We start from the raw sequence: 60,948 nt of genomic DNA on the forward strand, positions 1-60,948 counted from the left end.
GCCCATGCCTGATCTAAAGCTATCAGTGCTCATGGCTTTGTTCACCGGGCTCTTAAAAATCATTCCAGCAGAAGAAATGTGACAATAGAAGGTCACAGAGCACAACTGATATACATAAGTTATAAATATATGCATACGCTATGAATAAATATATGCATAAATATAGATGGACCTTGAAACCTCCTCCCGTTCTATGACTTCATGACTTGCTAATTTATACCCAAAGGTCGGCAGCCTAAGAAACCAAACACCTTCTGCGGCTGTTTTCCGGTGCCGATCATCCAAGTTTGCCCCTGGCCCTGACACCTGGGGACGAAGGGCATTGCAGTCCAATCTGTCTCAAGAGCTCTGTGTGGAAGGCAGGGAGAGAAGGCTGCTGTGGCTGGATCCTGCCAGGCCTTGATGGACTCACTCTGTGTGACGGCATCAGCCGCAAGAGCCAGAGAGGTTCATTACTGCCCAAATGCTTGCACTCGCTCCACTCCCCAGGAGATCCAGAAGCATCCAGCACCTCCTGCCCTTTCCTGCCGGCCTGGAGCAAGCGCCTTGATTTGATGGCTTTGCAAGAAGCAATCACACTCACCAGCGTGTTACCAGAATAGAAGCCAACGCCATGCAATGAGTTTTTCTTATTTCCATTGTGAAAACCACAGATTCTGGGGAAGGAGTTCTTGCATCACTCCGTCTATGGTTGAGATGCACAACTTCAGATTGGAAGCACGACATACTGCAATAAGACAGTGTTTCTCAACCTGGGGACCCTTGGGGGGAGGGGTTGTGAGGGGGTGTCGGAGGGGTCACCAAAGACCATCAGAAGAAAACAGTATTTTCTGTTGGTCATAAAATCATAGAATCATAGTGTTGGAAGAGACCTCACGAGCCATCCAGTCCAACCCCCTGCCAAGAAACAGGAATATTACATTCAAAGCACCCCTGACAGATGGCCATCCAGCCTCTGTTTAAAAGCTTCCAAAGAAGGAACCTCCACCACATTCCGGGGCAGAGAGTTCCACTGCTGAACGGCTCTCACAGTCAGGAAGTTCTTCCTCATGTTCAGATGGAATCTCCTTTCTTGTAGTTTGAAGCAATCCAGCCTCTGTTTAAAAGCCTCCAAAGAAGGTGCCTCCACCACACTCCGGGGCAGAGAGTTCCACTGCTGAACGGCTCTCACAGTCAGGAAGTTCTTCCTCATGTTCAGATGGAATCTCCTCTCTTGTAGTTTGAAGCCATTGTTACGCGTCCTAGTCTCCAAGGAAGCAAAAAACAAGCTTGCTCCCTCCTCCCTGTGGCTTCCTCTCACATATTTATACATGGCTATCATATCTCCTCTCAGCCTTCTCTTCTTCAGGCTAAACATGCCCAGCTCTTTAAGCCGCTCCTCATAGGGCTTGTTCATTTTAGTTGCCCTCCTCTGGACACATTCCAGCTTGTCAATATCTCTCTTCAACTGTGGTGCCCAGAATTGGACACAATATTCCAGGTGTGGTCTAACCAAGGCGGAAATAGAGGTAGCATTACTTCCCCGGATCTAGACACTATGCTCCTATTAATGCAGACCAAAATCCCATTGGCTTTTTTTGCCGCCACATCACATTGTTGGCTCATGTTTAACTTGTTGTCCACGAGGACTCCAAGATCTTTTTCACACGTACTGCTCTCGAGCCAGGCATCATCGTCCCCCATTCTGTATCTTTGCATTTCGTTTTTCCTGCCTAAGTGGAGTCTCTTGTATTTGTCCCCATTGAACTTCATTTTGTTAGTTTTGGCCCATCTCTCTAATCTGTCAAGATAGTTTTGAATCCTGCTCCTGTCCTCTGGAGTATTGGCTATCCCTCCCAATTTGGTATCGTCTGCAAACTTCATCTAAGTCATGAATGAAGATGTTGGACAGGACCGGGCCCAGGACTGAACCCTGCGGCACTCCACTCATCACTTCTTTCCAAGATGAAGAGGAAGAATTGGTGAAAATCACCCTCTGGGTTCGTCCATTTAACCAATTACAGATCCACCTCACCTTAGTTTTGCCTAGCTCACATTGGATTAGTTTGTTTGCCAGAAGGTCGTGGGGGACCTTGTCGAAGGCCTTCCTGAAATCCAGGTACGTTCCATCCACAGCATTCTCCGCATCTACCCAGCTTGTAACTCTATCGAAAAAGGGTGTTCTGTGTGGGAAGTTTGGCCCAATTCTATCGTTGGTGGGGTTCAGAATGCTCTTTGATTATAGGTAAACTATCAATCCCTGCAGCTACAACTCTCAAGTGGCCCTTATTTCTCATGCCAGTAAGGTAATGCTCAAGATCCTGCAAGGAAGACTCCAGCAATACATGGAGCGAGAGTTGCCAGATGTTCAAGCTGGGTTTAGAAAAGGCAGAGGAACGAGAGACCAAATTGCCAATATCCGCTGGATAATGGAGAAAGGCAGGGAGTTTCAGAAAAACATCTATTTCTGCTTCATTGACTATTCTAAAGCCTTTGACTGTGTGGATCATAATAAATTGTGGCAAGTTCTTGGTGGGATGGGCATCCCAAGCCACCTTGTCTCTCTCCTGAGGAATCTGTACAAGGACCAAGTAGCAACAGTCAGAACTGACCACGGAACAACAGACTGGTTCAAGATTGGGAAAGGCGTACGGCAAGGCTGCATCCTCTCACCCAACCTCTTTAACTTGTATGCAGAACACATCATGCGAGGATGTGCGGGGCTTGAGGAATGCAAAGCTGGGATGAAAATTGCTGGAAGAAACATTAACAACCTCAGATATGCAGATGACACCACTCTGATGGCCGAAAGCGAGGAGGAGCTGAGGAGCCTTCTAATCAAGGTGAAAGAAAAAAGCGCAAAAGCCGGGTTGCAGCTAAACATCAAAAAAACCAAGATTATGGCAACAAGAATGATTGACAACTGGAAAATAGAGGGAGAAAATGTGGAGGCCGTGACAGACTTTGTATTTCTAGGCACAAAGATGAGTGCAGATGCAGACTGTGGTCAGGAAATCAGAAGACGCTTACTTCTTGGGAGGAGAGCAATGTCCAGTCTCGATAAAATAATAAAGAGTAGAGACATCATACTGGCAACCAAGATCCAGTGCTTAGTCCAAGCCATGGTCTTCCCTGGAGTCACCTACGGATGTGAGACTTGGACCATAGGGAAGGCTGAGCGAAGGAAGATCGATGCTTTTGAGCTGTGGTGCTGGAGGAAAGTGCTGAGAGTGCCTTGGACGGCGAGAAGATCCAACCAGTCCATCCTCCAGGAAATAAAGCCCGACTGCTCACTGGAGGGAAAGATACTAGAGACAAAGTTGAAGTACTTTGGCCACATCATGAGGAGACAGGAAAGCCTAGAGAAGACAATGATGCTGGGAAAGTGGAAGGCAAAAGGAAGAGGGGCCGACCAAGGGCAAGATGGATGGATGGCATCCTTGAGGTGACTGGACTGACCTTGAAGGAGCTGGGGGTGGTGACGGCCGACAGGGAGCTCTGGCGTGGGCTGGTCCATGAGGTCATGAAGAGTCGGAGACGACTGAACGAATGAACAACAACAATCAATCCCTGCAGCTACAACTCTCAAATGTCAAGATCTGAGGGCAGCTGTTAGGGATTGTGGGGGTTGAAGTTCAAAACACCTGGCGGGACCAAGTTTGCCCATGCCTGTGCTTGACAATAACTGAGTTTGAAAGGGAAGAGGAAGCTGTCCCCTTCCACCTCCTAGCAAATGGCACATTACATCTTTTGCCTTTGTGCTCGCAGTTGTAGAGTCAATACTTTCATTAATGTAATGGCCAGCGCCTTGATTATCCTAACACATTAGCACCTCTACCTGGGCCCTTTAATGCTCCTCTGGCAGGTTTGCTTCCTTCCCGCTAATTGCCTCCAGTGCTTTCCTTTCCATTGTTTCTACAGAGATGGAGGGATTTTAGCATCACATTTGGATTAGTTTACCTTCTCCCAACATGCTCGAAGTAGGTACATCTTTTCCTATTTTACCACCAACTGAGCAATCAACCGAGCTTTCCGGATTGTGAATAACAGGATAATGGGATATCTCACCCGAACAGAGATGCAGCCCAAGCTAAAGAGCTTGGAAAACTACAGCTCCCATGTTTCAATAGCATTAAGCCAAGGCAGGGGTATCCGTTATGGAAATCCCCCCCCCCCAAAACAGCAGAAGCATTTAAAAAACAAAGGCACAACAGAGGCTGGGTCTACATTGCCATATAATCCAGATTATAGGACTAACACCTCCTTACAAATGATCTCCCGGGCAGGAAGCAGCCAGGCTTTGAAGCTGCAAGGTTTTGCAATGCTAATCAATGTGATTTAATTGCAACATTCACACTTGCCTCCAACAGACAAGAGTTCTTTCTCCCACCCTGGACATTCTACACATATATAAGCCTCCTTCTTCCTCTTCCTCTCCTCCTCCTCCTCCTACACTTCCTCCTCCTCTTCCTCCTCCTCCTATTCCTCTCCTCCTCCTCCTCCTCCTCTTCCTCCTCCTCCTCCTCTTCGTCTTCCTCCTCCTCCTCCTCCTCCTCCTCCTCTTCTTCTTCTTCTTCTTCTTAAGCAATCCCTCGATGGCCAAGTAGGATAGTTTTCCAGGATCAGTGTTCTGGTGGGTCCATAGTTGGCTGTGGAGCCCTATTCTTGACTTGCATCTTCTCCCACAGTGAGGGCATTGGTTTCCAGGTGGAAGGCGGTCTCGGTCGGGGTTGGCTTGACGCTCCTTCCTCTTGGCATGTTTCTCTCTTTCGCCCTCCATTTGTGCCTCTTCAAATTCTGCAGCACTGCTGGTCACAGCTGACCTCCAGCTGGAGCGCTCAAGGGCCAGGGCTTCCCAGTTCTCAGTATCTATGCCAGAGTTTTTAAGGTTCACTTTGAGCCCATCTTTAAATCTCTTTTCCTGCCTACCAACATTCAGTTTTCTGTTCTTGAGTTCAGAGTAGAGCACTTGGCCACTTGGCTCCATAGAATGGAATAGAATAGCTTTATTGTCAGGCTTTGAAGTTGCAAGGCTATTCAACGCTAATCAAGGTGGCCAACTGCAACATCTACACTTGCCTCCAATAGACAAGAGTTCTTTCTCCTACCCTGGATCTTCCACAGATATATAAACCCCACTTGCCTAGTTTTCAACAGACCTCACAATCTTTGGGGATGCCTGCCATAGATGTGGGTGAAACATCAGTAGAGAGTGCTTCTGGAACATGGCCATACAGCCCAGAAAATGCAGCAACCCAGTGATTCCAGTCTTGAAATCCTTTAACAACATGAGGCTGGGGATATTCTCACTCAGAGATTCCAAAACTCTAGTTTTCCAGGTGTTTTGGGTTTGCGTAATGATCAGGGATTCTGGGAGCTGAGGTCCAAAACCTGGAAAACCAAAGTTTGGTAACAGGCTAGTTTCCAACAAACCTCACAACCTCTGGAGATGCCTGCCATAGATGTGGGCGAAACGTCAGGAGAGAATGCTTCTGGAACATGGCCACACAGCTCGGAAAACAGGGGAATTCTAGACAAGAATCAATCAGGACCAGCTAACACCTCTCAACAAAGGATTCCCCCCAGGCAGGAATCAGCCAGGCCTTGAAGCTGAAAGGCTTTGCAAAGTTAATCAAGGCAATTAATTGAAACATTCACACTTGCCTCCAGCAGATAGGAATTTTTTCTCCCACCCTGGGCCTTCCACACGTATATAAACCCCACTTGCCTAGTTTCCAACAGACCTTGCAACATCTGGGGATGCCTGCCATAGATGTGGGCGAAACATCAGGAGAGAATGCTTCCTGAACATGGCCACACAGCTCGGAAAACAGGGGAATTCTAGACAAGAATCAACAGGACCAGCTAATACCTCTCAACAAAGGATTCCCCCCAGGCAGGAATCAGCCAGGCGTTGAAGCTGCAAGGCTTTGCAGTGTTAATCAAGGCAATTAAGTGCAACATTCACACTTGCCTCCAATAGACAGGAATTCTTTCTCCCACCCTGGGCATTATTCCATAGATATATAAACCCCACTTGCATAGTTTTCAACAGACCTCTCAACCTCTGGGGATGCCTGCCATAGATGTGGGTGAAACATCAGGAGAGAATGCTTCTGGAACATGGCCACACAGCTCGGAAAACAGGGGAATTCTAGACAAGAATCAACAGGACCAGCTAATACCTCTCAACAAAGGATTCCCCCCAGGCAGGAATCAGCCAGGCGTTGAAGCTGCAAGGCTTTGCAGTGTTAATCAAGGCAATTAAGTGCAACATTCACACTTGCCTCCAACAGACAGGAATTCTTTCTCCCACCCTGGGCATTATTCCATAGATATATAAACCCCACTTGCATAGTTTTCAACAGACCTCTCAACCTCTGGGGATGCCTGCCATAGATGTGGGTGAAACGTCAGGAGAGAATGCTTCTGGAACATGGCCACACAGCTCGGAAAACAGGGGAATTCTAGACAAGAATCAACAGGACCAGCTAATACCTCTCAACAAAGGATTCCCCCCAGGCAGGAATCAGCCAGGCGTTGAAGCTGCAAGGCTTTGCAGTGTTAATCAAGGCAATTAAGTGCAACATTCACACTTGCCTCCAACAGACAGGAATTCTTTCTCCCACCCTGGGCATTATTCCATAGATATATAAACCCCACTTGCATAGTTTTCAACAGACCTCTCAACCTCTGGGGATGCCTGCCATAGATGTGGGTGAAACATCAGGAGAGAATGCTTCTGGAACATGGCCACACAGCTCGGAAAACAGGGGAATTCTAGACAAGAATCAACAGGACCAGCTAATACCTCTCAACAAAGGATTCCCCCCAGGCAGGAATCAGCCAGGCGTTGAAGCTGCAAGGCTTTGCAGTGTTAATCAAGGCAATTAAGTGCAACATTCACACTTGCCTCCAACAGACAGGAATTCTTTCTCCCACCCTGGGCATTATTCCATAGATATATAAACCCCACTTGCATAGTTTTCAACAGACCTCTCAACCTCTGGGGATGCCTGCCATAGATGTGGGTGAAACGTCAGGAGAGAATGCTTCTGGAACATGGCCACACAGCTCGGAAAACAGGGGAATTCTAGACAAGAATCAACAGGACCAGCTAATACCTCTCAACAAAGGATTCCCCCCAGGCAGGAATCAGCCAGGCGTTGAAGCTGCAAGGCTTTGCAGTGTTAATCAAGGCAATTAAGTGCAACATTCACACTTGCCTCCAACAGACAGGAATTCTTTCTCCCACCCTGGGCATTATTCCATAGATATATAAACCCCACTTGCATAGTTTTCAACAGACCTCTCAACCTCTGGGGATGCCTGCCATAGATGTGGGTGAAACGTCAGGAGAGAATGCTTCTGGAACATGGCCACACAGCTCGGAAAACAGGGGAATTCTAGACAAGAATCAACAGGACCAGCTAATACCTCTCAACAAAGGATTCCCCCCAGGCAGGAATCAGCCAGGCGTTGAAGCTGCAAGGCTTTGCAGTGTTAATCAAGGCAATTAAGTGCAACATTCACACTTGCCTCCAACAGACAGGAATTCTTTCTCCCACCCTGGGCATTATTCCATAGATATATAAACCCCACTTGCATAGTTTTCAACAGACCTCTCAACCTCTGGGGATGCCTGCCATAGATGTGGGTGAAACGTCAGGAGAGAATGCTTCTGGAACATGGCCACACAGCTCGGAAAACAGGGGAATTCTAGACAAGAATCAACAGGACCAGCTAATACCTCTCAACAAAGGATTCCCCCCAGGCAGGAATCAGCCAGGCGTTGAAGCTGCAAGGCTTTGCAGTGTTAATCAAGGCAATTAAGTGCAACATTCACACTTGCCTCCAACAGACAGGAATTCTTTCTCCCACCCTGGGCATTATTCCATAGATATATAAACCCCACTTGCATAGTTTTCAACAGACCTCTCAACCTCTGGGGATGCCTGCCATAGATGTGGGTGAAACGTCAGGAGAGAATGCTTCTGGAACATGGCCACACAGCTCGGAAAACAGGGGAATTCTAGACAAGAATCAACAGGACCAGCTAATACCTCTCAACAAAGGATTCCCCCCAGGCAGGAATCAGCCAGGCGTTGAAGCTGCAAGGCTTTGCAGTGTTAATCAAGGCAATTAAGTGCAACATTCACACTTGCCTCCAACAGACAGGAATTCTTTCTCCCACCCTGGGCATTATTCCATAGATATATAAACCCCACTTGCATAGTTTTCAACAGACCTCTCAACCTCTGGGGATGCCTGCCATAGATGTGGGTGAAACGTCAGGAGAGAATGCTTCTGGAACATGGCCACACAGCTCGGAAAACAGGGGAATTCTAGACAAGAATCAACAGGACCAGCTAATACCTCTCAACAAAGGATTCCCCCCAGGCAGGAATCAGCCAGGCGTTGAAGCTGCAAGGCTTTGCAGTGTTAATCAAGGCAATTAAGTGCAACATTCACACTTGCCTCCAATAGACAGGAATTCTTTCTCCCACCCTGGGCATTATTCCATAGATATATAAACCCCACTTGCATAGTTTTCAACAGACCTCTCAACCTCTGGGGATGCCTGCCATAGATGTGGGTGAAACATCAGGAGAGAATGCTTCTGGAACATGGCCACACAGCTCGGAAAACAGGGGAATTCTAGACAAGAATCAACAGGACCAGCTAATACCTCTCAACAAAGGATTCCCCCCAGGCAGGAATCAGCCAGGCGTTGAAGCTGCAAGGCTTTGCAGTGTTAATCAAGGCAATTAAGTGCAACATTCACACTTGCCTCCAACAGACAGGAATTCTTTCTCCCACCCTGGGCATTATTCCATAGATATATAAACCCCACTTGCATAGTTTTCAACAGACCTCTCAACCTCTGGGGATGCCTGCCATAGATGTGGGTGAAACATCAGGAGAGAATGCTTCTGGAACATGGCCACACAGCTCGGAAAACAGGGGAATTCTAGACAAGAATCAACAGGACCAGCTAATACCTCTCAACAAAGGATTCCCCCCAGGCAGGAATCAGCCAGGCGTTGAAGCTGCAAGGCTTTGCAGTGTTAATCAAGGCAATTAAGTGCAACATTCACACTTGCCTCCAATAGACAGGAATTCTTTCTCCCACCCTGGGCATTATTCCATAGATATATAAACCCCACTTGCATAGTTTTCAACAGACCTCTCAACCTCTGGGGATGCCTGCCATAGATGTGGGTGAAACATCAGGAGAGAATGCTTCTGGAACATGGCCACACAGCTCGGAAAACAGGGGAATTCTAGACAAGAATCAACAGGACCAGCTAATACCTCTCAACAAAGGATTCCCCCCAGGCAGGAATCAGCCAGGCGTTGAAGCTGCAAGGCTTTGCAGTGTTAATCAAGGCAATTAAGTGCAACATTCACACTTGCCTCCAACAGACAGGAATTCTTTCTCCCACCCTGGGCATTATTCCATAGATATATAAACCCCACTTGCATAGTTTTCAACAGACCTCTCAACCTCTGGGGATGCCTGCCATAGATGTGGGTGAAACGTCAGGAGAGAATGCTTCTGGAACATGGCCACACAGCTAGGAAAACAGGGGAATTCTAGACAAGAATCAATGAGGACCAGCTAACACCTATCAGCAAAGGATTCCCCCCAGGCAGCAATCAGCCAGGCCTTGAAGCTGCAAGGCTTTGCAGTGTTAATCAAGGCGATTAATTAATTAAGGCTTTGCAATGTCAATCAAGGCGAGTCCCCATTGGAGAGATGGTGGCGGGGTATAAATAAAGTTTATTTATTATTATTAACATGAGGAACTTCCTGACTGTGAGAGCCGTTCAGCAGTGGAACTCTCTGCCCCGGAGTGTGGTGGAGGCTCCTTCTTTGGAAGCTTTTAAACAGAGGCTGGATGGCCATTTGTCAGGGGTGATTTGAATGCAATATTCCTGCTTCTTGGCAGAATGGGGTTGGACTGGATGGCCCATGAGGTCTCTTCCAACTCTTTGATTCTATGATTCTATATATAAACCCCACTTGCCTAGTTTCCAACAGACCTCTAAACCTCTGAGGATGCCTGCCATAGATGTGGGAGAAACGTCAGGAGAGAATGCTTCTAGAACTTGGCAATACAGCACACCACCTCGATTAGCATTGAGTAGCCTTGCAGATTCAAAGGCTGGCTGCTTCCTGCTGGAGGAAATCCTTTGTTGGGAGGTGTAACACCTGCAAGGCCATTCAATGCTAATCAAGGTGGCCAATTGCAACACTCTCTAAACCTGGACATTATTCCACAGGTACATAAACCCCACTTGCCTAGTTTCCAACAGACCTCTCAATCTCTGGAGATGCCTGCCATAGATGTGGGAGAAACGTCAGGAGAGAATGCTTCTAGAACTTGGCAATACAGCACGCCACCTCGATTAACATTGAGTAGCCTTGCAGATTCAAAGGCTGGCTGCTTCCTGCCTTTGTTGGGAGGTGTAACACCTGCAAGGCCATTCAATGCTAATCAAGGTGGCCAATTGCAACGCTCTCTAAACCTGGACATTATTCCACAGGTACATAAACCCCACTTGCCTAGTTTCCCGCCATAGATGTGGGAGAAACATCAGGAGAGAATGCTTCTAGAACTTGGCAATACAGCACGCCACCTCGATTAGCATTGAGTAGCCTTGCAGATTCAAAGGCTGGCTGCTTCCTGCTGGAGGAAATCCTTTGTTGGGAGGTGTAACACCTGCAAGGCCATTCAATGCTAATCAAGGTGCCCAATTGCAACACTCTCTAAACCTGGACATTATTCCACAGGTACATAAACCCCACTTGCCTAGTTTCCAACAGACCTCTCAACCTCTGAGGATGCCTGCCATAGATGTGGGAGAAACGTCAGGAGAGAATGCTTCTAGAACTTGGCAATACAGCACGCCACCTCGATTAGCATTGAGTAGCCTTGCAGATTCAAAGGCTGGCTGCTTCCTGCTGGAGGAAATCCTTTGTTGGGAGGTGTAACACCTGCAAGGCCATTCAATGCTCATCAAGGTGGCCAATTGCAACACTCTCTAAACCTGGACATTATTCCACAGGTACATAAACCCCACTTGCCTAGTTTCCAACAGACCTCTCAATCTCTGGAGATGCCTGCCATAGATGTGGGCGAAATGTCAGGAGAGAATGCTTCTAGAACTTGGCAATACAGCACGCCACCTTGATTAGCATTGAGTAGCCTTGCAGATTCAAAAGCTGGCTGCTTCCTGCTGGAGGAAATCCTTTGTTGGGAGGTGTAACACCTGCAAGGCCATTCAATGCTAATCAAGGTGGCCAATTGCAACACTCTCTAAACCTGGACATTATTCCACAGGTACATAAACCCCACTTGCCTAGTTTCCAACAGACCTCTCAACCTCTGGGGATGCCTGCCATAGATGTGGGAGAAACGTCAGGAGAGAATGCTTCTAGAACTTGGCAATACAGCACGCCACCTCGATTAGCATTGAGTAGCCTTGCAGATTCAAAGGCTGGCTGCTTCCTGCTGGAGGAAATCCTTTGTTGGGAGGTGTAACACCTGCAAGGCCATTCAATGCTAATCAAGGTGGCCAATTGCAACACTCTCTAAACCTGGACATTATTCCACAGGTACATAAACCCCACTTGCCTAGTTTCCAACAGACCTCTCAACCTCTGGGGATGCCTGCCATAGATGTGGGAGAAACGTCAGGAGAGAATGCTTCTGGAACATGGCCATACAGCCCTGAAAACTCACAGCAACCCAGTGAAAGCCTTTGACAGTACAGTGAAAACATTGCCCAGCAAAATAAGGATTCTGCCTCTCAAATTTCTCCCACGACAGAAAGTAAGGCTGTGACAATTACTGCTGCTTGGAACTCTTTTGCCCCTTTGCTGCCCCTTTTTCTGAAGATGCTTATGACATATTTCTAAAGTTTTACGTGACTCCAATTGTGTGAATCGAAGCACAATTTCATTTGGAGGGCAGATCTCTTCTCTGGGAAAGCGTTGTCCTCCTTTTGTCCACCGCCGCCCTCTTTTCTACGCGCTATTGTCCCGCGGATCTTGAGAAATCTTAACCAGGCGCAGCGGGGACAGAGCATTCAAGGCAGAAGAGGACAATGTCTCATTCATCAAGGGAACGTCAAGGGCTCTGATGCCTGCCTAATTGCGGCAGATAAACGCCGTCCTGCCCATCACATGCAGAGCAAGAGAGGCCTTTCGTCATCTTTTTCTGACAGTTTGTGTCACTGCTTTGTGACCTTTTGTCCAGCGCGCGGGGTTTCGCAGTCTCTGTGCGGCTCATTACTCGTAGGCTCATAGCGTTGGAATGATCCATGGGCCATTGAGTTCAACTCCCTGCTCAGTACAGTTTCTAGATTGGAGGAAGTCATCATCATAGGTATCACTCGTGGCCAAATATGATTGCCTTCCAAGTGATGAGTCTTGGCGTTGGGTCTGTAGGTGACTGTAGAGACCTATTCTGGACCTGCATGTTCTTTCCTAGTGAGTACATAGGTTTCGAGATGTATTTATTTATCGTGTCAGGGCAACCAGTCAATTGTATTACATTTCTAACAGACCAAAACAAACAAACAGACAAAATACAAAATTTGCAAGTTTGGTAGTTGATTAAATGTCCTTTGACCAGTATCTGGCCACTTGGAGTGCCTCTGGTGTTGCCGCAAGGAAGCCCTCCATTGCGCATGTGGCAGGGCTCAGGGTGCATTGCAGCAGGTGGTCAGTGGTTTGCTCTTCTCCACACTCGCATGTCATGGATTCCACTTTGTGGCCCCATTTTTTGAAGTTGGCTCTGCATCTCGTGGTGCCAGAGCGCAGTCTGTTCAGCGCCTTCCAAGTTGCCCAGTCTTCTGTGTGCCCAGGGGGAGTCTCTCATTTGGTATCAACCATTGATTGAGGTTCTGGGTTTGAGCCTGCCACTTTTGGACTCTCGCTTGCTGAGGTGTTCCAGCGAGTGTCTCTGTAGATCTTAGAAAACTATTTCTAGATTTAAGTTGTTGACGTGCTGGCTGATACCCAAACAGGGGATGAGCTGGATCATAGAATCATAGAATCAAAGAGTTGGAAGAGACCTCATGGGCCATCCAGTCCAACCCCATTCTGCCAAGAAGCAGGAATGTTGCATTCAAATCACCCCTGACAGATGGCCATCCAGCCTCTGTTTAAAAGCTTCCAAAAAAGGAGCCTCCACTGCACTCCAGGGCAGAGAGTTCCACTGCTGAACAGCTCTCACAGTCAGGAAGTTCTTCCTCGTGTTCAGATGGAATCTCCTCTCTTGTAGTTTGAAACCATTGTTCCTTGTCCTAGTCTCCAAGGAAGCAGAAAACAAGCTTGCTCCCTCCTCCCTGTGGCTTCCTCTCACATATTTATACATGGCTATATCTCTTCTCAGCCTTCTCTTCTTCAGGCTAAACATGCCCAGCTCCTTAAGCCGCTCCTCATAGGGCTTGTTCTCCAGACCCTTGATCATTTTAGTCGCCCTCCTCTGGACACATTCCAGCTTGTCGATATCTCTCTTGAATTGTGGTGCCCAGAATTGGACACAATATTCCAGATGTGGTCTAACCAGAGCAGAATAGAGGGGTAGCATTACTTCCCTAGATCTAGACACTATGTCACTGCCTTGGTCCTTTTACTATTGGCTGCTACTTCCTGGCGTATGTCAGGTGGTGCAATACCGGCTAAGCAGTGTAATTTCTCCAGTGGTGTAGGGCGCAGACACCCCATGATAATGTGGCATGTCTCATTAGTATTATTTGATACACAATAAGATTAGTACTGTTGGGCTTGGCCTCATGTAAGCTGCTCCGAGTCCCCTTGGGGAGATGGTGGTGGGGTATAAATAAAAGATTATTATTATTATTATTATTATTATTATTATTATTATTTGTAACACAACAAGATGAATCCACAGCAGACAAGATCACTCTGCTGGCTGTTGTATTGGATCACACGTCGGACACTTCCCAAGTGTCTCACACTGTGTGATGTATCGGCGAATAATGCATGCAGATCCGAGTAGGGTGGCCTTTTGCAGCTGACAGATGGTGATTTTGTCAGCATATATTGTGTTTAAGTGCAGGCCAAGGTCTTTAGGCGCTGCACCCAGTGTGCTGATCACCACTGGGACCGCCTTGACTGGCTTGTGACAGAGTCTTTGCAGTTCAATCTTTAAATCCTCATATTGTGTCAGCTTTTCCCGTTGTTTCTCTTCAATCCTTCTGTCACCTGGGATTGCAACATTGATTATCCATACTTTGTTTTTTCCCACGATCGTGAGCTCAGGAGTCTTGTGCTCCAAAACTCTGTCAGTCTGAATTTGGAACTCCAAGAATAGTTTGATGTGTTCATTTTCCATAACTTTTTCAGGCTTGTTTGTGATCCCACCAGTTCTTTGTCACAGGCAGATGGTATTTGTGGCACAATGGGTCATCTGAGCAAGGGCGTTACGCCTCTGCTTGTAATCCGTCTGCTCAATCTTCTTGCAGCAGCTGAGTATGCGATCCATCATTTCGTCTTCTCCCTTGCAGAGCTTACACTTGGGGCCTTTCCACACAGAATATCCCAGAATATCAAGGCAGAAAATCCCACAAAATCTGCATTGAGCTGTGTTATCTGAATCCACACTCAGATAATGTGATATTCTGGGATATAGGGCGGTGCGGAAGTGCCCTTGGAATCTGTCGTAGACTTTTCAATTCTGGCCTTGATGGCATTTGTTCTGATTGCTTGTTCTTGGGTTGCAAGAATCAGGCCTAAGGCCCCTTCCACACTGCTGATTAAAATCCCACATTTTCTGCCTTGAACTGGAATATATGGCAGTGTGTACTCAGATAACCTGAGGGGACCCACAGGTTGAGAACCACTGAGTTAGGGGTTGATTGTGTTGTATGAACATGAACAAGTCCCAGGTAAGTCTTTGCTTCTTTCTTGGTAGAGATAAATCCTAACTGGGTTGCTGTGAGTTTTCTGGGCTGTCTGGCCATGTTCCAGAAGCATTCTCTCCTGACGTTTAGCCCACATCTATGGCAGGCATCCTCAGAGGTTGTGAGGTCTGTTGGAGGTCTGTTGTCATGAAAGCTTTTGACAACACATTAAATCCTAGCTGTCGCCACAAGAGGGGGGCATCACACAACGCAATCACTCTTGCTGGAGTTTCACAAAGGGCCCTTCCACACAGCCATATATCCCAGAATATCATGGCAGACAATCCACGATATCTGCTTTGAACTGGATTATCTGAGTTCACAATGCCACATAATCCAGTTCAATGGATTTTATACAACTGTGTAGAAGGGGCCAAAGTCACAAGTGAGTTCTCCCTTATTGTCAAAGTTGGTTGTCCAATTAGTTCAAAAAGTATTGTCGAAGGCTTTCATGGCTGAAATCACTGGGTTCTTGAAGGTTTTTTCGGGCTATATGGCCATGTTGTAGAGGCATTCTCTCCTGACGTTTCGCCTGCATCCACGGCAAGCATCCTCACTACTTCTGAGGATGCTTGCCACAGATGCAGGCAAAACGTCAGGAGAGAATGCCTCTAGAACATGGACATATAGCCCGAAAAAACCTACAACAACCCAATGGTACAAAAAGTATTTTGCCAAAGTTTGTGTGTGTGTGTGTGTCAGGAGCAACTTGAGAAACTGCAAATCACTTCTGGTGTGAGAGAACTGGATATCTGCAAGGACGTTGCCCAGGGGATGCCCAGATGTGTTACTATCCTGTGGGAGGGTTCTCTCATGTCCCCGCATGGGAAGCTGGAGCTGACAGATGGGAGCTCACCCTGCTTCTGGTGTGAGAGAATTGACCGTCTACAAGGACATTGCCCAGGGGACGCCCTGATGTTTTACCCTCCTTGTGGGAGGCTTCTCTCATCTCCCTGCATGAGAAGCTGGAGCTGACATATGGGAGCTCACCCCACTTCTGGTGTGAGAGAACTGACCGTCTACAAGGACATTGCCCAGGGGACTCCTGGATGTTTTATCATCCTTGAAGGAGGCTTCTCTCATGTCCCTGCATGAGAAGTTGGAGCTGGCAGATGGGAGCTCACCCCACTTCTGGTTTGAAAGAGTTGACCGTCTACAAGGACATTGCCCAGGGGATGCCCAGATGTTTTATCATCCTTGTGGGAGGCTTCTCTCATGTCCCTGCATGAGAAGCTGGAGCTGACAAATGGGAGCTCACCCCGCCTCTGGATTCGAACCACTGATGTTTCAGTGGGGGCTCCTTTCTGCCAAAGTGTAACAGGAAAAGAAAATGGTGAGAGGGAATTAGTGCAGAGTGTCTTAACTAATTGGATGGGATGAAGTGCAGCAATAACAGAATTAAACCAAATTCCACCCTTTTCTAGTCATTCATTAGATCCCGGGAGTAGGGTGAGCTCCCATCTGTCAGCTTCAGCTTCTCATTCAGGGACATGGGAGAAGCCTCCCACAAGGATGATAAAATATCCAGGCGTTCCCTGTGCAATGTCCCTGTTGACGGTCAATTCTCTCACACCAGAAGCGGGGTGAGCTCCCATCTGTCAGCTCCAGCTTCTCATGCAGGGACATGAGAGAAGCCTCCCACAAGGATGGTAACTCAGACAAAGAGAATACACTCCAGCTACTGGCTGGATTCACAAGGAGAGTGGAAAGATGTCTTTCCATAGAGATTCAAGCTGGTTACTCTGTTTGTCTAAGACCCAAACTCATCGAAGTGCTCAGAGCACAATGGCTGTGGCTAGAAAACTCCTGAATGTCTGCGCATCACTGTGCTAAATTACTTGGTAGGCTCAGGGTCAAATCATTGGATGCACCAATGGAAAAGTTCATATGCCCTAAAATTATCCTTTCTCCAGCAGAACGGAAGGAACAGCACGCTCCAGCAAATACGGACGGCTGGGATGCTACGAAATAAACATATGAGGTGCGTACACAAGGAACCAATACTATTAAAAGAAATCTCCCTCGGGAGCGTCCGCTGATATCTCACATGCCAATCAGTTTCCAAGAGAGCTTCCATTGGAAAATTCCAGAGTCATCATTGTTTGTGTCCACAGTGCTCTCTAGATGGGGTGAACTACAACTCCAAAACTCAAGGTCAATGCCCACTACACCCTCCCAGTATTTTCTCTTGGTCATGAGGGTTCTGTGTGGGAAGTTTGGCCCAATTCTATCTTTGGTGCGGTTCAAGGGGCTCTTTGATTATAGGTGAACTATAAATCCCAGTAACTACAACTCCCAAATGTCAAGGTCTATTTTCCCCAAATTCAATTAGTGTTTACGATTGGACCTATTGGACATATTGATTACTTGTTCCAAGTTTGGTCCAGATCTATCATGAGTCCACAGTGCTCTCTGGATGTAGGTGAACTACAACTCCAAAACTCAATATCAATGCCCACCACACCCTCCCAGTATTTTCTCTTGGTCATGAGGGTTCTGTGTGGGAAGTTTGGCCCAATTCTATCTTTGGTGGGGTTCAAGGGACTCTTTGATAATAGGTGAACTATAAATCCCTGCAACTACAACTCCCAAATGTCAAGGTCTATTTTCCCCAAATTCAATTAGTGTTTACGATTGGACCTATTGGACATATTGATTACTTGTTCCAAGTTTGGTCCAGATCTATCATGAGTCCACAGTGCTCTCTGGATGTAGGTGAACTACAACTCCAAAACTCAATATCAATGCCCACCACACCCTCCCAGTATTTTCTCTTGGTCATGAGGGTTCTGTGTGGGAAGTTTGGCCCAATTCTATCTTTGGTGGGGTCCAAGGGGCTCTTTGATTATAGGTGAATTATAAATCCCAGCAACTACAACTCCCAAATGTCAAAGTCTATTTTCTCCAAACTCAGCTAGTGTTTATGATTGGACATATTGGACATATTTTATTTATTTATTTATTTATTACTAGCCGTCTCCTGCCACGCATTGCTGTGGCCCACATGAGGGTTCAGTGTGGGAGGTTTGGCCCAATTCTATCATTGGTGTTCAGAATGCTCTGTGATTGTAGGTGAACTATAAACCCCAGCAACTACAACTCCCAAGTGTCAAGATTCTATTTTCCCCAAACTCCACCAGTGTTCACATTTGGGCATATTGAGTATTCCTGTAGAGTTTGGTCCAGATCCATCCTTGTTTGAATACACAGTGATCTTTGGATGTAGGTGAACTACAACTCCAAAACCAAAGGACACTTCCCACCAAACCCTTCCAGTATTTTCTGTTGGTCATGGGAGAACTGTGTGACAAGTTTGGTTCAATTCCATCATTGATGGGGTTCAGAATGTTCTTTGATTGTAGGTGAACTACAAATCCCAGCAACTACAACTCCCAAATGACAAAATCAAATAATATGCTGTGTCCAGTCTTGTTCATCAGGTGCTCTGCTATGGCTGACTTCTCTGGTTGGAACACAGAAATGCTGGACCACACCAACAACCACAATGTCAGACTACACAGAGAAGCCATTGAAATCCACAAGCATGTGGACAATTTCAACAGAAAGGAAGAGACCATGAAAATGAACAAAATCTGGCTACCAGTATTAAAAAAAAACTCTAAAATTACAACAGCAAAACAGCAGAGAGGAAACAACTAGGCACATCTTAACACCTCTCAACAAAAGATTCCCCCAGGCTCAGGCAGGCCTTCAAATGCTAATGAAGGTGGTCAGTTGAAACATTCACACCTAGCTCCAGCAGACAAGAGCTCTTTGCCCCACCCCAGCCAGATGTGCCTCGTTGTTTCCTCTCTGCTGTTTTGCTGTTGTAATTTTAGAGTTTTTTAATACTGGTAGCCAGATTTTGTTCATTTTCATGGTTTCTTCCTTTCTGTTGAAATTGTCCACATGCTTGTGGATTTCAATGGCTTCTCTGTGTAGTCTGACATGGTGGTTGTTGGTGTGGTCCAGCATTTCTGTGTTTCAACCAGAGATACAAAGATCACTGTGTACTCAAACAAGGATGGATCTGGACCAAACTCTACACGAATACTCAATATGCCCAAAGGTGAACACTGGTGGAGTTTGGGGAAAATAGAATCTTGACACTTGGGAGTTGTAGTTGCTGGGATATATAAACCCATTGTCCTAATTCCAACAGACCTCCCTACCTCTGAGGATGCTTGCCATAGATGCAGGCGAAACGTCAGGAGAAATGCCTCTAGAACATGGCCCTATAGCCCGAAAAAACCCACAAGAACCTAGTGATTCCAGCCATGAAAGCCTTCGACAATACATATTTACATTACGGTTCATAACCATACCAAAATTACAGTTGTGAAGTAGCAAGAAAAATAATGTCATGGTTCGGGGTCACCACAACATGAGGGACTGTATTAAGGGGTCACGGCATTAGGAAGGTTGAGAACCACTACTTTAATGTCTTCAAGTTGGTTAAAATTAAGGTGAATCACCTCCCCCTTCCCCTCCTCTCTTTCTTCTCTTCCTCCTCTTCCTCCTCTTCCACCGAAGGCCCTCCAGAGGTTGAGGAAATGCAGCTCCCCACATTTCTTTTAGGACACACAACCCTAAAAACTGTTCTTTCGTTCTTTTTTCTTGCAGCACATCATCCTACAGTGATATGAGCATGCAAAAGTGCTTAAAAATTAATGGCGTACTTTGCAGAATTGCTTTAAGGCACACCAAGGGCAATGAGGAGAAGTGTACTTAACATAACATCCCTATCCACAGATACCAGTGGTTTTCCATTCTGTGCCTTCAGGTTGCCTGCAAACTTGTGGCGAAACCACAAATTTAATAATAACACGACACGATTACAACATTTTAAACCGAGCTTTAACTGACATGACTGAAGCCTAGAGGAGACTGGGATCTATAGTTTAGGAAGACACTCTTTGGCAGAAAAGTCCAACGGGTGGAGGCTCCTTCTTTGGAGGCTTTTAAACAGAGGCTGGATGACCATCTGTCGGGGTGCTTTGAATGTGATTTTCCTGCTTCTTGGCAGAATGAGGTTGAGCTGGATGGTTCATGAGGTCTCTTCCAACTCTATGATTCAGTGCTGTCACGCGCTGGGCCTGTGAATGAGTCTGTAGACAGGACGTGTTTTCTGAATGCCCAACGGGACACCGGGGGTGCCTCGGCTGAGAGGTCTTTCGGATTTCCCCACACAAAGTTCTTTTAAAGACTTAGAAAGTTCAACAAAGTTTTTATTGTTGCTTAAATCTTCAATAAATCAAACAAATACTTCAAGGCTTTGAATCAACTGGTGGCTTGCTTAAATCTTGTCCACAAGGGACAGGCAACTTTCTTCATAAACTGTTTCTTCCTCCTACAAGGGAAATCCTTGACCCCTCCTTGGGCAATCTATATTTAGGCTTTGCTGGCGTGGGGCCCTTACACCCGGTTCCAATTTGCGTTATGGTTACCGCAAGAGGTCCTTACCAGGCCAAAGTCTCTGTGTAGATTTCCAAGAGGAAAGAAGTCCTTTGTTTCCCAGCGAAGGCTGGCTGTAAAACCGTGGAGCTGTATTTCTCCAGCAAAGAGCTGGCTGTAGAGTTGTGGAACTAAATTGCCCAACAAAGGCTATGCTGTAGTTCTCTGTAGAGCTGTGGGACTGGATCCCCCCAGCAAAGCTGTAAAAGACGAAGCTTTCTACAGGTGGAACTGATTCACGTCCTGTACGAAAGGCTTCTCTGTGTGAACTGAACTAGAGGTCCCCTTTTCCCCTCCTTAACCCAGAAAAAGGGGCGGAACTAAAGAGAATAATGATAATTGATGGGTCATTAGCTCTATGCTTGCAAACCAAGGGAAGCCACCTTATTGCAAAATGCATGGAACTTTGGAATACATGCAAACACTCAATAGAAAGGAAAGGAAGTTGGAGCTCCTGGTACAGCCATACCAGCACAGATTCTTTCTCTCACAAAGTCATAAATCCCAGGATTCCATACTTAGGCAATCCCTCATTCTCCGAATAGGATAGTCTTCCAGCATCAGTATCCTGGCGGTGGGTCTGTAGGTGACTGTGGAGCCCTATTCTTGATCTGCATGTTCTCCCGCAGTGAGGGAATTGTTTTCCAGGTGGAAGGCGGTCTCGGTCGGGGTTGGCATGATATGCCTTCCTCTTGTCACATTTCTCTCTTTCGCCCTCCATTCGTGCCTCTTCAAATTCTGCAGCACTGCTGGTCACAGCTGACCTCCAGCTGGAGCGATCAAGGGCCAGGGCTTCCCAGTTCTAGTTGTGAATGCCACAGTTTTTAAGGTTGGCTTTGAGCCCATATTTCAATCTCTTTTCCTGCCCACCAACATTCCATTTTCCGTTCTTGAGTTCGGAGTAGAGCAATTGCTTTGGGAGACTGTGGTCAGGCATCCAGACAACATGGCCAGTCCAGTGGAATTGATGACGGAGGATCATCGCTTCAGTGCTGGTGGTCTTTGCTTCTTCCAGCATGCTGACATTTGTCCACTTGTCTACCCAAGAGATTTGTAGGATTTTTCGAAGGCAGTGCTGATGGAATCATTCCAGGAATTGCATGTGACGTCTGTAGACAGTCCACATCTTGCAGTCAAATAGCAGGGTTGGGAGGAAAATAGCCTTATAAACAAGCACCTTGGTCTCCCTACGGATGTTCCGGTCCTCAAACACTCTCTGCTTCATTCGGAAAGATGCTGCACTTGCAGAGCTCAGGCAGTGTTGTATTTCGGTGTCAGTGTTGACTTTGGTGGAGAGGTGGCTGCCAAGGGAGCAGAAATGGTCAACATTTTCTAATGTTACACCATTAAGCTGTATTTCTAGCATTGGAGAGGGATTGGCTGGTGACTCCTGGAAGAGCACTTTGGTTTTCTTGATGTTCAATGACAGGCTGAGCTTCTTGTATGCTTCTGCGAAGGTGTTTAGAGTGGCTTGTAGGTCTTCTTCTGAATGTGCACAGACGACATTGTCATCAGCATACTGGAGTTCTATAACAGATGTTGTTGTAACCTTGATTTTGGCTTTCAGTCTGCATAGGATGAAACCAGACTAGCATCAGAGTACAATAAATGTGGCTACAACCACTCTCACACAAAATAAAAGCTGCAGCCGTTCCGATGTACTTTTGGTCAGTCAGCAATGGGTGTGCGCGGTTTCCTGTTCTGCCGGGTCCTTTCCAAAAATGAAGCAATGGCCAAACACCAAACTGCAACAGTTGTGCACCAAGGGACAGCCTCTCCATCTGACAAACACAACTCTCAAATGGGAGCAATGCCAGGCAAATAATATTTTAATATTTTTGGCAAAGGTAGATGCAGAGCTCCTATGCATGGCTGTGACGTGTGAGATGTTTTCCTGGTTCATGCTCATAGACTACTGAGGTGTAGATACCAATGTTAGGCTGAGACTAGATGATCCATGATTGAGATTTCAGTGAAAATGGGTGGAAAAAGCTGGTGACTCAATGTACGATGCCTCAAACTCATTGGCTGGGAAACCAAGTAGGTAGACTGATAGGTAGGCAAGTTAGATAAATATGCAGATGATAGGTAGATATGCAAATAGATGCAGAGAGGACAGATAGATAGATGCTACATGGATGGGTAGTAGATATGCAGATAGATTTGCAAATGGTTGCTAGAGATACAAATAGATACATGCACAGATGATAGATGAGTGAATAGATGGATATGGAGATGACATAGATGATGGATGGATGGATATGGAGATGACATAAACAGATGATAGATGAATGGATACATAGATGGATATGGAAATGACATGGATGGATGGAAGGATATGACGTAGATAATAGATGAATGGATATATAAATAGATATGGAGATGACATGGATGGATGGATGGGAAAGTATGGAAATGACATAGATGATAGATGAATTGATAGATATGGTTATATTTATCGTATCAGAAGTGAACCGAGGGTACCATTGTAATGTATTTTTAAAAAACAGAGTTTTAAAACTTGACATTATACTAAATGTCATTTGACCAGAACCTGGACACTTGGAGTGCCTTTGGTGTTGCCATAAGGAGATCCTCCATTGTGCATGTGGCAGGGCTCAGACTGCATTGTAATAGATGGTCTGTGGTTTGCTCTTCTCCACACTCGCATGTCATGGACTCCACTTTGTCATCCCATTTCTGCATCTCATGGTTCCAGAGCACAGTCTGTTTATCACCTTCCAAGTTGCCCAGTCTTCTGTGTGCCCAGGAGGGAGCCTCTCATTTGGTTTCAGCCATGGGTTGAAGTGTTAGGTTTGAGCCTGCCACTTTTGGACTCTTGCTTGCTGAGGTGTTCCTGCAAGTATCTCTGTAGATCTTAGAAAACTTTTTCTTGATTTAAGGCATGCTAGCTGATATCTGAACAGAGGATAGATCGGAGATGTCAATGCCTTGGTCCTTGGCAGATGTCAGGTGGTGCAAGCTAAATAGTATAATTTCTCCAGTGATGTTAGGCGCAGACAACTTGTGATAATGCAGCATGTCTCATTAAGAGCCACATCCACTGTTTGAATGTGATGAGATGTATTCTACACTGGGCATGTGTACACAGCAGCAAAGTACAAGGGCAGATGTCTTCAGTGTGTCTGGTTGTGATCCCCAGGTTGTGCCAATCAGCTTTCATATGATATTGTGCCTGGCACCCACTTTTTGCTTGATATTCAAGCAGTGCTTCTTGTGGGTCAGAGCATAATCCCAGGTATTTGGGTGCGCTGCAATGCTCCAGTGGGATTCCTTCCCAGGTAATTCTCAGAGCTCAGGATGCTTGTCTGTTCTTAAGATGAAAAGCACATGCCTGCATTTTAGATGGATTGGGAATCAGCTGTTTTCCCCTGTAATAGGCAGTAAGAGCACCTAAAGCTTTGGAGAGCTTCTGTTCAACCATTTCAAAGCTCCCTGCTTAGGCGGTGATGGCACGATCGTCAGCATAGATGAAACTCTCTAGATATGGTGATGACATGGATGGCTGGATTGGAGAGATATGGAGATATGGAAAAATGATATATCATTGGATAGATAGTGAGATGAAAAGTATGTGCATAATTGATATTTACAGATATGCCAAAAGATGGATATACAGATGACAGGCAGATATACAGATCTTGATATATATGAAATATGCAACAGATAGATGATAGATAGATAGATAGATAGATAGATAGATAGATAGATAGATAGATAAGTGTGCTAGGATAGGCAGATTTGCGCTGTTGTAGATGGCAATTCCTATTACCTTCAACCGGTATGGGAGGAAAATTGAGAGGGAAATTGGTGGAAAAAAAAATGTTTCCGTGCTGCAAAGTATTTTTGCATTGCTCAGTGATGCTATTAACAATCCCATTTTGGAGTCTAAGGAGAAGAACTGAGGCCACAGGGGACTGAACTCATTTTCGTCCAACTCTTGTCGTTTGAACTTCCAGGGATCATTCCTTCAAGAAAGTGAAACAATTCACACATCATTTTGTTCAATTTCCCATCTCTCTTTTATAGCATCTAAAAAGCCGAGGGAGGTAATTCAGTGTGAAATGATATCTCTTATGCATTTTGTCCAGGGTCATTCTGGATATTGATTGCGCTCAAGAAAGGCAGGTCAATGAGTGGCAGGGAGCAGAGACGAAATGACACTTTCTCGCAGCTCAGATGAAGATCGGAGACAGTGAAGCCCATGACGTCTGCTTTGTTCCAGCACGATAACGTCTGCCACGTTTTGGAGCAGAGTGCCATGTTCATGTGGACATATGAGGAACATGCATTATGGCATTGCCTCCCAGCCCAACAGCCCCATTCTTCCTTTATTTTGCTGCAGACCTCACAGTAGAGGAATCAATCAGTTGTCCTTTTGGCAACTCAAAGTATTTGGGGATGGTGGGTCTCAAGTAGGTAAGGGACATTAGCTTTACAAAAGACATACTCCTCCTTGACATGTTTGTATAATTGCTCATACAGAAAGAAAGAGGATAGAGAAACTGTGCTCCACAGCTGACATAGTTTTATGGCTCGTAGTCTCTTGGGATTAAATACCTTAAAGCAGTGGTTCCCAACTTGTGGTCCATGAACCACCAGTGGTCTGCAAGAACTAAAATATGATCTGCGGCCTCATCGTTACTACACCATTGCAACGAGAGCGACTGGTCTCGCAAAAGAAAGGATATTCCATCTGAACATGAGGAAGAACTTCCTGACTGTGAGAGCCGTTCAGCAGTGGAACTCTCTGCCCCGGAGTGTGGTGGAGGCGCCTTCTTTGGAGGCTTTTAAACAGAGGCTGGATGGCCATCTGTCGGGCGTGATTTGAATGCAATATTCCTGCTTCTTGGCAGAATGGGGTTGGACTGGATGGCCCATGAGGTCTCTTCCAACTCTTTGATTCTATGATTCTGTGGTTCTATGAAAACCCTCTTATAGTGCCCAGGCTTATTAAATATGGTTTTCTTTGGGAGAGCAGATGGTGACTACTGGATGGCATATGTTCTGTATCAGAAACTAGAGCTGATGTGATCTATCCAATACAATTTCCTGAATCAGCACCTCAAATAACCAAACCAAATCTAAAGTTGACCGAAAACTGATTTGTAACCCTTTTGGTCAACTTCAGACTTGGTTTGGTTATTTGGGGTGCTGATTCAGGAAATTGCATTGGATAGACCACATCTGCTCTAGTTTCTGATACAGAATATATGCCACCCAGTAGTCACCATCTATTGGTGCTAATGTTGGTACCAAAAGTACCTTTTCAGTCAGTAGCCTTTATTTCGGTCAACAAACCATCGGCCAAGTCAAGTGAAAGTAGAACGTTGAAATACAACAATTAACAATTAATAACATCACATTTGGCTTATAATTAATAAAAACAAGTATCACCATTCGCTATTGGATGAATGGCTGTCTATATGATCTAAAACAGAAACTGATTGCAAGTTAATAATAAGTCTCCCGAGTACTCTTTGTTACACTCAGCCTTTACAGGTTATTCATGAAGCACTTGCGGCTTTTTGCCGCAAAAGTACCTTTTGGTACTAATGTTGGAGAGTGGTTCCTGGTCAAAGTGGTCCCTGGTCGAAAAAAGGTTGGGAACCACTGGCTTAAAGGCATCTGATCTTGGAAACTAAGCAGGATCAGTCCCGGTTAGTACTTTGATGGGAGACTGCCAAGGAATACCAGGTGCTGTAGGCAAATTTCAAAGGAAGCGGCAAAACTACCTCTGACAGTTGTTGCCTAAGGAAACCCTACAAAATTCATAGGATTCAAGTTGTAGGTTTACAAACAACTCAAAGGCACAATCTCTAGGGTCCTTCCTTTGGCTACCAAATGTTCTCCAAAGTCCGCTATACTGATTTGCCAGGGACAATCTGGATTCACGTATAGATCCATGCACATTTGCATGTTTTCAAACTGTTAGGTTGGCAGAAGCTGGGGCTAACAGTGGGAGCTCCCTGGATTCGAACCCACAACCTTTCGATCAGCAAATTCAGCAGTTCAGCGGTTTAACCCACTGCACCACCGGGGGCTCCACTCATTGTACGGTACGTACTTTGAAAGTAGTTGTTCTACTCCAGAATAGTTGTTTTTCAAAGCTGTCACAAACTATGTTGAATTGGTTGAGACTCTTATGGGATACTTACTGAAAAAACTATAGCAAAATGTGCTGCAGGGTGTCCCACAAAAATAAAAGTTTTGGCAGTTTAATAAACTTTTTCCATGTTTTCATGATAGAAGCAATTAGGAAATGACATTTACAACCTAGGAACAAAACTCGTGTTACATAGTGTTATTTTATTTAAGCCTCAAGGGACACTGAAAGTGGTTGATCCTGAATTAGCGTTATAACTCGAGCCATTATCCTTAATACACATGCATTGTGTTGTTGTAGGTTTTTTCGGACTATATGGCCATGTTTTAGAGGCATTCTCTCCTGACGTTTCGCCTGCATCTATGGCAAGCATCCTCAGAGGCATCCTCACTACCTCTGAGGATGCTTCCCATAGATGCAGGTGAAACGTCAGGAGAGAATGCCTCTAGAACATAGAATCATAGAATCAAAGAGTTGGAAGAGACCTCATGGGCCATCCAGTCCAACCCCCTGCCAAGAAGCAGGAATATTGCATTCAAATCACCCCTGACAAATGGCCATCCAGCCTCTGCTTAAAAGCTTCCAAAGAAGGAGCCTCCACCACACTCCGGGGCAGTGAGTTCCACTGCTGAACGGCTCTCATAGAATCATAGAATCAAAGAGTTGGAAGAGACCTCATGGGCCATCCAGTCCAACCCCATTCTGCCAAGAAGCAGGAATATTGGATTCAAATCACCCCTGACAGATGGCCATCCAGCCTCTGCTTAAAAGCTTCCAAAGAACGAGCCTCCACCACACTCCAGGGCAGAGAGTTCCACTGCTGAACGGCTCTCACAGTCAGGAAGTTCTTCCTAATGTTCAGATGGAATCTCCTCTCTTGTAGTTTGAAGCCATTGTTCCGCGTCCTAGTCTCCAAGGAAGCAGAAAACAAGTTTGCTCCCTCCTCCTCCCTGTGGCTTCCTCTCACATATTTATACATGGCTATCATATCTCCTCTCAGCCTTCTCTTCTTCAGGCTAAACATGCCCAGTTCCCTAAGCCGCTCCTCATAGGGCTTGTTCTCCAGCCCAAAAAAACCTACAACAACCTAGTGATTCTGGCCATGAAAGCCTTCGACAACACATGGATTGTGTTTCTCTGCCTTGTTGTCCTTGTCCCTGGGTACATCCCCACTTGCATCATGCGATTTCGCCGGCTGAGCTCCATTCCTCGCCAAAACCCCTCCTGTTTTTCCGTGCCAAATTATATCCAAATACGCACAACACGACTCTCTTCCAGATCAGACTTTTCCATTCCCTCTGCATTCCTGCCGAGGTGGCAAGAAAAAGCCACCACATTGGGGCACTCCCATGCCTATAAATCTCATCGTACTCCATATTTTTGTTCCGCAACACTCTCAAACTTGATTCATTTGCCTTCGCCCACACAAAATAATAACAAAAAAGAACGAAAGGAAGCCATTGCACAGAGAATGAGGAACATGTCACTTTGGCTCACGGTTCGTCCACCCTTGGCTGGAACAAGGGCAATAGATGACTTTTCAAACCAAAACGCCTCCCTCTCTGCCAAGGAAGGAATGCATCCAAAGGCAGCTTTCATCCTTAGGCATCTTCGCTGCACAAAAGAGCAGTGACCAAAACAGGAAGGGATTCAAAGTCTTCAGGTTAGAATTCAGGGTGGAAAAAGACGACCATATGCAGCAATCATTTGCCTTTTGCAAATGACCATAGAATCATAGAATCCTAGAGTTGGAAGAGACCTCATGGGCCATCCAGTCCAACCCCATTCTGCCAAGAAGCAGGAATATTGCATTCAAAGCACCCCCAACAGATGGCCATCCAGCCTCTGTGTAAAAGCTTCCAAAGAAGAAGCCTCCACCACACTCCGGGGCAGAGAGTTCCACTGCTGAACAGCTCTCACAGTCAGGAAGTTCTTCCTCAGGTTCAGTTGGAATCTCCTTTCTTGTAGTTTGAAGCCATCCAGCCTCTGTTTAAAAGCTTCCAAAGAAGGAGCCTCCACCACACTCCAGGGCAGAGAGTTCCACTGCTGAACGGCTCTCACAGTCAGGAAGTTCTTCCTCATGTTCAGATGGAATCTCCTCTCTTGTAGTTTGAAGCCATCCAGCCTCTGTTTAAAAGCTTCCAAAGGAGCTTCCACCACACTTCTTTGCACCATTGCATACAATTAAAAGCAATACTTGTTGGCTTCCCAGAGCCTGTAGATTAGTGTTTCTCAACCTTCCTAATGCCGCAACCCCTTAATACAGTTCCTCATGTTGTGGTGACCCCCAACCATAACATTATTTTCCTTGCTACTTCATAGATAACAAATGAATGGATATATAAATAGATATATAAAGCGATGACATGAATACGTAAAAAATGACAGATGATAAATGAATGGATTACATATACATGGATGGATGGATAGGTATGAAGATATGGATAGGTGATAGATCATTGAATAGATAGGCAGATGAAATATATGCAGATGAGCAAGTTTGTTTTCTGCTTCCCTGGAAACTAGGATGCGGAACAATGGCTTCAAACTACAAGACAGGAGATTCCATCTGAACATGAGGAAGAACTTCCTGACTGTGAGAGCCGTTCAGCAGTGGAACTCTCTGCCCCAGAGTGTGGTGGAGGCTCCTTCTTTGGAGGTTTTTAAACAGAGGCTAGATGGCCATCTGTCAGGGGTGATTTGAATGCAATATTCCTGCTTCTTGGCAAAATGAGGATGGACTGGATGGCCCATGAGGTCTCTTCCAACTCTATGACTCTATGATTGATATTTGCAGATAAGTAAATAGATGGATATACAGATGAAAGACAGATATGCAAAACTTGATAGATATGTAATATGCAGATGATACAAAGATAAAAGATCAGTGTTTCTCAACCTTCCTAATGCTGCGACCCCTTGAAACAGTTCCTCATGTTGTGGTGACCCCCAATCATTGCATTATTTTTGTTGGTAATTCATAACTGTAATTTTGCTACTATTATCAATCGTAATGTAAATATCTGATAGGCAGGATGTGTTTTCATTCACTGGACCAAATTTGGCACCCAATATGCACAACAGGTGGGGCTGGGGAAGGGGATTGATTTTGTCATTTGGGAGCTGTAGTTGCTGGGATTTATAGTTCACCTACAATCAAAGAGCATTCTGAACTTCACCTATGATGGAATAGAACCAAACTTGGCACACAGAACTCCCATGACCAACAGAAAATACTGGAAGTGTTTCATGGGCATTGAACTTAAGTTTTGGAGTTGTAGTTCACCTTCATCCAGAGAGCGCTGTGGACTCAAACAATGATAGATATGGACAAAACTTGGTATAAACACTCAATATGCCCAAATATAAACGCTAGTGGAGTATGAGGAAAATAGAGTTGGGAATTGATTTCGTCATTTAGGAGTTGTAGTTGCTGGGATTTATAGTTCACCTACAATCAAAGAGCATTCTGAACCCTACCAATGATGGAATTGAACCAAACTTGGCACACGGAACTCCCATGACCAATAGAAAATACTGGAAGTGTTTCATGGGCACTGACCTTGAGTTTTGGAGTTGTAGTTCACCTACATCCAGAGAGCACTGTGGACTCAAACAATGATAGATCTGGACCAAACGTGGCACGAATACTCAATATGCCCAAATATGAACGCTGGTGGAGTTTGCGGAAAATAGACATTGACATTTGGGAATTGTAGTTGCTGGGATGTATAGTTCACCTACAATCAAAAAGCACTCTGAACCCCACCAGTAATAGAATTGGGCCAAATTTGGCACACAGAACTTGCATGACCAAAAGAAAATGCTGTGTTTTCTCATGGTCTTTGGAGACTCCTCTGACCTCTCCGGGAGTCCAGATTCCCAGGTTGAGAAACACTGAAGTAATGCAAATGGCAAAAGAGGAAGGGATGCTGTTATCATTGTAGGATGCACCTATGCCATGGAATGAATGCATTTTTGCACCACTTTACTTTGGCTCAATGCTAAGGAATGCTGGGAGTTGTAGTTTGGCGAGCTGTTCCCTTGGTTAGTTGCAACATTCACACTTGCCTTCAACAAACAAGAGTTCTTCCTCCCACCCTGGATATTATTCCACAGATATATAAATCTCACTAGTCTAGTTTCCAACAGGCCTCACAACATCTGAGGATGCCTGCTATAGATGTGGATGAAACGTCAGGAGAGAATGCTTCTGGAGCATGGCCAGACAGCCAGGAAAACGCACAGCATCCCAGACACCATTCATAGTCAATGTATATAGACCAACATGTAAAGGTACGTATTTCCCCCCTCCCTTCCTTTGTTTTTTTTAGCAGACGATTTTGCCCCACTTGGGACATTCCTTCCTTGTTTTCCTGGCTTCTGAACTCAGATGCCTTAAATGGCATTTCTTTTTCTGGATGGAGAAGAGCGAAGTTGGCACTCGGTCCTCATTTTTCCTGGCTGCAGCGACTGGCTCAACCCTCCTCGTAAAAAAGTAAAGAAAAATGACCGGCCGCACTGGATTTCACTGAAATTCTTCAATTGACTCATTGCAAAGGCATCCAACCGTTCGGACCAAGTGACAGGCCTGCCTCAAGGAGCTGGTTGGGGGTGTTATGAAAAGTCAACCAGCGTTGTAGTATTAAGGGTGGGAAATACAGATGGTATTTGTGGGTTTTTTCGGGCTATATGGCCATGTTCTAGAGGCATTTCTCCTGACGTTTCGCCTGCATCTATGGCAAGGGTATTTTCTAACTCAGGTACCAAAATAATGCACCTAGCCTTGGATATTATTGCTTCTTGAGTCACGTATAGGGTTAGTATAGGGGCCGGGCTTAACACAGCGGGTTAAACTGCGAAGCTGCAGAAAATCTTGCCGTTCGAAAGGTTGGCAGTTCAAGCATGAGTCAGGGTGAGCTTCTACCGTCAGCCCCAGCTTCTGCTCTCCTAGTAGTTCGATAACAGCAATGTGAGTAGATAAATAGGTACTGCTTTAAGCAGGGAAAGAATAGGCACCCATGTGGACATCTACAGATAACAAACAAGCTCCTTAGCATGGGAGATGGAGCAACAGCACCTCCCTGTGGTAAGAGTCGAGCACAGCCTCCAGATGCTGGAGATGGAAAAAGATAGGAAAGCCTTTACCACTGTTTATGTATTGTCTGTCCTAGTTAATTGTATAACTATGGCATTGAAAGGTTGGCAGTTCAAGCACGAGTTCGGGTGAGCTACTATCAGCCCCAGCTTCTGCTCTCCTAGTAGTTCGAAAACAGCAATGTGAGTAGATAAATAGGTACTGCTTTAAGCAGGGAAGGAATAAAAGGCACCCAAGTGGACATGCCAGCAACTCGATCCGGAGGACATCTATGGACAACAAACAAGCTCCTCAGCATGGAAGATGGAGCGACAGCACCTCCCTGTGGTGAGAATCGAGCACAGCCTCCAGATGCCGAAGATGGGAAAAGATGGGAAAGCCTTTACCACTGTTTATGTATTGTCTGTCCTTGTTAATTGTATAATGGCATTGAATGTTTGCCATATATATGTTTTGTAATCCACCCTGCATCTCCTCGGGGAGATAGAATAGAATATAAATAAAGTATATTATTATTGGGTTGTTGTAGGTTTTTTCAGGTTATATGGCCATGGTCTAGAGGCATTCTCTCCTGACGTTTCGCCTGCATCTATGGCAAGCATCCTCTGAGGATGCTTGCCATAGTTGCAGGCGAAACGTCAGGAGAGAATGCCTCTAGACCATGGCCATATAGCCCCAAAAAACCTACAACCCAGTGATTCCAGCCATGAAAGCCTTCGACAATATATTAGTAGTAGTAGTAGTAGTAGTAGTGGAGAGACAATAGGTGCGCTGGTTTTAGTGCTGGACTACCACTCCGGAGACACTGCTGTACTATTGGTGTGAATGCAGGCCTTTTTTCTTTTCCTTTTTTGGCCTAGAGTTCCCACCAACATAGACCAATGGTAAAGGATTGTGGAAGCAATCGGTCAAATACGGATTTGAGTGAATGCAGTTTGGCATCACTTCAGCTACCATAGCTCAATGCTATGGAATCTCAAGAGTTATGGTTTTATGTGTTGTCGAAGACTTTCTTGGCCAGAATCACTGGGTTGCTGTGAGTTTTCCGGGCTGTCTGGCCATAATCAAGAAGCATCCTCTCCTGATGTTTCTCCCACATCTATGGCAGGCACCCTCAGAGGTTGTGAGGACTGCTGGAAACTAGGAAAATGAGGTTTATATATCTGTGGAATAATGTCTTGTCTGTTGAAGGCAAGTGTGAATGTTGCAACTGGCCAAAGAAACACCTTGCCAAACTACAACTCCCAGCATTCCATAGCATTGAGCCAAACTAAAATGGTGCATTCATTCTATGGCACAGATGCATCCTATAACAAAAACAGCACTCCTTCCTCTTTTGGCATTTGGGTGGAACTTGTGTGAACCTCAAGGCCTTGTTCCACTGAAGTCCCCAGAATTCCTCACCACTGTTCCTACTATAGCTAGAGCTGCTGGGACTTGCAGTTCAAAGGGCAACAGGGGTCCCACTTCTGGACTGCAATAAAAAAGAACCATTGCTGAGGTGGGATTATAATCTTGGTAAAGTAAAGGTAAAGGTTTCCCCTTGACATTAAGTCTAGTTGTATCTGAGTCTGGAGGTTGGTGCTTATCTCCACTTCTGAGCCAAAGAGCCGGCGTTGTCCGTACGCACCTCCAAGGTCATGTGACCAGCATTACTGCATGGAGCACCATCACCTTCCTGCCGGAGCGGTACCTACTGATCTACTCCCATTTGCATGTTTTTGAATTGCTAGCTTGACAGAAGCTGGGGCTAAGAGTGAGAACTCACCCTGCTTCCCAGATTCGAACCACTGACCTTTTGGTCAAAGCTGGGGCTAACAGTGGGAGCTCACCCTGCTTCCCAGATTCGAACCACTGACCTTTTGGTCAAAGCTGGGACTAACAATGGGAGCTCATCCCGCTTCCCAGATTCAAACCACTGACCTTTTGGTCAAAGCTGGGGCTAACAGTGGGAGCTCACCCCACTTCCCATATTCAAACCACTGACCTTTTGGTCAAAGCTGGGGCTAACAGTGGGAGCTCACCCCGCTTCCCAGATTCGAACCACTGACCTTTTGGTCAAAGCTGCGGCTAACAGTGCAAGCTCACCCTGCTTCCCAGATTCGAACCACTGACCTTTTGGTCAAAGCTGGGGCTAACAGTGGGAGCTCACCCCGCTTCCCAGATTCGAACCACTGACCTTTTGGTCAGCAAGTTCAGCAGTTTAAACCACTGCGTCACCAGGGGACATATTAAATAACTGCACAAGAACAAACACAAGGTGGTGAACCCTTTTACTCTCTCTCTTTCTTTTGCACAGCAGGATTCGTATTAAATATTTCAATATATTAATTCTTCTTTCTTTTCTGTCCATTTTTCCTCTTTTTTTTAAAAAAAATGCATTTTGTAAAAAGCATCCAAACAGGAGCAGCTCATCTCATGTGGTATTGGAGGCCAAGAGAGAACAGGACACGTTTTGGGGGGGCAAACAGGGACCCACACATTGCCCTCCTCCAAAGGAAGATTCAAGGATGGTGAACTCAAGCAAACAGGAGGCAAAACGAGATGCTTGAGTGCGTCACCATCAACAGAAGGACTCTTGTGTTTGCCAAATAAAAATAGAGAACTCTTTTGGTACTTCGAAGGCTCTCTTTACCCTCCCAGCTCCCAACAAGTTCCACTGTGTTCAGTTTTTCAGCAAGTTCTCCGGCTTGGGGTAACCAAAGAGGACAAAGTCCGCCTCGTACAGCTTGTACAGCTGTTGCCTCCACGCCACGGGGATTTTGGCAAACCAGTCTTCCTCCCAGCTGCTGGCTGTCCTGTTCCGGTAGCTGGGAGGGAAGCGGAGGAGATGGTCCACCTTGAGGAGCTGCAGGAGGTGGGCCGCGTCTTCGTCCAATGTCTCCAGCTTGCCCACAAAGTCGTACTCTATCTGGCAGGGGTGACAGAGGCGGTAGACCTGCCTCCAGTGTTCGTTGAAAGGGGCCATCTTCTCTGTCCGAGGGTCCAGCAAGTACTGGATGAAATCCGAGAAGGAGACCCGGAGGCCGGCCTCAAACGCCTCGCTCACCGAGGTCGGGAGGCTGGTGAAGTTGGAGTACAGCTTCAACATGGGGACGGCAAAGCGCCGGTAGAACTCCTCGTTCTCCAGCTCGAATTTGCTGCGGAAGGCCGAGATGAGCCGCACAAAGGGGTCGCGGACAAAGAGGAACTTGGTGTACTTCTTCAGCTTGATCTTCATGAGGTGCCGGGAAAACTTGCCGTAGCGGCGCCAGAACTTGTTGAAGGTGAAGTGGGTGCTGGTGTTGTGGACGTGCTCGCGGGGGATATCCAAAGGGTCGGCGTAAGGGATGCCTTGGTCCATCAAACTCTCGCTCAGGACAATCATCACCCGCTTCCAATTGGTGCAGGCCACTTTGGGGACGTAGCAATAGATGACGCCGTGGCGGTCGTCCACAATGAGGTGGTTGAGCTCGTAGTTGGGGATGTCGTCAAAAGAGCGCTCCTTGGTCGGGAAGGTGAAGCTGGAATTGGCACATAACTCACGCAAGGTCCTCCGCCTCTCAGCCTGCAGCTTCTCTTGGTCCAGGATCAGCCTGGCATCCCGTGTAGACCAGTCGTAGCCCCGGACGTTCTCCTCCAAGTTGCCCGCAACGGGCCGGCTGGAAGCTTGCAAAAGGGGCTGCTCTGTCCTTCGGCCGAGCTTGACCGAGCTCTGTTTCAGGTCAGAGCTCAAGAGTGTCTCCAAGAATTCGTCCACCTCTGCCAACGATTCCTGCCTGTCGCCCTGGAAGGCAGTGGGGAGCACACCATGAGGCCTCGAGAGGGTGGTGTGGAGGTAGAAGTGAGCCGTGCCCACGTTGTCCCAGTAGACAATGATCAGCAGGATCATGAAGAGGGAGCCCACCACCACCGAGAGGCGGAAGAGCCGCGCTTTGGTCATCCTGGCGGGAGACGCCATGAGCTGAGCTTACCTCCAGCTGGACCGGAAAAAGCAGAAACCCAACATGGCTGGTTGTGGCGCAGTTTGGTTCTGCAAGAGGAAGAAACCGAATATATTAAAACTATACTCCCAGGAAAAATTATTAGAAGGAAGGAAGAAAAGAAGGGAAGGAGAGAAGGAAGAAAGGGGAGGGGAGGGGAGGGGGAGGGGGAGGGGGAAGGGAGGGAAGGGAAGGGAAGGGAAGGGAAGGGAAGGGAAGGAAAGGAAAGGAAAGGAAAGGAAAGGAAAGGAAAGGGAGAGAATATGACAGAAGGAAGGAAGGAAGGAAGGAAGGAAGGAAGGAAGGAAGGAAGGAAGGAAGGAAGGACAGACAGAGGGGGAAAAGAGTATGAATGAAAGAAGGAGGGAAGGAAGAGATAATGAAGGAAGGAAGGGGAGACAGTATGGTGGATGGAAGGAGAAAGGGGGAAAAACAAGGAAGGAAGGGAGGAAGGAAGGGAGGGAGGGAGGAAGGGAGGAAGGGAGGAATAATGAAGGAAGGAAGGGGAGACAGTATGCTGGATGGAAGGAAGAAGGGAAAAACAAGCAAGTAAGTAAGTAAGTAAGTAAGGAAGGAAGGAAGGAAGGAAGGAAGGAAGGAAGGAAGGACAGAGGGGGAAAGAGTATGAATGAAAGAAGGAGGGAAGGAAGAGATAATGAAGGAAGGAAGGGGAGAGAGTATGGTGGATGGAAGGAGAAAGGGGGAAAAACAAGGAAGGGAGGGAGGAAGGAAGGGAGGAAGGAAGGGAGGAATAATGAAGGAAGGAAGGGGAGACAGTATGCTGGATGGAAGGAAGAAGGGAAAAACAAGTAAGTAAGTAAGTAAGGAAGGAAGGAAGGAAGGAAGGAAGGAGAGTATGACAGAAGGAAAGATGGAAGAAATAAGGGAGGGAGGGAGGAGAGTATGATGGATGGATGGAAGGGAAAATGAAAGATAGCATATTGGGTGACTCTTTGAATAAATGACATGGGGAAGTTAGGACTATTATTAATACAATTCGACAATTGAGGAGAGGAAAATTTTAGTGAGAGGATTGACGGGGAACTTTGAGCAGGAAGAGTGCGTGAGGTGAAAGCAAGATTTTAAATTGTGATTGATTTCTGTACTGCAAAATTCTAGATACTGTAAATATTTAATAAAATTATATATTTAGAATGTACACATAAAAATGGGTTATCAAATGAACACGGGGGAGGAACACATGTAATGCCAAGGCATTGTTTAATTCTGCAACTATTGCTGTATTTTATTGATTTTACCAGGGGGTTTTGTGAAGTGAGATATTTATGTTGGCTGTTATTGTCATGTTATTGTTTTTGCAATTTTTGTATTTTGTGAGTTGCACTTTTGAGTGCCTTTTGAGCCGCCCCGAGTTCCTCCAGGAGATGGCGGCGGGGTATAAATAAAGATTATTATTAACATTATTATTAAATTGTTTTAAGGTATCACATCATATTGATTTATTCAAACTGCACTTTCCCCCCAAACATGAGCCTCCCAGCAGCCTATGAGACGACACATACTGTAAGGGAAATACATGTTTACAAGAATATACATAAAGTTATGTTTAAAGTAGCACTGGAGAACAAGCCCTATGAGGAGCGGCTTAAGGAGATGGGCATGTTTAGCCTGAAGAAGAGAAGGCTGAGAGGAGACATGATAGCCATGTATAAATATGTGAGAGGAAGCCACAGGGAGGAGGGAGCAAGCTTGTTTTCTGCTTCCTTGGAGACTAGGACGTGAAACAATGGCTTCAAACTACAAGACAGGAGATTCCATCTGAACATGAGGAAGAACTTCCTGACTGTGAGAGCTGCCCCGGAGTGTGGTGGAGGCTCCTTCTTTGGAAGCTTTTAAGCAGAGGCTGGATGGCCATCTGTCAGGGGTGCTTTGAATGCAATATTCCTGCTTCTTGGCAGAATGGGGTTGGACGGGATGGCCCATGAGGTCTCTTCCAACTCTTGGATTCTATGACTCATTATACTTATACATATGCATATAATTAGGTTCAAAGTGGCACTGAATGAAAATCATTCAAAATCCATCTACTTGTAAAGGGGAAATACATTAAGTTTAAGGATGCTATGGAGCAGGTGTCACCACTTGTGTGCCCCCTCAAGCTGTGGACTACATGTCCCATCATCCTCACTCAGCAGGAATAAGGGGGTCAATTGCTGAGCTGCCTGTTACAGAATGCTGGCTTCCGTTACAACAACAACAGAAGAGAAAGAGGACCTAAACGGTCAAAGTTCATTTTCCTGTACCAGCCACAAATTTGGCAGCTTCCTGACTTTTTATCTAATCTCTTGTGCCAATGACCCTCATTCATTGCACTTTTCATAGTGGACCTTGACATTTGGGAGTTGTAGTTGCTGGGATTTATAGTTTACCTACAATCAAAGAGCGTTCTGAACCCCACCAATGATAGAATTGGGCCAAACTTCCCACACAGAACCCCCATGACCAACAGAAAATACTTAAGGCCACCCAATCCAACTCCCTTCATCAGGGCAAGAAAATGTAATCAAAGTTCTCCTGATAAAGAGCCATCCAGTGATAGATAGATAGATAGATAGATATGATAGATAGATAGATAGATAGATAGATAGATGATAGACAGACAGATAGGGAATTGTAGTTGCTGGGATTTATAGTTCACCTACAATCAAATAGCATGATAGAATTGAACCAACAGCATACAGGACTCCCATGTCCAACAGAAAACACTAGAAGAGTTCGGTGAGCATTGACCTTGAGTTTGGGAGTTGTAGTTCACCTACAACCAGAGAGTACCATGGACTCAAACATTGATGGATCTGGGCCAAACTTGGCACGAATATTCCATATGCCCAAATATTAACAGAGATGGAGTTTGAGGGAAATAGACCTTGACATTTGGGAGTTGTAGTTACTGGGATTTATAGTTCACCTACAATCAAAGAGCGTTCTGAACCCCACCAATGACAGAATTGGGCCAAACTTCCCACACAGAACCCCCATGACCAACAGAAAATACTCAAGGCCATCCAGTCCAATTCCCTTCACCAGGGCAAGAAAACGTAATCAAAGCCCTCCTGACAAAGAGCCATCCAGCCATAGATATAGATAGATATGATTCACATACACACATAGTATCATAGATTTGAAAGGGACCCCTGAAGAAGGACAATGATATGTTGCATGTTCCAGAGTAGGCAAACCAGATACTCTGCACATCAACACTGATAAAGAAACAGCAAGGAATACTGTATTGTCGATGGCTTTCATGGCTGGAATCACTAGGTTCTTGTGGGTTTTTTCGGGCTACAGGGCCATGTTCTAGAGGCATTTCTCCTGACGTTTCGCCTGCATCTATGGCAAGCATCCTCAGAGGTAGTGAGGTCTGTTGGAAATAGGACAATGGGTTTATATATCTGTGGAATGGCTGGGGTGGGGCAAGGAGCTTTTCCCTGCTAGAGCTAGGTGTGAATGTTTCAGCTGATCACCATTAGCATTTGAAGGCCTGCCTGAGCCTGGGAAAACCTTTTGTTGAGAGGTGTTAAGATGTGCCTGGTTGTTTCCCAGAAGATATCACGGCTCTGTTTCACCATTGCCTCACCACCAGTTACTTTCAGTGGGACAATGAATTCTACGAACAGAAAGATGGAGTAGCTATGGGGAGCCCTCTCAGCCCGGTCATAGCTAACTTCTACATGGAACACTTTGAAGAACAAGCCCTGGAGACAGCAACCAAAAAGCCCACGATATGGTTCAGATATGTGGATGACACCTTCACCATTTGGAGCCATGGAGAAGAAGACCTCAACAGGTTCCTGGAACATCTTAACAGCATCCACCCAAACATCCAGTTCACCATGGAAAATAAAATGAAGGAAGACTGCCTTTTCTAGATGTCCTAGTTATCCGCAAACCAAATCAACAATTGGGTCACACTGTTTACAGAAAACCCACACACACGGATAGATATCTACATAAAAACTCCAACCATCACCCAAGTCAAAAAAGAAGCACCATTAAAGCCTTGGCAGACCGTGCAAAAAGAATCTGCGCAGCCCACCTCCTCCAAGATGAACTGAACCACCTCAACTGGGCTCTCCAGGCCAATGGAGACTCCACCTCAGACATCAGAAGAGCTGCAAGACCAAGAACAAGCAACGAGAGTAAAGATGAAGATCCACCCAGAGGAAAAGTGTTCCTGCCATACATCAAGGGAACCACTGACCGCAGAGGGAAGCTGATGAGGAAACACAACATACAAACAATCTACAAACCCACCAAGAAAATCCAACAAATGCTACGTTCAGCAAAGGACAAGAGGGATCCTCTCACCTCTGCAGGAGTCTACCGTACACCATGCAGCTGTGGACAAGTCTACAGAGGGACCACCAAACGCAGCAATGCCCAAACACGAATCAAGGAACATGAAAGGCACTGCAGACTCCTTCAACCAGAGAAGTCAGCCATAGCAGAGCACCTGATGAACCAGCCTGGACACAGCATATTATTTGAGAACACAGAAATGCTGGACCACTCTCACAACCACCATGTCAGACTACACAGAGAAGCCATTGAAATACGCAAGCATGTGGACAATTTCAACAGAAAGGAAGAGACCATGAAAATGAACAAAATCTGGCTACCAGTATTAAAAAACTCTAAAATTACAACAGCAAAACAGCAGAGAGGAAACAACCAGGCACATCTTAACACCTCTCAACAAAAGGTTTTCCCAGGCTCAGCCAGGCCTTCAAATGCTAATGAAGGTGATCAGCTGAAACATTCACACCTAGCTCTAGCAGGGAAGAGCCCCTTGCCCCACCCCAGCCATTCCACAGATATATAAACTAGGGCTGGGCGGTTTCGTTTCGTTAATTTGTAATTCGTTAAAAATTCGGGGTTTTTTTTGGTTAACGAAGCGATAATGAACCATTCTGGAGCAACTTTAAAACAAAACGAATTTTTCAATTCGTTTCGTAAATGCTTCGTATTTCGTAATGTATTCGTTTCGTTATTGGTTTGAGGTTGTTTCGTTATTATTTCCGCATGTCTGGGGCAAGTTTTATAGTTGTTTTTTGTTTAATTAGTGAAAAAAAATTATAATATCACACCAACAGTCAACAACAGAGGGAGAGGGAAGCTTCAGAAGTTTTTTTAGCGTATTGTGCGATCGCAGCCGCCATTAACGAATCGATTCGTTATTGTTTCATTATTGTTTTGTAATTTTTTTACCATTTACGAAATTTCGTAAATATCGAACTTTTTTTAAGGAAAATTTCGGAATTCTTTTAAATATCAAAACGCAAAAAAACCCAAAAAACGAATCGATTTTAGAAACAAATTTTTCCGTTGTTATCCAGGCCTAATATAAACCCATTGTCCTATTTCCAACAGACCTCACTACCTCTGAGGATGCTTGCCATAGATGCAGGCGAAACGTCAGGAGAAATGCCTCTAGAACATGGCCCTATAGCCCGAAAAAACCCACAAGAACCTAGCAAGGAATACTGTTTACCCACAAGCAGAAAGGCATTACATATATTAGAAACCAACACTTTCTTATTACTTCATTTTCCAGATCAACAGACTGGGCCACGGCAACGCGTGGCAGGGGACAGCTAGTCATTTACAAGATAGTAGAAATAACCTGTCCCCCATTTCCCACGGACTCAGCATGGAGTTTTCCAATTGCGCAAGTTGCCAAAGAACACCCAATGAAAGACAAAAAAGGCCGCACCTTTTTAGCACTGCAATAAAATGTAAGTAGCCCAAGGAGCAATTTTCATCAAGAGGAGGCATGAAAAAAGAATGTTGCCCTACAATCAGGCTGCATTCCATCGCCTGCCGTTTGCACCCATCCAAGGAAGACACAATTCCTCAAAGTTGCAGAGAATGGCATCGCTTGAGAGTTATCTGCGACCGGGAGCTCTTCGCTTGCAAAACATGCTCCCTTTCAGGATAGTAAAGAGACAGTTCTGGCCCAAGGCAACTTCTGGGGAGACAGCTCAGATCTCCTTGGCTTACCTCCAGTACCCAAACCACAACCCTACACTGGCTCTTTATGCGCTGTGGCCACTGGAAGGGGGAAAAAAACAGGGGAAATATTTTCACTTGAATCTGGTCAATACATCTCTATGTGTTGCTATGTTCCGCTCTCATTTTAAGCACAGGCCACTTTGGAGACACACTGTGCTGCCTGAAAGATTTTGATGCCATTTTGGGCCAAATGGTGCCAACCTTTGCATTCTTAAAGAAAGATTGGGTGGTTGTGAGTTTTCCGGGCTGTATGGCCATGTTCCAGAAGCATTCTCTCCTGATGTTTTGCTTGCATAGAATCATCCAATCTCGATAAAATAGTAAAGAGTAGAGACATCAGACTGGCAACAAAGATCCATTGCCTAGTCAAAGCCATGGTATTCCCTGTAGTCACCTACGGATGTGAGAGCTGGACCTTAGAGAAGGCTGAGCGAAGGAAGATAGATGCTTTTGAGCTGTGGTGTTGGAGGAAAGTGCTGAGAGTGCCTTGGACTGCGAGAAGATCCAACCAGTCCATCCTCAGGAAATAAAGCCCGATTGCTCATTGGAGGGAAGGATACTAGAGACAAAGTTGAAGTACTTTGGCCACATCATGAGGAGACAGCAAAGCATAGAGAAGAGAATGATGCTGGGGAAAATGGAAGGGAAAAGGAAGAGGGGCCGACCAAGGGCAAGAAGGATGGATGGCGTCCTTGAAGTGACTGGACTGACCGTAAAGGAGCTGGGGGTGGTGACGGCCGACAGGGAGCTCTGGAGTGGGCTGGTCCATGAGGTCACAAAGAGTCGGAGATGACTGAACAAATGAACAACAGAATCATAGAGTTGGAAGACACCTCATGGGCCATCCAGTCCAACCCCATTCTGCCAAGAAGCAGGAAAATTGCATTCAAAGCACCCCAGACAGATGGCCATCCAGCCTCTGTTTAAAAGCTTACAAAGAAAAAGCCTCCACCACACTCCGGGGCAGAGAGTTCCACTGCTGAACAGCTCTCGCAGTCAGGAAGTTCTTCCTCATGTTCAGATGGAATCTCCTTTCTTGTAGTTTGAAGCCATTGCCCAATTGTGTCCTAGTCTCCAGGGAAGCAGAAAACAAGCTTCCTCCCTATGACTTATTTATTTATTTATTTATTTGCAGCCCTTCTCAACCCTGGGGGGGGGGGGGGAGGCTCAGAGCAGCTAACAAAGGCAGCTATTTGATGCCATTTCCTCTCACATATTTATACATGGCTATGATGTCTCCTCTCAGCCTTCTCTTCTTCAGGCTAAACATGTCCAGCTCTTTAAGCTGCTCCTCATAGGGCTTGTTCTCCAGACCCCTAATCATTTTAGTCGGCCTCCTCTGGACACATTCCAGCTTGTCAACATCTCCTTTCAATTGTGGTGCCCAGAATTGGACACAATATTCCGGAAGTTGTCTGCCATAGGATGTCTGCTATATATGCAGGCGAAATGTCAGGAGAGAATGCTTCTGGAACAAGACCATATAGCCCGGAAAATTCACAACAACCCAGTGATTCTGGCCATGAAACCCTTCAACAATAACAAGAAAGATCTCTGAGAATTCTTCTTCAAGGGTGAAAACAATCGTTATAATACTGTTTCAAATCTGTGAGGTAGGTCTGTGTGAATAAGAAACAAGCCCATGAATCCATAGGGGTATGGACATCTAAGGATCACAAAAACAGTCTTATAGCATCCATAGTTCGCCCACTGTGATTCCAACCCACACTCTACATTATCCTATGTATGAGGGTTGAATGAAAAGTAAAGCCTCCACCTTCGTAACTCCTCAACAGATGGTAGTACTGGTATGCAGCAGGTACTGGCTTGTTCAGTAGACTCTCCTCTACAGTTCCATTTTGGTGAGAAGCCTTAGCATTGAATGGTTGTGTTGTTAAAGTGCAAAGTATGGAACGCTGCGAAGATGGTCCGTCAATGAGACTTAAGCAACGTGCAGTCATTGAATACTTGACAGCAGAAGGTGTCACCCCAAAGGAGATTCATCAGAGAATGCAAGCTGTTTATGGTGATTGTGTTGATGTGAGTACTATGCATCATTGGGTGAGTAAGTTTAAAGATGTTGAGGTGGGAACATCTGATTTGCATGACAAACAAAGAGTTGGACGTCCTGTGACAGCAACCACCGGGTTTCACAAGCAAAAGGTTGACAAATTGATTCAGGACAATCGTCGTATCACTCAGAGAGAAATTTCAAGCATAATCGGCATTTCACAAGAACGTGTGGATCACATTATTGCTTTGCTTGGCTATCTGAAGATCTGTGCACGATGGGTACCCAGGATGAGAGAACTGGTTGCGGAAATAGAGTGTCGACTTCTTCCATGACATCTTCAGAAAACTTGTCGTTTTCTGAAGATCGTTGGCAGAACGATCGTCGTTGGCAGAAATGTATCCAGTTGTCTGGTGATTATGTGGAAAAGTAAATAGTGGTAGTTAAAGAGCACATTCTAAGGATTATTTCTGCATTCGATTTATTAAAATATTCCCATCCAAACCCAAGTAACAAAGGAGGAGGCATTACTTTTCATTCAACCCTCGTACTCCAGTCTGGGACTGTATGGATCATTTTTTCCCCTCTCATTGGACTTGTTCCAGTCACCGAGCAGGATGGATTTGCTCAGGCTTTGTTCCTCTGTTTGAGAGAATCTCATCAATGATGTGGGAAGAAAAATATGTAAACAGCTAGAGAAAAACAAAACCATTGCTGGCATGTGAACTGGCCGCAGGAACCGCATCTGCTTTGAGAAAGAACACAAACTGACTGCATCTGTCAGGTTGCTGCATTAGAACAAAAAAACAACCCCACAAAGCCTATAAACGTTTCATGCGCCAAAGCCTTGGAGGCGATCGCAACCAAGCACAAGTTTCCACAAGCTTCAGACTACAATTCCCATATGCTGCAGCTAAAATGGCAAAGGGTAAAATTGTGGAAGGTGCCATTCAAAATATCTGGAGGACATCAAGCAGTTTTGTTGTTGTTGTTCATTCGTTCAGTCGTCTCCGACTCTTCATGACCTCATGGACCAGTCCACGCCAGAGCTCCCTGTCGGCCGTCACCACCCCCAGCTCCTTCAAGGTCAGTCCAGTCACTTCAAGGATGCCATCCATCCATCTTGCCCTTGGTCGGCCCCTCTTCCTTTTGCCTTCCACTTTGCCCAGCATAATTGCCTTCTCTAGGCTTTGCTGTCTCCTCATGATGTGGCCAAAGTACTTCAGCTTTGTCTCTAGCAGTTTTAGGACCACCCAATTCCAAGGAAGCTCCTCGGGTGCTGGACGAGTGCCTGGCCGCTGTGGCTGTCTGGATGAGGAGGAACAAGCTGAGGATCAATCCCGACAAGACAGAGGTTCTCCTGGTCGATCGTAAACTGGATCGGGGTATAGGGTGGCAACCTGTGTTGGACGTGGTTGCACTCCCCATGAAGTCACAGGTCCGCAGTCTGGGTGTCCTCCTGGACTCATCACTTACTGTGCTGGTACAGCTGTATCAGGAGCTCCAATTTTGTTTTCTTTGCATTCAATGTTTGTTTGCAATCCCAGGCTTGGGATTTTGCAGCAGGGTGGCTTCCTGTTATAGTTTGCAAACATAGGGCAAGCCACCTGTCGATTATCGTTAGGTTCCCTGGCCCCAGGAGCCTTTTTGAGTCAGTTCTCACAGAGAAGCCTTTCGCACAGGACATAAAACCAAGAGCTCCTGTAGAAAGCTTCGTCTTCTACAGCTTGGCCGGGGTTATACAGCCCACAGCTTGGCTGAGGATCATACAGCCTTACAGCTCCTTTGCTGAGGGACTTCAGCCAGCCATCACCTAAACCTGAACTCCTTTTCCCCTGGAAGTCTACAAAGCTCTGCTTGGTAAGGGTCGCTTGCGAAAGCCAGACGCAGTTGGTACCGGGTGCAGGGGCTCCACGCTAACAGAGGCAAAGACAGACTGCCCAGATTAGAAGTTAAGGATTTCCCCATTAGTTACAGTTATGAAGATAGTGCCTGTTCCCAGTGAACGCGATTGCAAGAGCCAATAGACTGTTAAGAAAGCTTTAAAGTACCTGTTTGTTTTCATCAATAAAGAACTTTGTTGGATTTACTTTAAGCCTCTACAGAACTTTGTTTTGGGGAGGTCCAAGGGATTTTAATCTGAGGCAGCCCCGGCGTCCCGTTGGGCACACAGAATTTATGTCCTGTCTACAGTCATATGCACAGGCCCAGCGTGCGACAGCATACTTGAGGCTCAGGCATCGGTGGTGGCCGGGACGGCCTTTGCACAATTAAGACTCGTGCGCCAACTGCGACTGTACCTCGTGAAGGCGGATCTGGCCAGGGTGGTCCATGCCTTAGTCACCTCCAGATTGGACTACTGTAATGCACTCTACGTGGGGCTGCCCTTGAAAACGGCCTGAAAATTTCAATTAGTTCAACGGGCGGCGGCCAGGTTGTTAACTGGGAGAGATCAACCCTCCTGTTTAAGGAGCTCCACTGGCAGCCGTTCATTTTCCGATCCCAATTCAAGGTGCAGGTTCTTACCTACAAAGCCCTGAACGGTTTGGGACCCTCCTACCTGTGTGACCGCACCTCTGTGTACGAATCCACACAATCCCTTCGATCATCTGGAGAGGCCCTGCTCATGCTCCCACCTCCATCGCAGGCGCAATTGGTGGGGACGAGGGAGAGGGCTTTCTCAGTGGTGGCCCCTCGACTCTGGAACTCACTCCCCAAGGACATCAGGCATGCCCCAACCCTGGCAGTCTTTAGGAGGAGCCTGAAAATGTGGTTGTTCCAGTGTGCCTTCCCAGAATAAGGAAACTCCCAGCAATATGTCCTCGAAATGCACTGTCTGCACACCCCATTCCTCTCTGAAAACTTTATCCTAGTTCATATTTCATCTGTTCATGCTCAGCCTTATTCTTAAATTTTAATTATTACATTTGGCCCTGCCATAGGTTTTTAAATGTCGTTGTGTTACTACTATTGTTTATTTTTTGTTATGAGTTTTATTTTATTGTCTGTATTAATTGTTATTGCTTTTATCATTGATGTATTGTGGGCTCGGCCTCATGTAAGCCGCACCGAGTCCCTCGGGAGATGGTAGCGGGGTATAAATAAAGTATTATTATTATTATTATTATTATTATTATTATGGGTGCTTCCAGACAGCACTTAATCACGGATTTTAATCAGGAGCAAAAAATCCCGGGACTTCAGAAGAGGTCCACATACAGACCTCTTGGTCCCGGGATATCTGCCTCCATTGTCTAGACTTGATGCTTTGTTGTAAGTTTTTGAAGCTCCAAGATGACCACCGCGGGACTTCCACCGGAAACTTCAGCGAAGTCCAGCCAAAGATGCAGATATGCGGAGAATCACTGCAGCGAATAACTGCAAAAGTTCTGTTCTTGGTCCTGACCACAGAAACTATGCCTTCCAGATGTTTCATGAAGTATCTGCCACACAAAGTTTACAGGATAGGACTACTTCTGCCCAAGTTAGCACGGCACAATCAAACAGGAACACAGACTTCAAGTCAGGAACAGAACTTTGTCATCATTGACACTTTTGAGAGCCCAGGCTATGGCACAACTAGATGGTAGCTATTAAATCACTACTGACCAAAAGGTCATGAGCTCAAAGCCAGCCCAGGTTGGAGTGAGATTCCGGCCATTAGTCTAGCTTGCAGTCGACCTTTGCAGCCCGAAAGACAGTTGGAAATTTAGGTACCACTTTATGTGGGGAGGTTAATTTAACTAATTTACGACACCATAAAACCTTCCAGCGGCATGCAGAGGAATGAGGAAGTACTCCATCAAAGGAATCGGTGTCACAAATGGACGGTGAAGTGGCAGCTCCCCCTGTGGCTGGAATCGAGCATACCTTCATGAAGCTGGAATGCTGGAATGTTAAATTGCCTCTGTTTCTGTCTATACATGTTGTATGTCTAATTGGCATTGAATGTTTGCCATGTATATGTGCATTGTAATCCGCCCTGAGTCCCCTGTGGGGTGAGAAGGGCGGAATATAAATACCGTAAATAAATGAATAATAAATACTGTTTTTAATCTGCTATGTATTTATGATTTTACATTGTTGCTATTGATATTGTGGCATCAAATTGCTGCCTGTGTTAACCGCCCTGAGTCCCCGCCCCCAGGGGTGAGAAGGGTGGGGTAGAAATGTTATAAATAAATAATAGAGCCTGGCTGCCTTGCCATCTGTACAGACAGATTTGGTCATGTACTTGTGGCATCAAACAACAGGGTGCTGTTCCTAGGTTATACATAGCTGTTCCTGATTGCTCTTCTTGCAAAAAGATGTACAACATTGACTAGGAGGCCACAACTTTGTCCTGGGCAGAGAAAATGCATCTTCCACAAATTTCATGACGTTTCTGGTGCACAAACACATTTTTTGCCTTCTACTCAAAGGGTCACCTTCTTTATAGGAACCAAACAATCAGGAACAAATATCTAAAACCTGGGAACAAAGCCAGATAAAAAAATCCCATGATTTCTGATTGCAGGGAGATATAAACATGCAAAGACCCACATATTTGGTTCAAAACCACGATATTCCTGCACCTGGAAATCTCACGTATTTTGCCTTTTGTAGTGATTGCTTCCATGTTTACAAGGAATGGTGCCATGGCAGTTCAAGTGGTGTCAAACTGCATTCATTCTACGTGTAGATGTACCCTGCATGAACATCGTTGACATGCATGATGAGAGCCAGTTTTTGTTTTTTTAATTTATTTACAGTATTTATATTCCGCCCTTCTCACCCCACAGGGCACTCAGGACGGATTACAATGTACATATACATGGCAAACATTCGATGCCATAGACACACAACATATATAGACAGACACACAGAGGCTATTTAACAATCCAGCTTTTTCATGAGGGTATTCTGGCCACCAGGGGAGCTGTCGCTTCACCGTCCATTTGTGACACTGGTTAAGTACTTCCTCATTCTTTGCATGCTTGCTGGAGATTTTTATGGCGTCATAAATCAGCCTCCCCGGATAAGGGGTACCTAAATTTCCTACTTGACAGATGCAACTGTCTTTCGGGCTGCAAAGGTTGACAGCAAGCTACACAAATTGGTCAGAAGCTCACTCCAACCTGGGCTGGCTTCGAACTCATGACCTTTTAATCAGTACAGATCTTAATGCAGCTGACTCCCAGCCAGCTGCGCCACAGTCCCGGTGCTGAGACTGGGCTGAGACTGCAGACTCGCTCCTTCTGGGAGGCAGTGACCAAAGAGATTCAGCAGAAACCTTGTAGGAAAAACATAAAACTGGATGTAAGGACTCCACAGACCCTTGTCAACAAGCAAAAAACACTAAGAGCCATTTCACAAACATGGCTGGGACAAATTAACCACAGAGTGTTCTCTCAGCAAACAAACCACAGCTAATCTTGGTTTCCAGGTGCAGGTGTAAATATAATCCATGTTTGCAAGTCGACATTTGTCGCCCTAGTGATGTGGGCTTGTCTGGAGGGGGAGGGGGAGAACTAAACTGGAACAGTTTGCAATGGAATACATTATTTGAGATCTGGCTTTGGTTTGTCACCAAAACTTTGTCAACTAACTTCACGTCTAATTCCTGCTTGTAGCAACCATATGAACAAGATAACTCCAAGTCATTCTGTTACCAAGAGCCTAACTCAGAGCTTGAAGATTCAGGGAAGACATGGCTTCCTTGATGGAATTTATTCATCTGTGCACTACAGTCTTCATTTACTTCCACCTTTCCAAGTACTGTTTCCCTTTCTAGTGAGTCCTATTTTAGCATATCAGAGGCAAACCAATGGTACAGTTGTAACGTATTTTAAAAACACAAAGTTTAAAAACTTGACATTATATTAAATGTCCTTTGACCAGAAGCTGGACACTTCGAGTGCCTTTGGTGTTGCTATAAGAGGGTCCTCCATTGTGCATGTGGCAGGGCTCAGGCTGCATTGTAGTAGATGGTCTGTGGTTTGCTCTTCTCCAGACTCACATGTCGTGAACTCCACTTTGTGGCCCCATTTCTTAAGGTTGGCTCTGCATCTCGTGGTTCCAGAATACAGTCTGTTCAGTGCCTTCCAAGATGCCCAGGAGGGAGTCTCTCATTTGGTATCAGCCATGGCTTGAGGTTCCGGGTTTTTGCCTGCCACTTCTGGACCCTTGCTTGCTGAGATGTTCCTGTGAGTATCTCTGTAGAACTTAGAAAACTATTTCTTGATTTAAGGCATTGGCATGCTGGCTGATATCTGAACAGAGGATGGGCTGGAGCTGTCACTGCCCTGGCCCCTTCATTATTGGCTGCTACTTCCCGGCGGATATCAGGTGGTGCAATACCAGCTAAACAGTATAATTTCTCCAGTGGTGTAGAACGTAGACATCCTGTGATAATGTAGCATGTCTCATTAAGAGCCACATCCATTGTTTTAATGTAGTGACATGTGTTTCACACCGGGAATGCATTTTCAGCAGCAAAGTAGCAAAGCGCAAGGACAAATATCTTCACTCTGTTGGTTGTGATTCCCCAGGTTGTGCCAGTCAGCTTTCATATGATATTATTTCTAGTGTCCACTTTTTGCTTGATAGTCAAGAACTGCTTCTTGTAAGTCAGAGCATGGTCCAGGATAACACAGTGGGCGTGAGTATTCAGCAGCAGAGTAGCAAAGTGCAAGGGCAGATATCTTCACTGTGTCTGGTTGTGACCCCCAGGTTGTGCCAGTCAGCTTTCATATGATATTATTTCTAGTGTCCACTTTTTGCTTGATAGTCAAGCAATGCTTCTTGTAAGTCAGAGCACGGACCAGGGTAACTCCCAGATATTTAGGTGTGCTGCAATGTTCTAGTGGGAATCCTTCCCAGGTAATCCTCAGAGCTTGAGATGCTTGTCTGTTCTTAAGGTGGAAAGCATACGTCTGTGTTTTAGATGGATTAGGAATCTGCTGGTTTTCCATGTAATAGACAGTAAAAGCACCCAAAGCTTCAGAGAGCTTCTGTTCAACCATTTCAAAGCTCCCTGCTTGGGCGGTGATGGCATGATCGGCAGCATAGATGAAACTCTCTGTCCCTTCTGGAAATGGCTGCTCTTTGTGTAAATGTTACACATTTCTGGAACAAGCACGCTCCCCTGAGGCAGGCCGTTCTTCTGTTTTCGCCATCTGCTTCTCTGGCCCTGGAATTCAACAAAAAAGCTCCTGTTTTGTAGCAGATTTCCTATGAAGCAGGTAAGGTGGTAGTCCTTTGTGACATTAGAAGTTTAATCTCAGGAGAAGGTGGTGGTTTACAGTCTTATAGGCTGTTGACAGGTGTATGGCCAAAATACGACCACCTCATTTGAGATCTTGGCTTCTAGGGAGAATTTGCTGTATGAGATATTTTATCAGTCGACAGTATCAGGAGAACTCTCCTCGAGCACCACATCTCAACTGAGTTCATTTTCTTCCTCCCAGTTTTCTTCACTGTCCAAATTTCACAACCATGCATAACAAATAGGAAATATGACAGCATGCACAATCCTAGCAAATGCCTAGGCAAGACCCACAAGTATATTCACACTTGATAATCTTGCCCAGGTATTTCAGATAGTATGGGTTTCTGTTGTGTTGGGGAGGCACTGCACTTTTCCATGCATTTGGGAGGCTTTCTATATGGTTGTATGGTCAAAAGGTTGCAGGTTCAAATCTAGGTAGCGGCATGAGCTCCTGCTGTTAGCCCCAGCTTCTGCCGACCTAGCAATTTGAAAACATGCAAATATGAGTAGATCAATAGGTACAGCACCGGCAGGAAGGTAAGGGTTCTCCATGCAGTCATGCTGGCCACATGGCCTTGGAGGTGTCTATGGACAACATTATTATTATTATTATTATTAACTTTATTTATACCCCGCTAACATCTCCCGAAGGACTCGGTGTGGCTTACAAGAGGCCAAGGCCAACACATCAATAAAACAACAGTATAACAAATACAACAATAAATAAACTCATAAAGCAAAACAATAACATTAAAACAATAGCAATAAACATTAGACAATAACACCATGATGCATTTGAAACTGAGGCTGGGCTAAATGTAATGGATAAAATTTTAAAAACTGCTGGACATGACAGGTGGAATGGATAGGTTTTTTGGAGATAAGTGCAGTGTGCAGACTTAAATCTCTAGTAAAGTGCATTTGGGACATGATGCTGGGAGTTTCCTATTCAGGGAAGGCACACCGGAACAGCCACGTCTTCCAGCTCTTCCTAAAGACTGCCAACGTTGGGGCTTGTCTGATATCCTTGGGGAGAGAGTTCCAGAGTTGGGGGGCCACCACAGAGAAGGCCCTGTCCCTCGTCCTCACCAAACGTGCTTGTGACGCAGGTGGGATCGTGAACAGGGCCTCTCCAGATGATCGGAGAGATCATGTGGGTTCATATACGGAGATGCGGTCACGCAGGTAGGTGGGTCCCAAACCGTTTAGGGCTTTGTAGGTAAGCACCTGCACCTGAATTGGGACCGGAAGATGAACGGCAGCCAATGGAGCTCCTTAAACAGGAGGGTTGACCTCTCTCTGTAAGGAGCACCAGTTAACAACCTGGCCGCCACCCGTTGGACTAGTTGGAATTTCCGGGCCGTTTTCAAGGGTAGCCCCACGTAGAGCACATTACAGTAGTCCAATCTGGAGGTGACTAAGGCATGGACCACCCTGGCCAGATCTGCTTTCACGAGGTACGGTCGCAGTTGGCGCACGAGTCTCAATTGTGCTCTTCAGCTTGTAAATCAAGATGAGCACCAACACTCAAGAGTCGGACACAACTGGACTTAATGTCAGGGGAAAACCTTTACTTGTATGGTTGTGAAGCAAAAAGTCCCCCAAAATCATATTATACACATGTGTGTGGGGGGTACTTGTGGAAAGAGACTTCAAGGGTCTGCAAAACGACATCCAAGGCCATAATCTGTGTTTCCCTGTCAAACTACATCTATGTTAAAAATCGTAAAAACCAAACCAAGCTGAGGGTCATTCCAAATGCTCCATTCCCCAAAACTGAGAAATGGAAGCATAAGAAGCATGCAAGTGAGATGTTTGACTCTCCAGATGTTGCTGATTTACACAATTCCTGGTGCAGAACATCTGAAGAATCAACGGCTGCAGAGGTTACCAAAGAATAGGAAATTCTTACTGGTGCCTCCACATATTACAAATACAATAAGAGATACAGCAATTGCCATGTAGCAACCTGCAATAGAGAAGAAAACGTCTACCGTTGTGGTTAGTTATTCTTGGCCATTCCACCAATGTTGCGGGAACAACTTCCCTAAAGCTTGATACAACGACCTCTGCAAGTTCCCCCTTTGCACTTCCTCTAATCAACTGCCGCAGCAAGTTACAATTTCACCATCTTCATACCAAGCTGCATTGACATATTTGCAACGCCTGGACAAAATAGCATCAACTGACCAAAGTGACTTGGCCAGGATCAAATATTGTCAAATACCTATGAATCTAAGAAGGCTTCCATTAAGACCTTAATTCATCACTTCTGCATTTAAAAGCTAACCTTTTTTAAAAAGAGGGAGCCATACTGTAAACAGACTCAGACTCTAGATTCAACTATAAACAGACTCAGACTCTAGATCAGTGTTTCTCAACCTAGGGGTCGGGACCCCTGGAGGGGTCGCAAGGGGGCGTCAGAGAGGTCACCAAACACTGTCAGAATATATAATATTTTCTGTTGGCAATGGGGGTTCTGTGTGGGAAGTTTGGCCCAATTCTATCATTGGTGGGGTTCAGAATGCTCTTTGACTGTAGGTGAACTATACATCTCAACAACTACAGCTCCCAAATGTCAAGGAGATTCCTTCTGAACATGAGGAAGAACTTCCTGACTGTGAGAGCCGTTCAGCAGTGGAACTCTCTGCCCCGGAGCGTGGTGGAGGCTCCTTCTTTGGAAGCTTTTAAGCAGAGGCTGGATGGCCATCTGTCAGGGGTGATTTGAATGCAATATTCCTGCTTCTTGGCAGAATGGGGTTGGACTGGATGGCCCATGAGGTCTCTTCCAACTCTTTGATTCTATGATTATATGATTCTAAGGTCTATGTTCCTCAAACTTCACCTGAGTTCACATTTAGACATATTGAGTGTTTGTGCCAAGTTTGATCCAGATTGATCATTGTTTGAGTACACAGTGCACTCTGGATGTAGGTGAACTACAACTCCCAAACTAAAGGTTAATGCCTACCAAACCGTTCTAGCATTTTCTATTGGTCATGGGAGTTCTGTGTGGCCAAGTCTGCTTCAATTCCATCGTTGGTGGGGTTCAGAATGCTCTTTGATTGTAGGCGAACTATAAATCCCAGCAACTACAACTCCCAAATGACAACATCAATCATCCCCAACCCCACCAGTATTCAAATTTGGGCATATTGGGTATTTGTGCCAAATTTGGTCCAGTGAATGAAAATCCATCCTGAATATCAGATATTTACATTATGATTCATAACAGTAGCGAAATTACAGTTATGGAGTAGCAACGAAAATAATGTTATGGTTGGGGGTCAGCACAACATGAGGACCTGTATTAAGGGGTCGTGGCATTAGGAAGGCTGAGAACCACTGCTCTAGATTCAACTATAAACAGACTCAGACTCTAGACTCAACTATTGAGTGTACTAAAGGAACCCCACCTTGCCTCAAAGGCCTTACATTATTTTGACAGAACCCCCATGACCAACAGAAAATATTGTGTCTTCCGATGTTCTGTGGCAACCCCTCTGACACCCCTTCGTGACCCCCTCTGGGGTCCCGATCCCCAGGTTTGAGAAACATTGATGTAAACCAATTAGAGGTGTCTCACAAAAAGGAAAAACAGGTTCCTCCTAAAAAACTTATCTGAGCAAAGTTTCTCCAAACAGACCCAGAATGCTGCTGTGGCACACCCACGGGAATAAACATCCAGCTGCTTGAGGCAATGTCTCCCTTTCAAAAGACTATGCCCACGGGCAGAGAGTGAGTGAGTGAGTGAGTGAGTGAGAGAAAGGGAGGGTTCTTTCTCCCAACTTTCGAATCATAGAATCATAGAGTTGGAAGAGACCTCATGGGCCATCCAGTCCAACCCCCTGTCAAGAAGCAGGAACATCGCATTCAAATAACCCCCGACAGATGGCCATCCAGCCTCTGTTTAAAAGCTTCCAAAGAAGCTGGTGAACGGCTCTCACAGTCGGGAAGTTCTTCCTCATGTTCAGATGGAATCTCCTCTCTTGTAGTTTGAAGCCATTGTTCCGCGTCCTAGTCTCCAGGGAAGCAGAAAACAAGCTTGCTCCCTCTTCCCTGTGGCTTCCTCTCACATATTTATACATGGCTATCATATCTCCTCTCATCCTTCTCTTCTTCAGGCTAAACATGCCCAGCTCCTTAAGCCGTTCCTCATAGGGCTTGTTCTCCAGACCTTTTATCATTTTAGTCGCTCTCCTCTGGACACATTCCAGCTTGTCAATATCTCTCTTGAATTGTGGTGCCCAGAATTGGACACAATATTCCAGGTGTGGTGTAACCAAAGCGGAATAGAGGGGTAGCATTACTTCATTAGATCTAGACACTATGCTCCTATTGATGCAGGCCAAAATCCCATTGGCTTTTTTTGCCGCCACATCACATTGTTGGCTCATGTTAAACTTGTTGTCCACGAGGACTCCAAGATCTTTTTCACACGTACTGCTCTCGAGCCAGGCATCCCCATTCTGTACCTTTGCATTTCGTTTTTCCTGCTAAAATGGAGTATCTTGCATTTGTCACTGTTGAACTTCATTTTGTTAGTTTTGGCCCATCTCTCTAATCTGTCAAGATCGTTTTGAATTCTGCTCCTGTCCTCTGGAGTATTGGCTATCCCTCCCAATTTGGTGTCATCTGCAAACTTGATGATCCTGCCTTCTAGCCCTTCATCTAAGTCATTAATAAAGATGTTGAACAGGACCGGGCCCAGGACGGAACCCTGCTTGTGGCACTCCACTTGTCACTTCTTTCCAGGATGAAGAGGAAACATTGGTGAGCACCCTCTGGGTTCGTCCATTTAACCAATTACAGATTACTCAGACTTATCCTTCCACTCCAGTAGTGTAAATCCACGTAAAGAGTTAAAAGCAAAAGGACATTTTAGAGTTTCTAACAACTTTCCAAAGTTATTTATCAAAGCTATTTGAGGAATTGTTTTTGCAACTTTTATGCTGTTTTGTTGCCAGTCCTAAAAGTGTTATTTTCAAAATAGTAACAGGAAGTAAAGTAACAATATATTCCTTTTCCAACATTGTAACATGTAGAGGAAATGAGATAGAACCCAAACACTGTACCAATTAACCAGAATCATTTTGCAAAAGTGACCATTTGTTTACCCATTTCAACCTGTGTTATGTATATACATGAAAAACATTTGCATATTGAAGGTTTCCACTTTGAGATATCTAAGAGACATCGATGTCTGTGTCCCCTTCTACACTGCCATATAATCCAGATTATCAAATCAAGTAATCCACATTATTATCTGCTTTGAACTGGATTATATGAGTCTACACTGCCATATAATCTACACTGTCTACACTGCCCGTACCTTGGGAAGTCTGACGGCCACGGTACTCCACACTCTGGTTACATCCCGTATAGACTACTACAACACGCTCTATGTGGGGCTGCCTTTGAAGACTGTTCAAAAGCTTCAAATGGTCCAACGGGCGGCAGTCAGGTTACTAACAGGAGCAGTGCTCAGGGAGCGTACAACTCCTCTGTTGCACCAACTCCACTGGCTGCCAGTTTGCTACTGGGCAAAATTCAAAGTGCTGGCTTTAGCCTTTAAAGCCCCAAACGGTTCCGGTCTGGCTTACCTATCCGAATGTATCTCTCCCTATGTACCAGCTAGGAGTTTAAGATTATCTGGGGAGGCGCTGCTCTCAGTCCCACCCCCTTCGCAGATGCAATTGGCAGAAATGAGAGACAGGGCCTTCAGACTAAACACAGAGTTAATTCATAACCTTCCTGGTCACAATTGGTCTTTAAAGGTTTCCAAAAGCTCTGGCTGGTTTTGCTGCAAGGAGACTAATCTTTTGTGAATTGAGCCCCTGGAAGTATTCATGCTTATCTTTTGGTAGGGTGAGGCCTAACTATCTTAAGGCACCAGGTCCCATCTGACCTTGCAAGCTAAGACCTATTAGTTCTTGGATGGGAGACCCCAATGAATACCATAGGCTGTAGGAAAGAACTGGCAAAACTACACATCAGATTCCCTTGCCTGAGAACCTTATGAAATCCATGACAGTGTGACAATACAGTCAACAGGTAACTTGAAGGCACGCATGCCGTATTTACAACTTAGCTGGAAAAGGACCCCATAACTAAGGACCCCATAACTAGGGATGCGTCATCTACACCAGTGGTTCTCAAACTGTGGGTCTCAAACTGTGCTCCGGGGAGCCCTTGGAGCTCTGCAAAAGCAGCTCAGGGGCTCCACTGGCACCCCACCTCCTCTGGGTTTCCTGCTATTATTACTATTATTATTACTATTATTATTACTATTATTATTATTATTATTATTATTATTAAGGCTGGGCAGCCATCTGTTGGGGGTGCTTTGATTGTGTTTTTCCTGTATGGCAGAAGGTGGTTAGACTGAATGGCTCCAGAGGGTCTTTTACTGTAAACACTGTTAAATTTATGTTGGTTAAAATTGTTTTTTAAAGATTGTTGTTGTTATTATTGTTATTATTATTTGCACTGTGTGAATTAGTTCACATATACACTCTTCACCCATCTAACACTGGCCTGGCCCATGCACACTCAGATATTCTGGGATATAGGGCTGTGTGGAAGGGCCCAATGTGAGCAACTCTTATTATGGGTTGTTGTGAGTTTTCTGGGCTGTATGGCCATGCTCCAGAAGCATTCTCTCCTGATGTTTCACCCACTGGGATGCTGTGGGTTTTCTGGGCTGTATGGCCATGCTCCAGAAGCATTCTCTCCTGATGTTTCACCCACTGGGATGCTGTGAGTTTTCTGGGCTGTATGGCCATGCTCCAGAAGCATTCTCTCCTGATGTTTCACCCACTGGGGTGCTGTGCATTTTCAGGGCTGTATGGCCATGCTCCAGAAGCATTCTCTCCTGATGTTTCACCCACTGGGATGCTGTGAGTTTTCTGGGCTGTATGGCCACGCTCCAGAAGCATTCTCTCCTGAGGTTTCACCCACTGGGATGCTGTGAGATTTCTGGGCTGTATGGCCATGCTCCAGAAGAATTCTCTCCTGATGTTTCACCCACTGGGATGCTGTGAGTTTTCTGGGCTGTATGGCCATGCTCCAGAAGCATTCTCTCCTGATGTTTCACCCACTGGGATGCTGTGAGTTTTCTGGGCTGTATGGCCATGCTCCAGAAGCATTCTCTCCTGATGTTTCACCCACTGGGGTGCTGTGCATTTTCAGGGCTGTATGGCCATGCTCCAGAAGCATTCTCTCCTGATGTTTCACCCACTGGGATGCTGTAAGTTTTGTATGGCCATGCTCCAGAAGCATTCTCTCCAGATGTTTCACTCACTGGGATGCTGTGAGTTTTCTGGGTTCTATGGCCATGTTCCAGAAGCATTCTCTCCTGATGTTTCACCCACTGGGATGCTGTGAGTTTTCTGGGCTGTGTATTTGAAATCAGTTAACCTGCTGTGGTGGCCTTGTTGGAGATAGATAGATGGATAGATGGAAGGATGGATAGAGGGAAAGATAGATGGATAGATAGATGAATAGCTGGATGGATGGATAGATGGAAAAATAGATGGATGGATGGATGGATGGATGGATGGATGGATAGATAGATAGATAGATAGATAGATAGATAGAGGGATAGATAGATAGATGGGAAGATAGATGGATGCATGGATAGATAGATAGATGGATAGATGGATGGATAGATAGATAGAACTGTCTTGCTAGGCTGGCTGGCTTCTGGTGCCATCCTCAATGTGTCTTTTTGTCCCCTTCTGGCTGTATGGCCATGCTCCAGAAGCATTCTCTCCTGATGTTTCACCCACTGGGATGCTGTGAGTTTTCAGGGCTGTATGGCCATGCTCCAGAAGCATTCTCTCCTGATGTTTCACCCACTGGGATGCTATGAGTTTTCTGGGCTGTATGGTCATGCTCCAGAAGCATTCCCTCCTGACGTTTTGCCCACATCTATGGCAGGCATCCTCAGAGGTTGTGAGGTGTGTTGGAAACTAGGCAAGAGGGGTTTATATATCTGTGGAATGATGTCCAGGGTGGGAGAGAGAACTCTTGTCTCAGGCAAGGGTGAATGTATCAATTGGCCACCTGGATTAGCATTGAATGGCCTTGCAGCTTCAAAGCCCGACAATAAAGCTATTCTATCCCATTCCCACGGAGCCATGGGAGTTCAAGTGGTGCCAAAGGGAGGCTGTACAAAGAAGGTCAAAAGAGATGGCCCATGGGGAAGGAGACCATGAGGGGAGGAAAAGGGAGACAAAGGAGTCATGATCACTTCATCACACTAGAGAAAGAATCCACTTAAAACCCGGTTTCTGCCTCCTGCAGAATTCTGGGGTTTGTAGTTTAGGGAGGCTGTTAAAGGCTCCTTCCTAAACTACAACCCCCAGAATTCTGTAGGGTTTTAAGTGGATTCTTTCTCTAGTGTGATGAGGCTGCAAGAAGGCTCTTCAGCCAAGCTGGAGAAGGTGAGATCCCCAGAGAGATGGGGAGAGATGGGGATCTCGCCCACTTCCTCCTCATCCTTTTCCCAGGGCGAGGCTGGCATCCACGTGGGAATCCCGGAGGGGGAAGAGGGGGCCGAGAAGGTGGGGAGGGCCCCTCTCCAGCCTCTCCCTCCGAGGCTCCAAGGCACCCTCCCCAAAGCCGCACCATTACGCACCGCTTTGGACGCCCGGCTTTTGTCGCACGGTTTCTCCGGCTCCCCCCGCCTGTCCGGCTGCTTCTCCGGCCTCCTTGAGGGATGCCCCGGGTCCTCCAGCGACGGAGGCCCCTCCTGGGCCCCGGCCAGCCCCACGGCTCCTCCTCCGTCTCGCGAGAAAGCCCAGCCACCGAAGGATGAGGAGGAGGAGGAGGAGGAGGCTGAGCTCTCCGGATGCTCCGCCCGCCGCCTTCCAAGAGGGGAGAGGCCCAGAGACACCCCCTTCCCCTTCTCCTAAGCCTTCGGATTTGGGGGTCACCGAATGGGACAGGCTTCGAGAGGAGAATCCCCTCCTCCGGGAAGGGCTTCCAACTCAGGGTCCTCACCAAGGGGGGGAGGAATCCCACTGGAGCATTGCAGCACACCCAAAGACCTGGGAGTCACTCTGGACCGTGCTCTGACCTACAAGAAGCACTGCCTGAACATCAAGCAAAAAGTGGGTGCTAGAAACAATATCATATGAAAGCTGACTGGCGCAACCTGGGGATCACAACCAGACACAGTGAAGACATCTGCCCTTGCGCTATGCTACTCTGCTGCTGAGTATGCATGCCCAGTGTGGAACACATCTCACCACACTAAAACAGTGGATGTGGCTCTTAATGAGATATAGCACATTATCACAGGGTGTCTGCGCCCTACACCACTGGAGAAATTACACTACTTAGCCGGTATTGCACCACCTGACATCCGCCAGGAAGTAGCAGCCAATAGTGAAAGGACCAAGGCAGAGACATCTCCAGCTCATCCCCTGTTTGGATATCAGCCAGCACGTCAACAACTTAAATCAAGACATAGTTTTCTTAGATCTACAGAGACACTCGCTGGAACACCCCAGCAAGCGAGAGTCCAAAAGTGGCAGGCCCAAACCCAGCACCTCAATCCATGGGTGATACCAGATGAGAGACTCCCCCCTGGGCACTCAGAAGACTGGGCGACTTGGAAGGCGCTGAACAGACTGCGCTCTGGCACCACAAGATGCAGAGCCAACCTTCAGAAATGGGGCCACAAAGTGGAATCCTCGACATGCGAGTGTGGAGAAGAGCAAACCACTGACCACCTGCTGCAATGCAACCTGAGCCCTGCCACATGCACAAGGGAGGACCTTCTTGCGGCAACACCAGAGGCACTCCAAGTGGCCAGATACTGGTCAAAGGACATTTAACCAACTACCAAGTTGCAAAATCTGTGTGGTTTTTTTTTCTTTTTAATCTGTGTGTTTGTTTTGTTTTGTTAGAATTGAAATACAATGGTATGGTTGCTGATGGCACGATAAATAAATAAGTAAATAAACCAAGGGGGTGCAGACCACATCAGAGGAGGAAGTGACCCCAGCTCCCTGACCCATAAAATGCTTGGGCAGCCTTTTCACAGGAGTTCTCTTTAAGGAAAGAATAGAATCAGAGAGTCATAGA

The 60,948-nt window shown here is 45.9% G+C and overlaps 1 protein-coding gene across 1 annotated transcript; it reads right to left on the bottom strand.

The window, feature by feature from the left end:
* Positions 1-33,854: 33,854 nt before the first annotated feature.
* Positions 33,855-59,644, bottom strand: LOC137094803 (carbohydrate sulfotransferase 12-like). Its single transcript, XM_067460595.1, has 2 exons — positions 59,495-59,644; positions 33,855-35,610 (listed from the first exon to the last, which is right to left on the bottom strand). Exon 2 carries the CDS (start codon positions 35,536-35,538, stop codon positions 34,264-34,266), a length of 1,275 nt encoding a protein of 424 aa, XP_067316696.1. The 5' UTR covers positions 35,539-35,610; positions 59,495-59,644; the 3' UTR covers positions 33,855-34,263.
* Positions 59,645-60,948: the final 1,304 nt, after the last annotated feature.

This window comes from Anolis sagrei, chromosome X (assembly GCF_037176765.1).
Source record: "Anolis sagrei isolate rAnoSag1 chromosome X, rAnoSag1.mat, whole genome shotgun sequence".
In the NCBI taxonomy this organism is placed as follows: Eukaryota; Metazoa; Chordata; class Lepidosauria; order Squamata; family Dactyloidae; genus Anolis; species Anolis sagrei.

What these genes read in the sequence shown, in the direction of transcription:
- LOC137094803 (XM_067460595.1), bottom strand. Translation starts at nt 35,538, where the DNA reads ATGGCGTCTCCCGCCAGGATGACCAAAGCGCGGCTCTTCCGCCTCTCG.